Below are 72,089 nucleotides of genomic sequence, written 5' to 3' on the forward strand. Positions count from 1 at the left end.
ATATAAGGCCAGCACTCCAACCATTATCTAGATTGAAATTGAATATTGAATCATTTTGGACTTTTGGAAATCTTGTGAAATACTTTTTATTTGGTGTTTGTGAAAATGAATTATGAGGCTGTGAGCTTTTTTGTTCTTTTGAAAGTTCAGATATTCACCGAATCGGTGCGTTATGAATCTTTTGAGATTATGACTTCGTGAGGTTACATGATAATCTTTCTATCACCTTTCGTTGTTTTAAATTTTCTTTATAACTTAATTTTTTTGTATTAACTGTCGACTCTTATTTGCTGTCATCCTGAGCTCGGAAGTATTTGTATTTATTCTGTTCGATAACACCGCAGTTGGTCTTCAGACGAGAACTGGTCTTGGTCAATGCAGTGATCTAGATGATTCAGTTTTGAATATTTATCCCTTCTTTGTTTCCCTTTTTCCTTTTTTCAAAATTTGTAGAGATAAAAAAAAGTATATTCATTTGAAAGTATTGGGAAATGAATGCTCTTGAACAGGGAAATATGTATTCTGCCATAAAGTAAAAGCCCAAACTGAAAGCAAATGTGAAACTAAAATTGCCCATCTTTTAAAAAAGTACTTTAAGTTACATATGATTTATTGCTAAATTTGTAAAATAAATTCTTTTTCAGAGTTAATTTCTTATCAAACTAATTTTTAGAAGGTTTTTTACAGACAATAGTAGAATTTTCGGTCTTTCAAGAGTAATTTTTTTCTGATTTTTCAGGCGACATATTGTTAATTTCACCTCTTCCCAACTTAAATATTATTCATCATTCAATGTTGCTATACTGTGAAATACCTACAGCTCAGACGTTACTTTGTAAAGCACATATTGCCATTTTTTTTTAAATCCCTATGCTAGTTTTCTTTATGATCACATCTGTCTTTTCCACTCCGTTTCAGATTAAGTTCCAATATTCTGTTTTTAAATTTAATTTATAATAATAATTTAATGAATTTTGCTAGATGAATATTAAAATAAAACGTTCAATTAGTTCGAACATTTGAATATCTATACTCAAAAATATTTAAACTTGACTTTAAAAAGTTGTAGATCAAAGAAATATTAAGAATAATTTGCCGCAAGTTCAGAAAAATATTAATATATGGTTGTTCAAGTAAATTTAACTGCAAAAAATAAAAGAACTGTCGAACATCAATCGAAACTCTTAAACTGAAATATTATAAATGATTCATTAAAGCGCAAATACTGACATTCTTAGAGACATCATATTCTGTTTTAAGCTGTTTTAAATTAATATGTTACTAATTGCCTGGCATGCAATACAGATTTAGGACTGTGTTGTATGCTAGTACAAAAAATAAATTTTGTATATCAAATGAGCATTGCTTTTTAATGTGTTTATCGTCAAAAATGCCTGGTAGACCTATAAATTCAAAAGAGCATGTGAAGGATACTTGCGTGCTCTTTGTAACTTTTATCGGGTGATGATCGTGATATTACAAATATTATATTAGGTAGCAAAAGTTTTTCAATGAAAACGAGTTAAAAATATGAATATCATTAGTGTCAGATATATGCAAAAACAGCATTTGATGATTTCCTGACATTTTCGTCTTTGTCATTTTTTGTTTATAACCTTTAACTCTGAATTTTTTTTATTAATTAAAATTAAGCTTTTAATATACTTTTTTTAAATAAGTCTGAATTTAGTTCTTAAAATTCTCTTCCCAGCATCAGTTACTTTTATCCATATGAATTTATGTAACTTTATATTTTTATTAAATTGGAAAAAATCTTGCAAACTCATACAGTTAAGGATGTTTGAGTAAGTAATTAGTTAGGAAAAAGCATTTCTAGGTATAATGCCAAATATTTAATTGACTTATATTTCTTGAGAATTTTTTGACTCGGTATCTGCTTTTTCTAGCTTTACAATACTTAGTTTTTGCTGATGAAATAAAAAGAAATATCGCCTGTTTATCGCCGTGGAAAAACCGAATATTAATAGAACATTTTAAGGGATATTTTCATAAGCTTTCGAAATGCTTAGTATAGCGAATAGACAAATGTACAAACAGTTCTAAAACTAATAGAAAAATAAATAATATGCTAGAAATCTCATAAAGGCTGAATGCCCAGCAAATTCGAATACTTGCTGCTAATGATATCTCTAATAAATTATGAATTTAAGATCAAATTATGGTTAATTTTAATGCGAATACATTATTGAAGACACAATTCCAGTCTAAAATTTCATGAACTTCAAATACGATCCCGTTTCTAAAATAATAAACGACTATTCGCGTTATTATTTAATAAAATATACAAATAGTACTTTAGAAAATTTACCTGGAAAGAAATCGTAGAAAAAAAACACAAATTAAAGTATCTAATTTTATCTGTAAACCGTCGAAAGTATTACGATACAAAAATATTAAGGGAGTGACAGAAGTCTTGAACTCTTTTATAAAAAATTAACTGACTTATAATCGAATATAGCAGAAAAGTTCTGTATAAAATTTCTATTCTTCTAACACATAGCAAAGAAGTTCCTGAATGGAAATTCGAATCCCAGCTAATGAAAATAAAATCTATATGCAGGATCATGTGTACTTTTATTGATCAGGTGTTATTGGTCTAGAAGTCGTTCTTGACGTCTGCCCTCAGAAAGAATTACAGGATCCTTTTCGAAATAGAATTTCTGTTCTAAAACTGGATATTAAGATAACCTGTTGTTTATTATATGTTATAAAAAAATCTCTCGCCTCATCAAGACAACTGCTGTAAAAGTTTAGTAATTCTCCGAAAAACTGTAATAATTTTAACGAAATTCAAACATATTTGTAAAAGGAAATAAAAGCGCAGACATTATTTAAAATCACTAGTCATTCAAAGGATTATTTATCTGAATGACTGACATTTCCTCAAGAACTTCGGTGTGGCATTTATTCAAAAGTTTCGTCTAAAAATTCTGAATAACCCTATCAGAAAGTAAAGTCTGATTGCAATATGAAACTCCTGATAAAGTAAAAGTCTCAAACTTGTAATAAGTACTGTCCGCATCTGTATTTGTTTTAAAGTGTTATGGATTCTTTTTTACTTAATTCTTAAATGTATTATATTTTAATCTTATTAAGGAAGAGCAGTACATTTCGTTATTGTCGACGCATATTTTCTTCGAACTTGTTAGAAATATGTTTATTACATTTACGAGTAATGAAATATACATTAATTTAGTGGATTGCACAAAATTCATTACATTTTTTGCGAGATTGCTCCAAGAAACCCTCTTCGTTTGCCAATGAATCGAAATATTCAAATATACATTAATTTAGTGCATTGCTAAAAATTCATTACATTTTTTGCAAGCTTGCTCCAAGAAACCATCTCCGTTTGCCAATGAATTGAAATATTCAAAACTTGTAGTTTTCCTTATTTCCTAGTGCATAAATAAGATAATTCCATATTTAAAAAATTTTAACATCTTTTTTCAAAAAATTGTCAATATTTAATCGAGTAATAGATTTCTGAATCGTTTCGTATCAATTTGCTTACCTTTGAAGTGAATTGATAAAGTTGCCTTGTACGAAATCGCTTTAATATTAATGTTTAAAAATAAATATCAAATGCTTATGGGTTACTCACGAAACGGCAGCTACTGCTAGACAACTTTATCATTTATTTTTTAAATTCAAAACACAATTTTATGATTAGGGTAATCTTCTTGCTGGTGTATATGTTAATTATAAAATTTCTGATATAGTTCGCATTCTTCTCGCTTTATATATGTATAAACTAAATGAAATTTGGAGATTACAGAATTGAAAGGAGACATTTATTTCTTTTAAATATTAACGTTTTTTTTTGCGTGTTTAAATTAATTCATTGGTTTATTCAAGAATAGGAATTCTACCTTAATTGGATGCACAAATTTATTTAGAAACAAATTTCGTAACTTCAACTCTTCTTATATTATACAAAAATCGTACAATCTTATTGGGGATTATCCGTACTATTGATATTAAAGATTTATGCAACTAATATTGACTCAACTAATAACTCAAATCTTCTAGGATATTGAAGGGAGTAATTGTAGTAATGGAATGATAAACTTGATTAATTAATTCCCTGAATTTATCAATTTGTTTATCTTAGAGAGGAAAGAGATTCCGATTAACCGAAATATTAATGAAATCCTGTTACACCCGAAAAAGTAAATATAGCATTTTAACAATATTTTGCACTCGTGTTCATTTTTTTTAAAATTCCATTTGTACTTCTATTCATTTTTTAACGCTAAGTTTAAGATTTCCAGTTTTTTTTTTTTTCAATTATTTTTGCAGTGAACTTGAATATTTAATGCTGAAAAGGTTTTTTATCGTGAGGTCAATTCAAACCGATGTGATAAGAAATCCACCTCTTATAAATTTTTTGTAGATTTTTTTAAAAAATTGAGGCTGGTTTTGGCAAGAATCATAGCAAAAATATGCAATATATTCAATATCAAGTACTTAATACTCACGATTTCTAGAAGTTTTCCAATAGTTTGGTACTTTCGAATGCCGATTTTTTTTTAAATCAAGGGCATATTTTAACTATAAAAGTAAGAAAGTCGTCAATATTCATAATCATTTAAAATTCTTCGATTATTTTTACCTGGTGAAATTTGAAGCCCATTTAAAATTATTAACTTATGGTTCAGTGTAAATTAATATAGGTATTCTGAAGTTTCTTCTATAAAGTTTGAGTTTCATTTTGTGTAGAAAAGATAAATTCTAATATGAGATCTAAATTTCAAACGTATGTAAGTATTTATTTGAAGCAATGTTTAAATTTAAAAACAAAAAATTATCTCATGTAATTGTGATAAAATGATTAATACACTCTTACATCACATTAAAAAAGTTATTAATTGCTATTTATCATCATTAAAAGTTATTGATATTTATCATTATCAGTGCAGTATTAATTATAATTCAATTAATTATAAATAATAGTGCTGCATATATTAAAATTTAATACAGTCAAGAAGACGTTTCTTTTGAAAGTGTTGTCCAGTTTGCTCATAAAGTGATAATTAAGAAAGTTTTCATTAAAAATTTTTATAAAGTTAAAAGATTTATTATAAAATTTTCACTGATTAAAATTATTAATTCTATGAAAATTTCCAGTTTGGATATAAATAATAGTTATTCGTCTTTTTTTATTAAATACTTTCTATCGAAATAAAATATTTTTTATATTGTTTCAAATGGTAATTATGTAATGAAATTATATTTTTCTCTTAAAATTATTTGCTCCTTTATTATATATTGCACCAAATAGCTATTATTATTTTAATTCATTAGTCGACACAATCCCCATTTGGGGATTTTGGAAATAGACGCAGCTCAGAGCCAAAAATATATTTGGTACATTTGACATCTTAATTGTATTCCATATATACAATATATGTCTGTATTGTATCTAGCAGAAAGAGTATGTTTTGTTTCGTTTTTTATTGCTTCTGTGTTTGTATGAAAATTAACAAAATTTAAGGAAATATACATTTTTTAAAATTGTTTTCATCTTTCTAATTGTTAATGAAGTTAATCACGTTTATATGCTATTTTTAAAGTTCCTTTTTTGTATTTTTTTAATGTTTCATGTTCTTTAAGTTTATGGAATTTTATGTTCGTTAATTAACACATTGACTACCGTGCTGAATTTCTTACAATGTAATTTATATTGGACCACTGGTCACCAGTGAACCCCACGGCAGTTAAAGTGTTAAGTAATTTAATAGTTTGTGTTGTTAGAATGACTGAGACTCCAAAAATAACGTTTGGAAAGGAAATGAAACTTTTTTTTATTTTTTGCACCAATGTATTTAGTATTTCTGTGAAGTTTCTGAAGTATTATTTTGTTAAAATAGAAATCATTATCAAAACTTAAACTGTTAAATGAGCTTTATAAAACATCAATTAGTTTAAGCTTTTGTTATAAAATGTGATAAATTGTTTATTTTTATCTTGTTTTGCAGAAAAACTTTATATTCGTGTTGTCAAATTTTCTCTCCATTGGGAATTGGGAGAGAAAAAAAAAGCTTTGATAATCTTAATTAATATTCAGATTTTTTTATGAACTTTTGTGATTAAATTTATGTTCAAGGAAATAATTAAATGTGATTCATGTTCGTTCCTGAAACTTATTCCTATTGATGTGCAGATGATTGAAGACATTCGAATATTTTCTTTTAGTACAATTAAACAATATTCAGATAATAACTTACTAAAATAATATTCTATATCAAATATTGTTAATTTAGCATAACTTTCAAAATTTTTTTTTAAAGATATATAATTTCGAGCAGATATTTCTGGATAAATATTTTTTTTAAAGAATCAAAACAACATATCTTTCAATGCATTTTTCCAAATTTTAATTTCCTGTATTTGATATATAAAGTACTCCTTAAAATTTGCAACATCATAATTATTTATGTTTCTCAAATGTTTCATTGAAATAGAAATATTAAGTTTTGTTCTCTAATAATTTATAACCTGTAATTTCTGAGCAGTCATACAGTCGTTATAAGAAAACTCCCAGTACTGCAAAATACTGCTGTGGCTGCACCAGTGTGACTTTCAAGGATTTAACGATCCATACAGAATATCGGTTTGTTGTGGTTCCCGATTAAAAGTGAGCTGAAAGTGTACCACTTTCATTTGTGCTGATATAAACATGGAAATTATTATGAACCATGATCATTTCCTGCCTAAATTTTCAAATCTTCGATAAGTGAGCTTATAAAAATATGCAACAAAAAGGAGTAGGGGCAAAAAAGCCTTACGATGTCGAATTTTTCCAGCTCCAAAATCGCTATTTTCTATACTTCCCCCAGTTGTTGCCTTTACAATAGAAGATACAGATTTATGTATCGGAAACACGTTGTTGGGCGCTGGACTATATAACCATTGTGAAACTGTATACCTTATAATCCAGAACAAGTAATTATGTGAATCTTGTTGATTGATTTGCAGCTGTTTCGATGTGTAAAATCATTAATTGCCATCAGAGAGCGAAAGAAAATAAAGTTGTTTGAAGAAAGTGGACTTAGAAAGACTCTGACGAAAAAATAAAATCTTGTAAGAGGCAAAACTCTTGCGAGAAGAAATAAAAAAAAAAAATAAAAAAAAAACCTCTTGCGAGAAGAAATAAAAAAAAAAACCTCTTGCGAGAAGAAATAAAAAAAAAACCTCTTGCGAGAAGAAATAAAAAAAAAACCTCTTGCGAGAAGAAATAAAAAAAAAACCTCTTGCGAGAAGAAATAAAAAAAAAACCTCTTGCGAGAAGAAATAAAAAAAAAACCTCTTGCGAGAAGAAATAAAAAAAAAACCTCTTGCGAGAAGAAAAAAAAAAAAAACCTCTTGCGAGAAGAAATAAAAAAAAAAACCTCTTGCGAGAAGAAATAAAAAAAACCTCTTGCGAGAAGAAATAAAAAAAAAAACCTCTTGCGAGAAGAAATAAAAAAAAAACCTCTTGCGAGAAGAAATAAAAAAAAAACCTCTTGCGAGAAGAAATAAAAAAAAAACCTCTTGCGAGAAGAAATAAAAAAAAAACCTCTTGCGAGAAGAAATAAAAAAAAAAAAATCTCTTGCGAGAAGAAATAAAAAAAAAAATCTCTTGCGAGAAGAAATAAAAAAAAAAATCTCTTGCGAGAAGAAATAAAAAAAAAAACCTCTTGCGAGAAGAAATAAAAAAAAAAACCTCTTGCGAGAAGAAATAAAAAAAAAAATCTCTTGCGAGAAGAAATAAAAAAAAAAACCTCTTGCGAGAAGAAATAAAAAAAAAAAAAACCTCTTGCGAGAAGAAATAAAAAAAAAAAAAAAACCTCTTGCGAGAAGAAATAAAAAAAAAAATCTCTTGCGAGAAGGAAAAAAAAAAAAAAAAAAAATCTCTTGCGAGAACAAATTTTAAAAAAAATCTCTTGCGAGAAGAAATTTAAAAAAAATCTCTTGCGAGAAGAAATTTAAAAAAAAATCTCTTGCGAGAAGAAATTTAAAAAAAAATCTCTTGCGAGAAGAAATTTAAAAAAAAATCTCTTGCGAGAAGAAATTTAAAAAAAAATCTCTTGCGAGAAGAAATTTAAAAAAAAATCTCTTGCGAGAAGAAATTAAAAAAAAGTCTTGCGAGAAGAAATTAAAAAAAAAAAATCTCTGGCGAGAAGAAATTAAAAAAAAAAAAAATCTCTGGCAAGAAGAAATTAAAAAAAAAAATCTCTTGCGAGAAGAAATTAAAAAAAAAAAAAAATCTCTGGCGAGGAGAAATAAATAAAAAAAAAAAATCTCTGGTGAGAAGAAATTAAAAAAAAAAAAAAATCTTAAGAGAAGAAATATAAAAGGAGAAAAACTCATTTAGGTGATGTGGGGAAAAAAAAGGGAAAAACCTCTTGCAACAGACAAAAAAAAAAAAAAAAAAAAAAAAAAAAAAATAAACTTGTTGTAGCAGAAGTGGAAGAAAAAGAAGGCAGGAGAAGAAATAAATAGTTGCACGAAATGGGAAGCCTGGAAGAAGGAATAAGCTCTAATTTTTAAGGAACTAATTTTTACATAGTTGATTTTAATTTCGAGTTAAATGAAAAAGAATATACCGAAAATAATCTGAGAAGAAGTCGTTACTATACTTATCCTGTGAAAGAAAAGAGAAGTGTCGTACCCAACTGTCTTACAAATATAGCCTCTTCTACCATACTTTCAGCAGTGTACTGTGACGGGCACCACTGTACGCTTATGGACTCTGAACTGACTTTAAAACATCAAATATTCTGTATTCAGTGTGTTTCTTGAGCTGTTTGCCGATAAACTGAAAGGAAACATTAGTCTCATTTTTATATTCCTTCCATTCCGCGCACAAGTAGCCTTGTAGTAAAGCAATTATTCCTTTTGAATTTTTCGACTGAATGTGACTGTTTTCTGCTAATGATGTTGCAATTTTCAAAATATGTGTTTTTGAAAAATCAACGCTGCATCATTTTTCATTTTTTGTGATCGAATTTCTTATTTATGCGTAAAATGAATTCCATGTTAATCATGCCATATGTTCGGGATGTTGCAATTTTAATTTGATCTTAATTATACCATATGTTGATGATGTTGCAATTTTAATTTGATCTTAATTATACCATATGTTCATGATGTTGCAATTTTAATTGTAGTACTACGTTTGCAGAAGTTTATTGTTAACTATTAAATGTAAATGCATATTTTTAATGCAGAATTAAGACATGGCACATTTCCGTTGATTTCAGTGTTTTGAGTATTTAATTTAATTATTATTGTAATGGATTATTTTATGTAATAATTCTAAAATATTGTAAATATCTCATGCACCTTTTGTTTAAATTCATTTTACCGTTCAACTATTACTACTTGATTTACTTTTTGGTATTTATTTAATATTTAGTTCATTATTTAATATTCAGCTTTTTTCCAAAGTCTGTGTCATGTCTGAGAAATTGAGTATGAATTTAAAAACAAAAAAGAAAATGTTTGTTAAATACCTAATTTGAAAGAAGAAATGCATTGGTGCAAAGAGTGTTTTTGCTTAAATGATAGCTTCGATAGGAGCACATCAACTTTACATAGTAAAACATTTCCAGACTTTTTTTTTCTCAAGTTGATAAAAAGAGTGTTATTTTAACAAACTTCTTCTATTATTTTAACAAAGATTTTTCTTTGTTTTTAATAAATAATTTTGGAAAAAATGATTTGCTAATATTGTATCCATTGACTTATTATTAAGTATTTTTTGATGAAATTCACAAACTCCAAATCTTGCTTATCAAGATTGATTAAAAATTACGAAATTTGATTTTAATCATTTGAGGAAAGAATAAGTTGTAAGTTGAATTATCAATAGGTATAGAAATTCCTTTAAATTAAAAGTTATTTCCTTTTTTTGGCGTCTCAGCCGGCAAGCAAACATTTTAATTTCAATCATTGTGAAAGTGTCATAAATGTCTTTGAAGTTTTCACGCATGGGACTTGTCAAATTGTAAAATTCATTACTTTTCTATAAGGTTTTGCAGAATTAATCAAATCAGAAAATATCATTTTTCGGCTTTGATTATAATTTTTTATCTTAAATTTAATTTTATATTGTGTGCTTCATGCATATGCTAGGTTAGCTCCAGTTAAAGCCGAAGCCCATGCAGAGCAAATGATCTAAAAGAATACATGATCTCAAGAAATTAGATTGAGATTATTTTCCTTTTAATAGTAAATGATAATAGTTTATGTTGAAGCAAATTAACGCAATATTGGCTAATATCAAAAATTTGATATTAATACTATATTGCGCAATAATTCTTAAATTTTCATTTTTATTTAAATTATGAATATAATGATAAAATAATTTATTACATTTTTTTTAATTTTATAATAGGATAATTTGGTTTATAGTTCCCTTATAAACCAAATTTAGAAAAAAAATTAATTAAATTATTTAGAGTTCGTAAGGATTTATTAAAGTTTAGCTTTTAAAAATTAAGATGGAAAATTAATATTCTATTTCTCTATTTCTATTTACATCGATTTTCAGAAATGTGTTTGAAAAAAAAAAAAAAAACGTGCCCTATGGGTTTAAATTGTATTAACTTTTTGTATTAATCTAGTGATAATGTATGAAATATGCCGTATGTTATTCTATATATCTTATCTGTATTAATATTGTTAAAGGGGAAAATGCAAATAAATAAAAAAAAATAAAAAGAAAAGAAATGAAAAGAAAAATTATAATATAAAAAAAGCAAAAAAAAGAAGAAAAAAGAAAAGAATAATAAATGAAAAAAATAAAATAAAATAAATAAAAAAAGAAAAATAATAAAAAAGAAAAATAATAAAAGAAAAAAAAAATGAAAAAATAAAAATAATAAAAGAAAAAAAAATGAAAAAGAAAAATAATAAAAGAAAAAAAATGAAAAAAGAAAAATAATAAAAGAAAAAAAAATGAAAAAAGAAAAAAAATGAATGAAAAAAAAATGAAAAATGAAAAAAAAAAAAAACTTTAAAAAAAATGAAAAAAAAGGGGAAAAAATAAAGAAAAAAAAGGAGAAAAAAAATAGTGATGAAAATGAAAAAAATAATTTCCCCTCCTAAAAATGCTTTCACTTGTAATCTGTGTATATTTTGATATTTTCTGTTACCAATTTCTGATGCAGAACTTTTGTGTATAATGCATATATATTACATTGATGTTCTTTTTTTGGAAATTATGGGTTTATGAGACTTGTAGCACATTCACTGTCTCAAAATTGTAATTGAATGTAATATTAAAAAGTATTGTCTTAATTTAGCAATTTATTAAATCTGATTGGTGCAATTTAAATTATCTAAATGGAGCTTGAAAAAAAATATATATGTTGCGATCTTTTAATGACTTTTTCTATTAATGAATTACGATTCTTACACTTAATATTATGTGTTTTTCTTTAAATAAATTTATTATAAGTAAATCTTAAGATGAGTAAATAAAAAATTAAATATTTAGTCTGATTCTTCTTAAATTAAAATTATTTTATTAATTTAAATTTTACGTGTACTAATATCAATTTTGGAATGCTAGGTAATTTTACTTAACACATCTTATTTTTATTTCATAATCGTTAAGTAAGGAAATATTAAGACTTTTTGAGCAAACTGGAATTTTTGTAAATTAGCAGTGCTTATTAAATAATTATAAGTAAATCAAATCTATTCAGCATTGTGTTGTAAGTTATGACGAAACATTCCCTTCGATCTAATCTGCCGGAGAAAAACAAGCGCCATTTAATTGTATTATATAATTTTCTTATAGCATATTTGCATTATATAGTTCTATCTTATATTTAGAGTCAAATAGACGGAGTGCCATAAATTATTGAAAATCTATCAGTTATAATTTAAAAAAATATCTCTCCAAGATAACAATAAAATTCTTCGAAGCCCTTTCATGAATCTACTTGCCAACAAAAAAGTTTAAAAGTTTTTAAGCATCAAATAATTTATTATAATGATTAATTCCTCAGGGATTTTATGTGTTCCATTGGTTAGAAATTCAGTTCACCGCAAAATGTTAGTTTGGGTCTTAATTTTCTGAAACTATTAATGATCATAATCGAAATGTGTTTTTTTTAATTCAATTATACGAAAATTTGACATAAAAATATCTTGATCCTTGTAGAATTGAAGGTTGTAGAATCATTTATAAATAGTTACTTCCTAGTATTTTTGAGTACTTCATGTATGTCCTTAAATAGATCTTTCCTTATAAATACGGAAAATTATACTAAAGCGTCCATTTATTTTTTTGATAAAATAAATCAATCTAATGCAGTGAATTATAAATTTCATCAATACTGTATTTTAAATGTCAGTGGTTATCAGGATTTTAAAAAACAGCGAGAAGATTGATTCAAATACATTTTTAAATATTAAATTCTTTCATGCAGTTATTTTTACAATCAATTAGTGATATGAATTTCGTAATCGAATTTGACAAAGGATCTTTTTATCATATGTGAATAGTCAAAGCTCAGTCGTTAGATTATCAAAATAGTGTTGTCTAATTTAGGCTTATGTCATAGCTTTCCTGAGTAACTTATGGATTAATTTCAAAACTGGATATTCGTTTAAGGATTATATCGAATTTTTATCGCACATCATATTTATGACTGAAAGTACTTTTTCTGATATAAAAAGAAATCAATTAAATTTGTCCTTTTTGTACTATTATTACTTGTATCTTTTATATTGCAAAGCGGATATCAAATTTAAGATTTTTGTTCTGATTTGAATAATGTTATTGAGATATATCGAAACAAAAAATATTTGAAAAAAAATCTGCTAAGTTGTCGTTAATTTTTAAAATTAGAATCATAAATTGAATTGCTATTAAAGGTTTAATAATTCATTGGCAAACGATTTTGTTTCAGTTGGACATCATTGTACTAAATGAATGACAGATTCGCACTTAATTTTGAGAAAGATGACTTAAACGTTATTTAGTTAATAACGTTAGTAATAACAATATTTCTCCATAAAACAAAATTGTAGCTGCTTAAATCATTTCCTTATCATTTGAGACTCAATTATTATATGAATTTGTTAAATTAGATTGGAATAAATCATGCAATTGCTACCTAATTTTATGGTACAAAAATAAAGCTGTGGAAAAAAAATATATTTAAAATTCAGTAAAATCAATAAGTAGCATATATTTTAGGATATTCTAGCGAAGAAATAATTAATATCTAGCTTTGTATTTTTACTTATATGAAGAAGAGAAAGTATTGTAATCACAAAAAATTTGAACTTGAAATTTTGCGGAATCTCCATGTTTTAGACCTGTCAGATTTTAAAAACAGATTTTCGGCATTATGCTTATTTCTGACAAAGAAACCTCAAACACTTTAAGCTAGACGGATGAAATTTAGTATACGGTCTTCATGCCATATTTCTAGATTTCAATCAAATTTTAAGGAAAACTATTCAATGGCAGTTTGTCAGTTCACTGGATGATTATAAATTATTGTGATAATTACAAAACAAAAAGATCTAGATAGATTTAATATATGTCAATTTTGAGTTTGACCCAACAAGGGATTGACTGTCTGTCGATTTATATAATCTTAAATGAATCAAATTTGTTATGTTTTTTTTTTTTTTTTGTATATGCAGTTTTATGTTAAATTTTTCTTTCAATCCATTGGGAAAAAACACGTCGAAAACCTAAATTCGATTTTCATATACTTACTATTAACCTTATGCTAGGGATCAATTCTTAAAACCTCTCCAAGGATCCCACCATAGATTCGACCAAAAATGCTGAAATTCCACGCCAAAGGTTAATATCTTTATACCAATGCCACAGAGGGCGTTCTCTGGAATAACACCTTTATTAATGAGTATGGGAGAAACTTTTAAGAAGACCATTTCTGCTGATTTGTTTTCTAAATATAATTAAATATACCCAGTTTTGTTGGAAATTTCGAAGACAGCGTTTCATTTTGGAAAGAGGTGCTCAATGTATTTATTTTATTGCTTCTTTGCTATAATTAAAGACTGCTTATATTATCTTTTTACCTGAAAATCAATGCTCAACAATTCAAAATTTAATAATAGTTAAATTTAAAATAATGATTCATGTAAATTTTTTAGCCAAGATTTTTGTGTTCTTTGAATAGTGAATATTTTAGATTCAAAATGTATTCGAAATTGCAAACCGGTTCCTTTTTCTAAAAACTTTGTGAATTTCACAGTTTTTAAATATAGAGTAAAACCTTTTCAAATATTTGCTATAATCACATATATTAATAAAATTGATAATTAAACAATTTATATCCCATGCATTACTTATGAAATCGCTTTGTACTGATGAAATCACGTATTCGTTTATGCAACAAAATTGCAATGATAAGCAACTGCGATAAGGAGTATCGTTTGAAGGTGCGAATGTCAATTTTCAATCAAACTAGGTTGTCTCTAAGTTTTCTGTCATTAACGCAATTGAACTGCAGCATTCCCGCTGTATATTACTTCAATTATTAATTTATTTATCTTCATAATATTTAAATGTGTCAATACTCTTACATTTTTGAGCTAAACAAAAAGCATTTTTCCTTTCATATAAAGAAAAAAAATAGTTCGAAAAATTTCATTTTGCTCTAGCTCCAGTTTTCATATATTTTGCGTGTTAACAATACGTGGAATCCTCACCACCCCCCTTACATTGCTTGAAATTGTTTCAGAAAATTCATTTCCATATATTTTAGAAATGGGTCGTGTAACGTTTTTTTCCACTTCAGAGTCAGCTATGTTATATCAAAAATTTGAAAATAAGGATTAAGTAAATTCCTTGTTACTAAATATTAAAATAATTTTCCAAAATATGAGTTTTAACTTCACGCATTGTTACTTTATTTTCAAGACCCAATTCTGCAGATGCAAATGAACAAAAGCAAGGAGTGGAGTTCATTAAGGCAAGGATTTCATTAAGATGCATTTCCAGTAGTTAAAAACAATTTTTATTTAATATGAGGTTTAATATTTATATAAAGCAGTATCCGATTAACATGAATAAAACGATTATTCCGTTATTAACGTTCTCCAATTACAATTATTTTTAGAAAATCAATGACTGAGTGTTTTCATACTTTAATTCTTTTATTAACTTAAGAAGGTTTCCTTTTTTGATAAATACCAGTAAAATGTTATAAATGAAAATTAACGATTCAACTTGTGACATTATAAAATGTCATTGCAAAGATAGCCAACTCTGAAAGCCGAGAAATAATTGCAATATTTAAGAAATCGTCTCCCTTTCATATTCTGTGAGTAATTATTTAATTTTAACATGTATATGGAATTTTCACTTGTTAGTTAATTATTAAAACACACTAATAAGATCAGAAGAGATTTAAAATTTTCTGAAGACTGCCATATATTGACAGTATGATTAACATTTAGTCAAAAACAACACAATCAGATTCTACAATTTTTTATATGTCTGGTCGGATTCTGAAATTTCATCATATATGAATTTTCGAAATCAACGTTTATTCATCCGTTTGTTTTAAATAATCTCGAGAAAATCCTTTCTAAATATCCTTTTAAAACGCGATTTTTTTTCCAAAAACAGTGAAATGCTTCGCCGTTTTTTGAAAGATGATTATGGTCGAGAGATTTTAAATTTAATATTTCCTATCCTCGTCTTTCTCAGGGTGTGCAACAAGAATGGAAAATAATTTTTTTGATAAATTCAACAGAAGCGACAACATTGCAATTAAAGAAATTAAACCATATGACCTCATACTTCTGAAAAACGCCAAGCGACCTCGGCATCTCATATGTGTTTGATAAAAATTTTTGTTTTATCACGCCGAAAAATACCTTACTCTGGATAGGGGACTGTTTTTGCCGAAAAATACCTTAGATAAAATTATCTTTCCTTATTATATGAATATATAAATATATTTTCTTTTCTCTCTTTCGAAATATTATCAATAATTATCTAACTTCTCTATGTGGCGACCCTTCAAAATGTGCAACCACTTCATAAGTAATCTCAATGTCTTATCAATATTCATATCATCTGTTATGTCCCGAGTTAGGAACTTCGGTTTTAAGAACCTCGTGGGCCATCCTTCAAATAGGCAAAACAAAGGAATAGTATCCGCATACAATCTGCTGGTAAAAGTTAACTTGTTTGCAATCGATATAGACTCAACTCTACTTAAAATTTCTAAGGGATCGTTCAATGCACACTACTTTCTATTTCTAGAAACTATTTTGTAATTTTACAGTAATAGTTCGGTTTTAGCTTTTTGAATAATTGACTATCATTTGTCTGATGATATTAAACATTGATTTTATTTGTTTAACAAGTATTCAACTGTATGTGCATATCGGCAATTGAAAATGTCTTTTAATTCTTGTTTTTATTATTCTCGAGTGCGGCATATCTTAAGAAAAGTAAACGAGGTTTCCTTCTTGTCTCTATTAATGTGAATGAAAAATCTTGACTTTTTTTTCTAAAGCTTTTTTCCACAAGCATGTATAGGCAGATAAATAATCGTAAAATAAAAGTATCGTTTGATTTGTAGTGGACTCGTATATATCGACGAGAAACACGTCTTCCATCAATCAAAATATTTATAAATGGGTATACCATTTCATTCAAAGCTGCTGCGTTTTGGTTCGTAACAAAGCTGCACTCGAAGAAACATTGGAAGGTTTTAGCTATAAGATGTAATAAACCTAAGTTAGATGCAGTTAAGCTAGTTTTATGCTATTAAAATGACTATCCCTTGTAACGTAGTTGCAAAGTTAATCATGATTCGTAACTGAGAATTTTAAACGAGCTTGGACAAAAATTTGTCTTTCTGAATATTTATTTGCAGCTAACCATATTTAAATACAAAAAAGCATTGTAAAAATAATTAGAAGTCTTGAATATTTGACTTATTTAAAAATGTTAATCTAAGGAGGTATCGCCAGAGAAGATAAAATATTTGCAGGTTTCAAAAATTTATGCTTCACAGAACGGAATGAAGACTTTCAAAACTTTACCAAAATTCATTTCACTTACCTACATCGGTGAATATTTCTTGTAGATCAATGGTCACTGACTGATCTTTCTCTGGTGAAAGAGAGAAACGCAATTTTCAAAAACCATTGATTGGTCTTGCTCCTCTGGCGGTAATCAAACTGTAAATACGTCTCCATTCTTACTCAAAAGAATATATTTGAACAAGCCACTGACTAGCTTTGGCGTGAATCAATAACATAGATTAAACCAATTTACTCCACTGAAGCTGGAACGACGAATGAGTGTTTCAAAAACATATCCGTTTCTTCTGGCGTACCTTAAAAGAAAAAAAAAAGAAAGAAAAAAAAAAGACAGGAAGAATAATAATTCCGAATGAGACCAAACAGCTTTCCTTTCTTATCTTTTTTTTTTTTTTTTATTTCGCCAAATTCTATCTTGCTGCCAAAACTTGGGAAAAAAAATAAAAATTGTTTCACCAATGTGAATGAGTCTAAACAATCGAACATCGAGCGGCGAGAAGTTAATAGCTGACTACACCTAGTCTTTTTGAGAGAAATAAAGGGGATTCTTCCGTCTTTGAAAGCGAGGCCGTTGGTTTCGTAAAATAATTGAGCTTTGAATTTTTTTTTTTTTAAGTTTGTTATTCTAGTTTTAAGGCAACAGTTTCATCACACCCTATTTACACCTTGTAACACATTTCTTCCTCGTCCCATTTTAAATACTGAAATCTTGTATTACAATCACTGGCATAGTCTGATAGTTTCAATACTGGACGAAGCGTAAGCGAGTTCCCTGCAACAATTTCAAATGGATAAACATTTTATTTTGGTACACCGCTAAAGCAGCTTCTGTTGGAACTAAATTACGGTGCCATATGGCATTCAATATCATGTAATATTTTCCTTGAATTCAAAGCAGAGAACTTATTCAAGCAGTAAAACAAGTTATAGTTATCTATTAAATAATTTCAAATGTATATTTTGTGGCGTAGAGGAGGGTAAATGGCGCCTTGAACATAATCATTTCTTTGTCCCCGTCTGGCTTCTCTCATTAGATTTCCGAGTCGCGATGTCCTGCCTACCGGTAAGATATCGACTTCGAGGTCGAAGAGTCCTTATCACGAAATCCTTTACACCATTAACGCCCTCCCCTCCCCTCCCTTGAAAAAAATTGTAGCGTTAGGTTTGTACTCTAGTTTTTGCAAATCTTGGTGACATTTTTTTTTTTCTCAGGTCTAAATTATTTGGTGACTTTACGCTCGCAGCCGCCAAAAAGCTCCAAATATGCTGTTGTGGTAATTTTCTACCGGAGCAATACATTCCATGTGTATTTTATGGAAAATAGGAGATTTAGAGTTTAGGAGGCTATTATATTAAATAGATAATGTGAATTATTTTATTATTTAACCAAAAGAAAAAAAAAGTATACATGCAATTAATATAAGTTAATTTATAAAATAATTAACAGAAAATTAAAAAAATGCCGTGTGCAACGCTGCCCGGTGATATGTCAGTTGCTTGCTTAGTGAATCTCTCTGTGGAATAAGGCTAGCAGCATATTTTGAGATGTGACTCAGGTGGTTTGAGAAAGTAAATAAAGCATATTATAAGTCAGTGATAATTCAAGTTCATAGTGCTGTGATGACACATTATTATCACTGCACTATTATTACTACCTTACTCATTACGCTGCCTTAAATGGGTTTGCGTATAATCGTTATCTTAGTTTGACGAAAAAGAAATCTATGTATATTTCTTTTAGGAAGTTAAATGTTTTCAAAAATCGCTGAAATAAACACAATCTGTAAATTTAGAGAAGATATCTGTATCCCATATAAGCCTCCATTGTCGATTTCGAAACTTCCGTTATCGCTATTAACTCTGTCACTTCCATCTTAAAAAAGAAAGGGAAGTGAGCACGATGATTTCTTAAGAAAACATCGATTTTGGAACTAAAGTTCCAGTTCAGGGTTTGAAGCCATCAAAGATCCATTGTGCATGCGATCCTGATGTTCAGCATGTACGATCCACTGGCGTGAAGAGGAAGTTTAAAAAATAGTTCTAGTAAAGTTGATATCCTTGTTATCTAATCATGATTCAGAATTGCAAAGTCCATTTCAAGATAGGCACTGTGATTCTTCAAAATGATGATCTTCATGCAGGTAACTGTTATTAAACAATATAAAAAATGCCACCGCTCAATCTCGTTGATTTACAAAATAAAGAAACAGAATGTGCCAAATGAATAAACTGCCGTATTAGCAGAAGTACATAAAAACGATTTCTTCCATTAGCAAAACCTAAGTTCATTGAGTGGAAGTGGAATGGAATTTGAAACCATGCAATATCATTCAGAAAGATATTCTGTTTGTAATAAGTATAAGTCATGAGTGGTAGCTTATTGTTGATCTCGTCTCAACGTCACTGACGCTGGCATGGAAAATTGCCTGATACTTGCACGTTTAACGCATGAGACAAATGTCCATAAAAGAGTATTGCTAGTTTCACACTACTAACGTGAAAAACATTGTTTGAATTTGGGATCATTTACAACTTTTACTCTTCAGTTCTTATCACCGACTGTATTTTACCTTCAAGGAGCTTTACAAGTCTGACAATGGGGATAGATGTAGTCGTTAACCCTCCTCTCTATGCCACTGACTATTACTATAGAATATATCACTCAAATCCAATTTATTGTACACAATAAATATATTCATGATATTTCTTTGACAAGCGAAGATGTAAGAGCAGAAGCTGTGGTCTGCCGAACACTGCGAGATTCGTTTCCTGTCACAGGAATGTCGCGTCGACTGAATCCCACGAAACGCTCAAAGAACGACAGTGATGAAGCGGAGGCAGACGTCGAATCTAGGCGTTGATCGGAAGGATGGAATCTCTCAGTATTGTGCATGTACAGTTCGGTAAATGCGTTAAAAATTCACTTTTGCATATGTATAGTTAGAATATGATTTTATTATAAATGCTTGAAATGGAATTGCTAAGATTTTTGTAAGACTTTTTAATGAAAGAATTTTTTTTTTCAATGTTTTAAAATAGAATTTCCTATAACGAGTATAATATATCGAGCTTAAAATGCTTACAATTATAGGACATGGGGAAATTTATCTACATTGTAGTCTGTTGCAAATAAATTTACCGCTTAACAGTATTTTTTAGGGAGCATTCGTATAAAGCCGGCCTTTTTAACTGCGTTGTAAAAAAGTTTGCATGCAGTTTTGCAGTGAAAGAGCCAACAACGATATTGCCGATTTTGGCTGGACTATTGAAAACTTATTTTTATTACATTTTCATGATAAATAAACTGCGATATTTTATGCATTCATTTAACTGCAACTCTACATTTTTCGATATAGTTTAGGTCATTAGATCTTTAAGAGCTTAATTTTAAATAATATAATTTGAAGTTGGCTCCTTATTGAAAAACTGCCTTAGGTGAAATTTTTAACAATGCCGTGGTGAAAGAATGTTAGAATCTGATGTTGGTAAGTTCTATGAGGGCTTCTTAAATTTTGTCGTGAGCCAACCTGTTAGATATTACAATTTTTATAATGCGCCCTTTTTGATATCATTTACATTCGCAAACATAATCAATTACGAAAATTGTTTTGCCTTCACATGTTTTAAACTAAAACTTATCAGTTAATATTAATGATTTCAATTTCTTTTAATTCCTAATTAATCTTTAAAATTTCCAATTTTTCATATTTGTAATATACCTATAATTTTTTTTTGTATAAAAATAGAACTATTACGATAAGCTTAAGAAGCCCTAATTTCTAAACAATGAACATTTACATTAAATAATTTCTCAAATATCAATATTGGGGAATAATTCCAATGGTAAGTAAAATTGTAATTTATAGATTTTTATTGTCATTTATAAATTTAGAATTTTATTAACATATATTTTTGTTCAAGCAATTGTTTTACGAAATGATTCACAGTTTTCAGGAGTGACCCATGTACAGAATTCTGCATTTTTAAAATTAAACGTTTTATTTATAATTAATAAATGATTATTGTTTTAAATGAAAATATCCATAATTTTCTACAAACATTATTTATTAAATAAGGATATTTTTGCATACCGGACTGTTAAGCAAGATAGAGTTAATTTTCAGAAATATTATTTTGAGTATTCAGTTTTAATTTCCAAATTGAATTTCAAGTAATGCTAAATGGCTCATTTCATCACTTGTTGACATCATTCTTTACTTAAAAATAGGATAACGGTTAAGAACAAGATAAAGAATGCCCGAGTGGCTCCTACTTAGCTCCTAAATAATGCCTTTGAGCAAGCACATGGTTGATTGATCCATTTTTATTGTTAGAGGGGATAATTCTTTGGTACAGAAAATATGTTAAAAATCGGCATGTCTAATGTAAAAACTATGTACTTAATTTTATTCACCTAGCACATTGCAGTTTTGAAATCTGTGTTTAGATGCGTATGGATACAGCCCTTTCATCAACGGTTTTTGACTAAAATTTGACACATCTATCTACAAAATGTATTTTTTATGCATTTATTAATAAAGTAAAAAAAATACAGCAGTATAATAAAATACAAATCATGTTTATATATCCTTACAAAATAAACTTGAAAATAAAAAAGCCATATTTGAATCAATTTATATAAAATTCTACACCGATCAATGTGTTAAAAGCTCTTCAAGCTTTCTTTTATAAGTAAACTTCTTAAAATTAAAAACATCAAGCCAGTTTAACCTAATCGTGCAGGCATTTCTCTGATACATTGGAATCGCCATTAGAAAACCGTTATTTGACCACTCGTGGTAGATTTAGTGTTAATTACTTTCCTGAAAGTAATACAACTTGCCCTTCTTAAATTTGCATATTTTTAATGTCAACTCTTGCTAATGGTAGGTAAGGCGATGTACAAGCTTTGCATAGATTGATGCTTACCAATGATGTAACATAAATTTAAAACACACTTGATAATTTGTTTTAGCGCAGCTCCGTGGTTTGAACTACAGTTTAGTTGGTTTGTAACAAATCTTTCACATCTACATTTTTTACATTGATTAAAATTTATCTTGATCTTATATTAGTTATATAAATGGAGATATGCAATGGTCAATTTTATTAACTTTTTGTTTTTTACATTTCAAAATGCAAACTTCGGGAGCCGATATGCTGCAAGTTACAGAGGTTCTCTGGAAACTCTGAAATTAGTCAAAACCTCTGAATAAAAAGTGTTGTCACAGGAGTCTAATGATGATGGATGATCTTTGGCAACGGATGATCCTTCTAAAACATTTATTGATATCAAATCAACTCTGGAGTTTTACCTTACTAGATCAATGGATGAATTTTTTTCAGCTGCAAAGAGAATGAAAATAGTTGGAAGGTAAATTCATTTTCATTCATTAATTTAAAATTATTTTCTTTTGCAATTACTGTTTTTTTTTCTCTTATACAATGGACTCTCCTATGACACAGCTCTATATAAACTAGATCACATAAAGCATTAAATGAATTTTGTCTAGGTTTCATAAATCTCGGAAAAAAAAAGTTATATATTAATCTTAGCACTTAATTTTTGTCCTTGTTCAGTAAAGAAAATTTATGCAGATATATATTAATATGAACATTAAAACTGATGCTTTAACATCCCCCTAGCAATAAGCGCACATAAAAGTTCGAGACCTGTTTGAACTTGATAATGGAGTTATAATTAACTGGTATTCATTTCACCACATACTGACATAATTTGTCATTTAGAAATCAGATGCCTGTTCAGAAAAAGGTAAAGATGCATGAATATTTCCTGGTTAATTCCTGAAAATGTCCGTTGAATGCTCCATTTGATATAATTATGATCACTCTTCGTTGTTGGAGAGTCTATTTCATTTATGTTAATTATATAATAATTGTATATATCAAATTATTTGTAAACATGCCATTTTATTTTTACAAAGTATATTGAGAACCGCAATTCTCGCATTGATTTAGTATATTAATTTATTCATTAATTCATTTGATTTTGTTTATAATATTTACATTTATCTAAAGATTTAACGCAAAGGGCCGTTTGACACTTTCAGTATCCTGGGGAAAACGCAGAGGAAAGTTGTGCTTGCCTCTCTTAATATATAATAATTTTAACTGCACCTCCCCCACAAAAAAATTATAATTCCATATTAGCATAAATAGTTTTTCATGGAAATATGATATGTGTTGCTCATGTTCTTTTATAACTCTTATAGGTATCGGCATTTGTATAAATCTGCGAAAAGACTGATAATTTGAAAACATTCCAGTCCTATAACTTAATGGTATGTATAAAATATCACTTTTTTCCCGAATAATTATCTTAAAAATGGCAGTGTCTTTCCTAAAAATAAACAAATAAGAGTCCATCGTTCGAAACGAATCGGCATTGTGGACAGGAACAATTGGTGAAACTGCTTTTACATACAATAAAATATCGATTGTGGAATGCTTAAGTTTTCTTTTTCTTTACCATTTCCCGTTATGCCAATAACTTAAAAAAAAGTCATGCATGCTTTTAACTTTTCGGTAAAAAAAAACCCTTTTCTTACTTGTCAAAATTTGCATTGCTTGTATTTGCTACGTATTGCTAAAATATCAGAAAAATACATCATTATGTACAGTTAAAGATCTGTATGATATTTTAAACTTTGAACACTCTCCTTCAAAGGAATGACCGCCAGTCGATTTGTAAATTTAAGACTATGTGAATGGAATAATTCGAAAACCCAATTTCTTTAAACAAAGTGAATTTGGAATGGGATCTCATCACCATTACTTTTGATCTGTTTGAACTTTAAATCTAATCAATGGGAAGAAAATCTTTCAAAATAAGTATTCGATTTTCTTCTCTGTGCTATGAAGCTCAAAATTTGCCATCTTCTGTTAATATAAGAGAGAAAGGTGAAGGTAGAACACCACCTCTGGCTCATCACTGCTGTCCCCAAGCTTTCAGCCAATCTTGTACTTGTATTACAATAATATTGAACCCTTGCATTCGTACATAAATTCCGATTGTTATTGTGCAAGAAGCATCGTTTTCAAATTCTTGTTGGGTAATGATTATTATATAGCCCGTACAAGAGAAAAAAACTAACATTAATTTTTAGGAATTGTAACAAACTTGCAATTAGTTTTGAGATCTATGCAGTAAAAGGAAACTTTATATCCACATATATATAATAATGCACCTCATTAATTTTAGATCTGAAAGAGTTAAATAAATTGGTGTTTTTGTGAGCCTGCACTGTTTTGTCTTGAAGGAAATTAAGACGCATATGTTATGGCATGTGCTTTAAAGAGCTCTATAATGAAAACAGCCGTAACAAAAAACTTAACAGTAAATAAAAAGTGAAGTATTTGAAATGAATTCTCCGAGTTTTGTTCAAAAGAGACTTTTTTACTCAACTACTAGAATTGAGTAATATATAATATAAGGTAGAATTTTGTTGTTGAAACTTCATTTCTTTATGTGCTAAAGTTAGAATTTTTCCTTTCTCGTTTACGAAGCGCTGAGGAAGTATTACAGTAGGCAAAAAATTCAAATTGAGAGACTGAATCTCCACGTTTCAGATCGTCCCGAGTTCGGAAAATACATTTTTAAAAACACTTTAATTATATCAAGAGGATCAGCGTTTTGAAGCAGTTGTAGAAGAATTTTGATGCAGATTCTATCTATGTAGAACCAACTTTTCATATCGGATTTTTAACTTAGTGTTTTTACTTTCTCGTGTACAAAGCATATATACAAAGGAAAAGTATTGTATTGAATTCGACTTTTTGACGAATCGCCACGTTCTGAGCGCGAAAAACACATTTTTGGAATTGTTTCATGAACTTAATATCGCAAAAACATTTCCAGCTAGACGAATGAAATTTGATATGTAGTGTTTACACAAAATTAATGGTTTCTGTCTGATTTTGAACGGAGTCTATTCGTAGAAAGTCTGTCTGTGCACGAACCTACAACTCTATTAAAGATGAATGCGTATGTTAATTGAACTTCTCAGTATCAGACCGTTTGACCTACAGTTACTAAATTTGGGTCATACATACCTTGGAGGCTAAGAAAGTGCATTTCAGATAGATTTTTAAAATTTTAATTAAAAATTATGTTGAATTTTGTCGTTTTTTCTTCATAAATTCCGAAGAATGAAAAAACCACAAATATTTTATCATTCCAATATGTATAAAAATACCTATTTAATAAGCGTGCAAAATTTTAAATTTTTGGAATTATTATTATTTTTTTAATTTTTAATAGATTACATCTGTTACACTGAAGTTCAAACTATTTTCCTTATTTCTTCACCTATCTAATTACTTGAATTTTTTTCTGTAGTTGAAAGAAGAAAGGTTCTGTTTAATATTGTTACGAAATTTTTTTTCTACAAAAATACAACTAATCAATCGTAAAGACGCAGCACATTTAATTGCTAGATCAGCAGCTTTCTTGCTGTTTAATCCTCCAGTTTCTCTACGTGTCGGCGACTCCGACTTCTCTCACACACCATTTCTGACGATATACACGACTTGCCACCAGAATAGTAGTTTTTGATGGAGAGCCTGGGCGATCAGCCTATAATCTCCGCTCCCTAATCGTGCTATTGGAAGATAACTGTGCAAACATAGTATAACATAATAATGTAGTGCATAGTAATTTAGAAGTTTTTGAAAAGCTTGTTAATTGTTAAAAAAAAAAGAGAGAAGGAAGAAAAGGATAAAAATAAGAAGATTACAAGAATGAAATAATTCCATAGTAAATAAGAAAGAAGGGATGAAACTGATAAGAATACGTCTAAGTTAAAGTACTTAATGGGTTGGGAAGGGTTAGTAAGGGTGTTGGCTGGTCAGCAATTCGATCTTCATTCTCGTCCGTCTGGCAGAAAAGGAGATAAGAACCGGTTCGAACAGGGTTCTTAGTTGTTTATGAAGTTCCCCAAGGTCGACGCGTGCCTGGCACATGGCTTCTTAATAGTCGTCGTCTTTCTTCTTTGCGGTTTTGCGGTTGGTCATGCCTTTGACTCCTTTTTAATGGATTTTCCCCCCAATTCAGGAGTGCTCGCGGTCTTTTCTTGTACAATGGATCGTAAGGGTTGTATGTGAAAATTTGATGATGTGAAAGGTTGATATGAAAATCTTTTCTCATGTTGTTATTTCTAACAAACCAGGGCATGTTGGAGATTTGCCTGAGGATTTTATTTTGCAGGATTTCTAGCTTGGTGATGTGGGTCTGCGCTGCAACCCCCCAAATCGGGGCTGCATAGGTGAGAATTTGTCTAAGAATAGATTTGTAAATGAGGATTTTATTTTTTATGGAGAGTTTGGAGTTGTGGTTGATAAGTGAGTATAGGGTGGCTTTTGCTGTTAGGTATTTCTTCCTGATGGAACTAATGTGTGGCCCAAACGTGAGTTTTTGATCAAGGATTACGCCTAGGTATTTAGTTTCTTTTTGCCAGGGGATTGTAATTTTGTTGAGGGTAGGAGGAGGTGGTTTATTTTTCTTGCTTGAGAAGTAGATTGCCTGACTTTTTTCTGCGTTTACTTTAATCTTCCATTTAATGAGCCATTTTTCCAATTGGTTAAGGTGAAGTTGGAGGTCATCTGCTATTTTATTTCTGTTTTCATTAGTGCTGAGAATTGCCGTATCATCGGCGAAAAGATATAGTTGTGTTCTTGTGGTTCTAGTGATGTCATTGATATAAATGTTGAAACAGATTGGTGCAAGAATGGAGCCCTGGGCTATGCCAGCTTGGAGTGGTTTGGGTGAGGATAATTCCTCTTCAACACGAACTTTGAATTTTCGGAATGTTAAGTAAGATGCTAGGAGCTTGATTAGGCCGTCCGGGATATTTAGTTGGATTATTTTGTAGATGAGTCCCTTGATCCAAACCTTGTCGAAAGCTTTCGCAATATCCAAGAAGACTGCACCAGTGTCTTTTTGATTAAGCCATCCGTGTTTGATAATTTCAGTCATTCTAAATAACTGGGCTACTGTGGAATATTCATTACGGAAACCAAATTGATACGGAATAATTTTGTCTTCGATTTCTGGTTTTAACCTATTGTAAATAATTTTTTCGATAATTTTGCTGTTGGTGGGGAGGAGGCAAATAGGTCGATAACTTGTTGGGTTGTGGGCTTGTTTTCCTGGTTTGTTAATTGGGATGACTTTGAGGTTTTCCAAGCATATGGGAAGTCATAATATTTCATTATTGCATTGGTGAGTTTAGTGATTCTAAATATGGTTTTAGTTTGTAGGTTTTTGAGCATTTCATTTGTCATGCAGTCTTCACCCGGAGTCTTTTTTCTTTTTTGTATTTTTAATAGCTTCTATGATTTCGTCAGGTTTACAAGGTTGAATTGGGTTTTGAGTTTGCTTATTTCAAACTTTTCTTATTGCGGAGTTGACTATTTTTTCTGTGGTAGGGCTGCAATGGGATTTAATTTAAATTGGTCTTCAAGATTGTGAGCAAGTTCTTCTGCCTTTTCCTTGTTGCTGTAGGCTATTGTATTTATTTCTCTGAGGAGGGGGGATGCGAAACTTGTTGCCTGTGAATTTTTTGATAAGTTTCCAGATCGAGTTATCTTCGACGTTAGCGTTTTCGATTTTATACTCCCAGCTATTGCTTCTATGCTCTTTCCACATCCTATTTAATTTTTCTTTAGCACGATTGTAATTTTTCTTGTCTACGGGGTGTCTTGTTTTTTGCCAAGTTTTCCTAAGTCTATTTCTGATGGTTGTTTGTGCTTTTATTTCTGAAGGGGTTTCAAGGGAGCTAGCTTTATGAAGTTCGGCAGTTTGATAGAAGGCATTATAGATTTCGGTGGTTATATTTTTTGTTTCTTTTTCTATTGCTACTGGAGAGTTGAGTTTATTATTTAGTTGCGTGTTTTCGTTGAGGTATTTCCTGAATTGATACCAGTTTGGCTTGATTTTGTAGTATTTTTTTTTTTTTTTTTTTTTTTTTATTTCTGCGATATTGATGTAAAGGAGGATTGGTAGGTGATCACTGGAGAGTTCTGTAACTGTTTTAATTTCGTGGAGGTAATTAATATTTCTGGTTATTGCAAAGTCAATTATTGTTTCTATGGTTTTGGTAAATCATGTTGGATAGTCAGGTGCTATAATTTTCATTTTAAGTTTTCTGGTGAATTAATTTAATCTCATACCGAGAGGGTTGGCTTTTTCACAGTTCCAATTTTTATGTTTTGCGTTAAAATCGCCAATGAGGATGGTTTCAAAGTTGGTCTGGATTAGCGTTTCGATATCTATTACAAAGGCGTTATCAGAGCCTGGGGGAAGGTAGGTGGAGATGATATTTATATTTTTGTTGTGGATGGTAGTATGGATTGAGACTATAGTTGCTTCCAGGTATCTGAGCGTTGGGTTCGGATAGTAAGAGTGTTTAATATTATTTTTAATGAATATGCCAGTTCCTCTGACTCTACGTCCTGTTCTGGTGGGGTTTGAATAGAAGGTATAATTTGCTATTGCAGTTTTATTATTAGTGCGGAGGTGGCTTTCTTGAACTGCCATTATGTCTGGGTTGTATTTTGTTGTGAAATCGTGGAGTTCGTTGATTTTATTAATGAGTACATTTGCGTTCCAAGAGCAGATAAGGAGACCAGATTTGCTATTGTTCATATTAGGGTGTTGAAGAGGGAGTTATCAAAGGCTTCTGCCAGGATGAATAGTTTGTTTTGTGGGTTATTGTCGTTATCTAATTTATTTAGTAAATCTTTTATATTTGGTACTGCTTGCATAATGGACTTCAGATGTTTCACTAGCTTGAATATGTCGGAAAAATCTTGATTGCTGTCTGGGTTGCTTGGTATTTGGGTGGGATTTCTGCTTATGGTTGGTGCGGTGTGACTTTTTTCCTGTTGTGGGGTTTCCTGAGTAGATGGGACTTTAAATAGGGATGCAAATGATTTTCCTTTTTGAATTGCGCTGGTGTTCTGTAATTTTGGGAATTTATATACACGACTTCTTCCCAGCTTCAGAGTGCTCGTCTTTTATAGTTCCGGGAGGCGGGGCTATAATCTTCAGACCAATCAGAGCGTACCTGGCTGTATCACGGGTCTTAGTGGATGCATCGTAAAAGTTCTCGAACTTTCCAGTATTATCCATTTAGTCGCCAAACTCGTCAAATTCGTCGCCAAGTCGTCTAATGATCGCCAAGCTCTCAGGTTATTGACGCACAGGACAGATCTTACAAAGGGTTTGAATGGTTTTTCCCAGGATGACACTATTCGTGCCGGGTAGCAAAATTACCAATTTGTAACAATATCTTTGTAGTTCATAACATGAGTTATAAAGTGAAGTTACAATACCGCAAACTTTCGAAGATAGATTAATAGACAATCGACATTTACATTTTTAGTAGCGTCATGATGTCACGTTACTGGCCCCCATTCGGAAGGTTCATATTCACAATCGAAACAACTTAAGACAATAATGTAGGACGACTTTAACACCCAGAAATTTGGTGGAGTCAGTTATATATAAATTATTTGACTGAAATTTGAAATATGTACTCAATCGCACTGGCTGGTTACCTGAGGCGATAAGTAAATAATAATTGCAAAAAGAAAAGGCTTTGATCAAATTTTGAACCAAATTCATTTATTGGTTGGCTGTTGGTTTCCTGCATTTTCAATTCAAATAAATTCAACTCTGAAACGCAGCATTTTTAGATAAATGGAATTTAGTACTCAATTTTAACATCTAAAATATAGAACTTTTCAAAAAAATTGAATCGAATTTGACAAAGAGTTGATATCTGTCTAAATTATCTGTCTATATCTATTTGAATTATCGGAAACACGATAATTCAAATATAAATGATTTAAGTAAATAAGATTTCGTTATGTAGTTATGTTGCTAAAATTGTAATTCTGCGTCACATTTTGTTTAATTTAATTGAAAAATAATGTGTCCAAAATGTATAAACATTGCTTTAAACTATACTATGAAGCACAAATTTTTCCTGAACAGGTCTCTGAAAATAAAATTCTGAATACTCGTGGCAATCAAAGCTTTTCCGAGTTCCACAATTTTATGCAGGCAGTGTCAAAATAACATACCTATTCCAGAATAGGCCAGAAAGTTTCGAGAAGACCAACCTCAGGTTTTAATTTTTAAACCAGATTTAGTGGCTTAGTGAGACACTTTTCATTGATAACTAAGAATATAATTAATTTTTTAAGTGGAGTGGGATACTTTCGGCAATGTAAATAGTCAAAAATTCAGTTCTAAAATGGAGTTTTTCGCCAGTAATTTTTGTATCTAATTGGTAATTTAGATCATATAAAACGAATGATTTATTTTAATTATAAAAAAATTAGAAAGATATTTGTCTTTTAAAGTATTTTTTAATGGCAAATTGATTATACGTTGTGATGCGATAATGTTCAAGTTCATAACCACAGATCTGTATCCTTCAAAAAAAAATAATAATTCAGAATAAATGACTCCAAAATTAGCATAATATGAGTATAGGTTTAACAATTGCAGTGAATTTATTTTCAGTAAAAGATGCTAATTATAAAAATTTCAAAAAATGAATATCGTGTAACTTGAAAATCTAAAAAAATATATCATGTATTATAAATCAAATATATAAAAATCTCGTGTCACGGTGTTTGTTCGTACTGCCCCGAAACGGCTCGACCGGTTTTTATGAAATTTTGTATGTGTATTTGGTAGGTATGAGAATAGGTCCTAAAGTATATTTCATTATGCTAGGTAATTAGTGTGCCCCTATCCAAATGTTTTTCTATTTTTTTTATCTGACATCAAAAAATACCTCTAACCACAAAATATCATTCTCCTACCCCCCCCCCCCCCCCAATTTTTTAATCGAGATTTTAGTATTTTTGTGTGAACTATATCCAAAGAATTAAAAGCTCAATATGTATGTGTGTGTGTGTTGGCGCTCTACCAACCATACCGTTTTACCTACAGCTGCCAAATTCGGCATGATTATACCTTGGAGGCGGATATGTGCACCTCGGAGCAATTTTTTAAAGTTTTTAATTAGAATTTTAATTAAAAATCAATCGAAATTTCGGCGTTTTTCTGCCATGAGTTCCGAAAGTATTACTGCACAAAATTGATTTTTTGCATCAAATTAAAGTTTAAAAAATTATCTTTTTAATGATATCAATTCTTTAACCTATAAATTAAGTTCTTAATTTTACGAATTTTTAAAGATATTTTTCAACACTATATTTCTCACAAAATAAAAATAAAATTTAATTTGCACGAGCACGTTACGAGTGCATAGGAAAAATTATCTAATTATTAGCTTTCATCAAAATGTTGTCATCATATTGACAAAAGCTTATATTTAAAATAAATAAATTGAAAATTAAACATACAAAAATGTAATTTCCACCATGTATCTATATGAAATTAAATAGGATATTTTATAAAAAGTAAATGCAAAGTAAATATTTCTATGATCTTTTAAAATACCAACATTATTAATTCCATAAATCAGTTATACTTAAGGTAAATATGGTTTAATATATATCCATTCAATTCAATGCCCAACGGTTAATTTGTAAACCTTTAATAATAGAAATGCATGTAATAAAATTGTCTAAATGAAGTAAACAATTATATTTTATACTAGCCGCCTTTGGCGACCAGCCGGTTCGCCAATCTTAATGTTCGTTTAAATTTTAATAATTAAATAGGTTGAACCGGAGTTTAACCCCCTTCTTCGCCAAGTTGCGATAACGCGCCAAAGCTGGCAATCTATAATTGAAGATCTGCTCCTTTGCTTTTGAACATTTCGCAAGACCGTTGCTGGCGATTTTTAAAAATTGGCCAAGCAGGGGGTTAAACTCCGGTCGTACCATTAAATATTTTACGCAATTCCAACTTTAATTGATTCTTCATCACAATATTTTAAAACTTCAAATTTTGAGAGTCATATAATTTACTCATAATATTATAAAGGCCTTCAGTCATAACGTAATGTGTATCTCTCTAATTTTCTGTTACCTCCCGTAGAATTTATGCTTTAAATTAAAGTGTAAATGATTAATCTGCAATTAATATACTAATATTTTTTACTGAAACAAAGCATTTTTTTTAATAATATGATTACTGATAACAGAGTCACTGAGCGTTTAAACTTTATGGACACTAAAGAATATCTTTCTTAATTTATGTAATATCTCAAGAATTTGTCAACAAAATTTTCTCAGATTCATCATGAACAGATCGATTTATTAACAATTTATAATTTTAAATGCATCAAACACTAAGAAAATAAAATGAATCGTTTAAAATAATCGGTCGGAAACAGGTTTAAAAAAACTACTTAAAAAACGATGTACTTAAAACTATAAGCATATACAAAAAATATATAACTAACGTAAATATAATTTACTTACAAAAGCATGCAACTAACCTAAAAATAATTTAAATCATCCGTTGAAATGGTTGTCATGTCAACAATCAGAACACAATGCGCATGCGTGAATTTTCTTCGCCAGTTACGGTAACGCAAATGTGTGAATTTTTCTACGCCAGTTGGGGTAACGCTATGCAGATTAGACATTTTTAATTTAATTTATTCTGTGTTATTTTAATTCAAAAGTACTTCAGAATGAATCTGAAACATGTATTAATTAACAATGTTTAATTTTAAATGCATAAAACATTAAGAAAATAAACAGTATCGTTTGAAATAATCGGCCGAAAAATGTTAACCCTAGCCTCATTACTGTTGGGAGAAAAAAAACAACCCCTGAAGCCTTACTCATTTGGAGGTGGGGAAAATGGAAATTTTTTTTTGGAGGGAAAGTTAGTTTTTAATTAATAATTAAAATTCTAATTAAAAATTCAAAAAAAGGGACCCCAGGTGCACATTCCTGACCTCAAAGGTATACATGTGCCAAATTTGGTATCTGTATGTCAAATGACCTGGCCTGTAGAGCGCCAACACACACACACACACACACATTGAGCTTTATTTATAAGTATAGATAACTTGAATCTATAAATTCTCTAAGAAATGACGAATGTTTATCTAGATCCTCTCTTCTTTGATTCTCAAGAATATTTAGCAAAATATTCTTGAGATACAAATATTTAAAATAAAAACAGTTGCTCTCCAATCAACTAAATTAGTCTTTAAAACTGATTTATTTATGAATATTTAAATATCATTATTTAATAAAAATGGGTGATTTTAGACCACTTTATCTCAAAGATATCTCAATCAGCGCCCAGAGTTTCTCAAGACTTATTGGCCTAGGATTATGAAAATGATGATTTTTCTAAACTATTCTATTGAAATCTTCATAAATCGATCATATCTGACAACAAAAGATAGATCATTTACTTATTTAAAAGTTGCGGTGTCAAGAATATTTCGAGAACATAATCTCTTAGGACCAAAAGACTGTATAAAATAAAATAATAAAATTTAGATAAAGATTAATTTTGATAATTTATATTTTATAACTTTTTTAAGTATATTTATAGACAGAAAAAAAGTATATATTTAAGTCCTTTTGAAAATAATACTAAAAACTGAATTTTATGATAAATCTTTGTAGAATAATTCTTAAGATACTGCATAAATTATGAAAATTATTCTGTAGTGCACGTATAACTTAAATTCTGAACAATTCTGTTTCCAGTACTCATATTAAAAAAAAAAAAATCGTTGTTTCAGTAAAAAATGTTTTTTTACATTGATTGCAGTTTAATCATTGCCACTTTAATTTTATTAAAGCGGCACGGATTGAAAATTAGAGAGAGTGAGATAGTACATTATGGCTTTAGGTCGTTTTAAAAGTATGAGTGAATTATACAACTCTCAAAATTTGAAGCTTAAAATATTTTGATGAAGAAGCAATTGAAAACACATAAAATATTTGTGTGTATCGTGAAATTTTAAGGAGCATTAAGATCGGCGAACTAGCTGGTAGCCAAAGGCGGCTAGTAACCTCTAAAATAATTACTATTCCATAAAAAAATAAAAATATAATTAATAGATGTATTATGTTTGTAAATATTGTTGTATACATCTTCATAAGATTCCCTCTAGGCGTACCGAAATTTGTAGAAAACATGCTTCGAGAAAGAGGCAAAAATGTCTTTTTTCTCAATAAATTTCTGTTGGATTCATTGATAAAGCCTAATTTATAAACTTTTCATTTTTAATATCTACATAAATTATGCATATTTTGTAATCAGTGAAATGTCCCCTAACTTATTAGATTATAATTGAAAAATCAATTTTTTGAAGGCTCAGATGTTCCCAGTATCCTTTAATTGGTGTTGAGACTTAATATTAAATACTTCAATTCATTGTTTTTCATTCATTTTTTATTGCTCCAGTAGATCTAAAAGCAGAATTAATCAAAATCAAGAAATCGTAATTTGATTATTACAATTCTTTTTCTTAATTGCAGTGCTTAATTTAAAAATTAAAAAGCTGGAGATGGATGAGCAACTGCTGCGAGAGTTGATTCTAGATAAACTAAAAAGGCTTTAACTCGTTCTTTTTCACTCTTAAAGACTGATATTCTTGCCAATATAATTCCATGTTAAAAAAATTTCGGAAAATGCTATAAAAATTAATGGCGATATACAGATTACCTCTTATTATGCTCCAGTAACTGATTTCTAAACTGGTAAAGACAGAGTTTGTAAATATATATTTTTTAAAGTTACGAAATTAAACTTTTTATATTTTTACCCCTCCTGTCATTCATATTTAATTAACAAGTAATATATATGTAAACTTAAGTCAATTCCTTCTTAGGCCAATAAATTTTTTTTATTGTAAATACTTTTTATTAAATAATTACAATTAATATAAATATCTACATACATATGATAGAATTACAATATTAATTGGCAATATAGAGCTTGGCGATCATTTGGCGACATAATAGAAAATACTGGATAAATTTAATTATATTTGAAAAAAAAAACTGTATAAACATCAAGTGTCTTTCAATACAGGTTTAAAGAATGTATTTGAACTTGAGTGGCTGAATAAAAAGTATTTTTATTAACGATTGAAAATTTGAACAAGATATTGTGTGTTATAATATAATATAGAGAGATGGAGATTAGTAGGAATTGAAAAAGGCTCTTGATACTATAAAATTTTAAAGAATACATTCATTCTTCTATGACTGACTACTACTGTTGAAATAATGATGTTAAAGACCGCTGTTTGAGAAAAATTTTGCTACTAAGTTAGCTGACTCGAGATGATAAATTTTAAGGTATTGTTTCGAAATTTAAATTATGCATTTCATGCTATTTCAAAATGTTCCTTAAAATAAATTTGGAGGAAATCCCTACTGAAGGTAAACGCCTGAAACTCAATCAATTTTAATCAGGAAACAGCGAAATTTTCTTTAGCGTATGTTTTAGTGCATCAACGTTTATTTAAATGCGACTGATGGTATCTTATAAACAGTTAGGAGTCTGTAACTTTATCAGAAAAGCCAGTATGATAAAAATAACAAAATATAATTTTTTCCATCATTTAAAGCATTTTTCCCAACTGCAACTTTCTGTCAATATGCAACGACAAAACTAATAAATTTTGAGCCATTCTAAGAGAAGGCAATCTGTGTATTCATTTGAAAACTTATGCCGATGAATTTGTTGAAAAAGTAAAAAGTTGAAACTTGCGTAAGAAATAGCTGACGTTTCTTTTTATATGTTTCTTTTTATTAATAGATTAGAACTCGGTTAAGTATTTTAGTGTAAATTCACAGCAAAATGATGAAAATTATAATATATGAATATGGATAAAGCTCAGTTGTTCTAAGAAATAGTTTACTTAAAACAACCGGTGGGAATGTTCTTGTAACTTTCTCTCAATATAACCTAAGTCGTGTTTAGTTTCATCCATTAGTGACGAGAATTAAGTATATATTTTGGGATAAAACCTTCTTCCGTATTCCGATGAGGTCCAAAGTTTGACATAAATCATTACTTTTGTTATGGAGGTTGCATCCTAAATGACATGTATCTAGTATATTTCATTTATAAGTTGCCACTTAATTACAATGTAGTAGCCATTTTATGAACTGCTTAAACATTTTTAATGTGTAGAAACGAAGAAGTGGTTCTAACAAAACCCCTGCTTTTTTATATTTTTCTCTTTAAAGTAATATAATTTTTAAGAGCTAAACTTCAATGTCGTGAAACTGGAGTGGTCTCTGAAAAACTTTCTTTCGTTCTCTTTAATAAAAGTGAATTTCTTTTACGCATTTCCCCCAATCGATTGATATGAAAATTTGACACACAACACAACTGCAGTCAGAAAATAACACACCAGATTTGAAATATATAAATCATTGCATTCACATGTTTCTGAAAATACATACTGACCGATAATGAAGCCTTCGTTGGATTTCACATATAAGTTGTCTACTGCAGTTTGCAGTAGAATAGAAAATACAATTATTACATGTTTTACAATTGAGTTTACATGTTTTTGAAAGTAATAAATGATAGATGGTCAATCTCTTGTTGGATTTGGATCTAACTTTGAAAAATATCTATACTATAGATGTTCTGTGTATCGAATTTTATTTATCTTGCTTTCTTCGTTTCGTAATTATCTTGCTAATTTATATTCAAAAAGACTTGCTCTGAAACGAATTTTACTCAAAATTTGATGGAAATCTGCGAATTAGTGTGAAACATATACCAAATTTCATCGGTCTAATACAAAGTATTTTTGAGTTATCTTTCAGAGATGGACAGATAGACAGACATTTTCCAAAAATGTGTTCATTGAACTTACCGAGACGTGGAAATTTCTCAGTCTCGAATTCGAGTTTATTGTCGATTAAAATATATTTTTCTATACTTCATATACGAGAAAGTAAAACAATTCTTGTATACTTTGTGATTAGTGTATCCAGTCGTTTTCCGATTTATTAAAACATTTTTTTCAAATTTCTGTCAAGCTGAACTAACTACTTTTGCATATCAATTCTATAAGAAATTTATCGACTTTACGTTTATTGTAAAGATTCGAACAAGAACGGTGTTAGGGGACCGGCTAGAATTCCATGAAACTGAATCTTTTGAACACAGAAAGCAGATAATGAATTGGTAAATTTCAAAAGTTATATTGCTTCTTATTCCTAGTGCTAACAATAAAGGTGAACATGTGTATATATTAAATTTGATATATAATATAGGAAGATGGAAATGTGTAGCGCGTAGCGATTTGTTTGATATTTTAATTTAGTAGAAATGAAGCTGAATTTTGGAATTTTTTTGACTATAAATTTTGGAAATATTATTGTACAAAAACGAATTGCATGCCATTTTAAAGTTATAACATCAATTTAATAATAGCTCAGTTTTTTCCTGAATTTTGGGAATTTTTTCTAAACATTTTAAACATATTTTCAATTTATTGCCTTTCTGCCTTTTAATTACATTTTCATTGCTCCATCAAGTATTTAATAACGTATTATTATTATTTTTTCATCTTCAAACCCTAAAGAGGAACCTCGTCTTCGAAAAAGGATACGGTTTATTATCCATGTGGCTTCCGAGATGAATAAGAGTAGTTACACTTCATCACTCTTTTACGTTTCTAATAACACGTTGATATCATGGGATTAGTCTGTATTAGAAAGATTCATGCAGGCTACAAATAGAAGATACGTCAAATAGTTAAAATGGTAGGGCTTTAATGTCTCACAAATTAAAGGAATAACGCAGCTAAACGACTGGACCGAAATTCTATATAATCACTACTTTCTGTGAACTTGCTTTTGGTCTCCCCAAAACTTTCTCGTATACTCTTTAATAAATTGGCATTGGCGTGCAATAGTTACGAAATATTAACTTTTGGCATGAATTTAGTATTTTTACTGAATCTCGTGTTGTCCTTAGTGAATTATTTTGCGATAAATCCCGATAAGTATTTCTCTACCGATTAGAACAAAAGTTGGACGCGAAGCTGCACTTGTAATCGCAAAATCAATTACAAGATTTAATATATTTAAGTCACTGCGTTTATGAATGATGGAATTTGTTTCTGAAAGTACAGACCGACAGTCAACCTGTTGTTGGATTTGGCACAAACCTTTATAAGTGTCAACACTATAGATGTTAAATCTCTATACCAAATTTTGTTTATCTTGCTCTCTTTGTTTTGTAATTATCGTTGGTACTTATATTAAAACAGCCGGACTTCCTCTGAGCAGATTAAAAATTTGATAGAAAACTGCAAATTCTGTATAATCACCATACTCCAAATTTCATTCGTTTAGGTCAAATCGATTTTAAGTTACATTTGTAACAGATATATGGAACTCGGGAAGGTCTAAAATATGGAGATTTGTCAAAATCTCCAATTCGAATTTTTTTTTTGGCGATTATTATACTTTCTCTATACGTATTCGAGAAAGTAAAAAAGCCGGTTAGTGATGAATAGACACTTGGAATTTCGTAAAAACAGCCTATTTGTTCTGAAAGATATAAAGGTAATTTTTTAATCTCGCATTTTTTTCAAGTGTTTTTTTTAATAAAATGCAGAATTTTCAATGAAATTTCATAAAAATTTGCAGAATGTTTGAAAAAAATTGAATTATTATATTCACATGTAAAATGAATGCTGTACATGTTCAATGACTAATTATTTTTTGTAAATACGTTTTAATTGTACATGCGTTAAACCCAGTATATTTGCCCTCCCAAAAACCAAATATGGGCAACTGCATAAAAACTGCAACTGAATACATTCGCCATTCTGAAAAGATATCGCTGCTGCAGTGATCTAAATTTCATCATCTCTCTGAAGTTAAAAGATGGACTTTTATTCAAAGATTCAAATGTAAATATTTTAAATCTTCAAATTCCATAAGAGGTTAGATATAAATTAAATATGTCTCCATATTTGCAAGAAACAGACTTAAGATAACATTTAAATTTGACTTAATATATGCATTTAAATTTGTGCAAAAAGTGAACTTCTAACATTATGTAACTTAATTTAACATATAATTAAAAGCATACGGACTACTTGAAGGCTTAACTTGTGCGCTAATCATGAAAGGGTATCGACAATATTCTTTACTGTATGAGGAAGTTTGTCCATTAATTTTGGGGATGATTCTGCCGGGATTGAATGCCGTTCGTCTAAAAGAAAATTGGAAACCCTGACATGCCTATAGGCCGTTAGAGTCTAAATCCAATTTGAAATTTTAGTTATTTTTCTCCTGTTTTTTAGGAATTTGACTGCATTGCACAGGATTTTGATCTCATTTCCATAAAATACTTGTGGGGTTAAACAGAATGTCGTATTTGAGCTAGATCATAAGGACTAACATCAAGGACAGGGGTTCTTAGTTATCTTTGCAAGAATAACATGCAATTTTTGTTTTCAATCTCATTATAATTGAAGTCACTTAATCGGAAATCTGCTATTTCTGCAAGTACTAATGGATTACATAATTAATTTTTTTGTTATTTGAGAACTTAAATTACTGCACTTTTTATTATGTATTTACAAATTAAGTATGAGGAAGCTTGTGTGATATATTTTTAATCTTAATTACAATTCGGGAATTACTGTTCCAAATTGAAAGAATAACTGTGTGTATTAAAGCCCATCTTTTAGCTGCTCTTTAGAGAACGATTTATTATTTTTTTTACTGCATTACGAGAATTTTAATGGCATTCATATGGAATTTTTTATACGGTGTCCTATATATTTGCCTTTGGAATTATAAAAGGTAAATATGCTATAATTCATTCATGCGTAGTTAATTTTTTTTCTAAAATACTTATATCTTTGAATATTCATTGAGGAGATTTGAGCACAATTTAGCATTTCACGAAATTAAATTTTGAACATTCTAAAAATAGTAGAAATGAAATTTAATTAATCCCTTCTGGTAAGGCTTATAAAAGTGAATACATTTCAATATGAGATACTTAGGTGTATTATGAGCCACTGAAATTATTTTTTATTTCCTTCCATGTAGTTGAAAATATCCAAATATTTATGAAATAAATATCAGTTGCAATTCCATGCTTGACCTTCTCTACGTCGATCAAGCAGTCTTATTGGCGAAATCTTTGACGTAATCCCAGATGATAAACCTAAATGGGATAAAATATAGTAATCGAGGAGGTCACAGAAATGGATCTTAAAATGGATGGATGGGTGAACCAATCCATCTTCGGGAAACGTTGGTTGAGGCAATCGCTCACAAATTTTGACGTGCAATATGGTAGTACTAATAACTTCCTTTTTAGATAGGGCGTCCCAAATATTAAACTTTGGAAAATCGCATTAATGCTCGGCGGCTGCTTGAGACGTTTCACTGCCCCACATTCGACAGTTGTGATGATTCACACCGCTTGATATTCGAAAAATTGATGAAAAAAAGAACACAAATTCTAACATCACATTCTTGCTTATATTTAATTTTAATTAATTTTTTAAAAGGTCCAATATGTTCGGGACATTTTATGTAATTCACTTTAGATTATAATACGTTTTGATACACATTTTGTAAGTTTCATTTGATTTGGTTGAAAATTCTGCGTTTTATAATCCTAAAAGCTTGTGAAAAATTTGGGATTTGAAAAAAACAAATTATACTCCTCAATGTTTACGCTGCTTGCACGGAAATGCGTATAATCGTGCCTCACAGCATCTACCATTACTGAATGATCCGCATCATTATCTGCTTTCTGTTAAACGGCGGGAACAAAATAATTTTCATTTACTGCTTGTTTCTCTAAATGCCACATGGCGGAATCTTCATGGTAAAATGTGGGAATAGTTGTATATTTTTTATATAATAGTAACTTTAAGAGAGTTCGTCCATCATTTATGGTGAAATTCGAAACAGTGTGTAAATTCGAAAGTAACCAGATAGTTTTGATCATGTATTTACAATAAATGACATTAATCTAGTGATTACTTATAATTACCGATGATTGTTCATAAACACCAATTTATTATATTAACCTATTATTTAGTAAATATTAGGGAAAGCAACCGATGTGTTAAAATTCTGTCTTTGTTGATTATTCGAAGATTACAGATAAGTTGAATATTCGGATTTTTAAGAACATTATGTTACCCATGTGGCACATTGGTAATTAAGATTACAGTCCTGAGCCTCACATGCTCTGCATAAATCGAGTATTCCTCCAATAAATGTTAGCTCTTGTTTTCATCCATGGAGGGAAAGGATGGAGGACGCTACATTGATTAGATATTGGCGCTAATGAATAATTATTTGCAATACTTTGGTCCGGGCATCTTCGACTAGCTTGAATTATTAGCAAATTTAAAGATTCTTTCGTAACTAAACTTAAAAAACAGAAAACATTTTTTGTCCTATTACACCATGACAAATCAGTATTATAAGCATTTAATTACGACTACATCAACAATGGTTTTGTTAAGCATCGCATTAACATAGTATTAAAATGTCAAAATGGAGGGGTCGTAATTTTAGTTCATAATTTCGAAAAGAATAGACTTAAACAAATGAAATTTAGTTTCCAGGAGTTTTTGATGTCGTTTTGAAATGTATTGAATAAAATGGTTGTTACCATTGGAAGTTTTGAAATGTGTTCTTATTTCAGAATATCGAAGGAACCTTGTGAAATTTTTAATTCAAAAATATTTACATTAATTCCTTTCGAATGGTTCCTTTTTTAATAATTGTACTATGAATGAGAGTAGAATAAATATAGGCGGGTTCTTTATTTTTTCCGAGACTCTATGTTGGCACCAATTTGAACACTTTAGTTTGATCTTCATGAGATGACGTCGACAGAACAGTTATTAAAATCCGCTGCATTTCGTTCAATCTGTTCATTTCTTGTGAAGAATCCAATGACAATTTATGGATATGCATTTTTTTTGTGACGTGCAATAAGTTCCGAATTCTTTAGCAGTTAAGGCAAATCTCTGTTGGTAGTTATACTGGTTGGATTTCTGAATACCATTTGTAAGAAATCTAACTTGCCAGAGAATTAATTCTGTTGTAGATGAAGAATTTACAGAATAGAATTAAACAAATGTTGAAAATGCGTTTACGAAAGTTAAAAAATAAAAAATGATGGTATCGCTTCATTTTTGAGGGAAGGGGTCATATCAGATCTGTATGAGTATGGGGAAGTATCAATAAGAATGCGCATCATTTTGAAAACTAAAATAAAAGATGGAGAGCGGTTCGCTTCAAAACTTTCTTGCATACTCTAATAAAATTATCCCCACGCATGCAATAAAAATTGTGGATCTTAGGTAAGACAGAGAGTATCTTGTATGGCATTGGCGTACAATAGACACGAATTGCCAACTTTTCACGTGAATTTAGCATTTTTTCTGAATTTGAGATCCTTGGTGAGTTTTTTGGCGATTTATCCCCGGCATAGGGTTAATAACATTCGAAAATTGAATTTTTGGTTTAGACAATATTTTCCCAACCGACTGGACAGAGAACAGAACTTGTATTCAGAAAAAAACGAACCAAATTTATATGTTTGAGTTATTGCAAACATGTTTCAAAAACTATTGACAAACAGACGAGCAATCTTTAGTTGGAGTAGGCTCAAAATTTGATAGATACCTACTCTATTGATGTTAAATCCATCTATCTCTCTTCGTTTTGTAACTATTTTGTTAATTTATATTCGAACATATGGATTGACAGACTTCTTCTGAAAGGAATTTGCTGAAAATTTGACAGAAATCGACACATTTGCTGCAAAGACTGTATACCAAATGTCATTCCTCTGGCCCAAAGCGTTTTTCGAGTCATCATTGTTACAGACACACATAATGTCAAAAATGTGTTTTCGAGGCCTAAAACGAGGAAATTCTTCCAAATCTCGAGTTTGAATATTTTGATTACAATACTTTTTCTATTTCATTTACGAGAACGTAAAATGAGTAGTATGAAATTATTTCCATTTTACTACCTTTTTGGCATAACTACCATTTTTGTTGAGTCATTTCACTTTATAGCTTGAAAATCCAGATCTCATAAAAGTCCATCGTCTGTAAGCAGAGCCGCTCTTACAAAGCTTGTTTGAGGTCACCATCATAAAACTTAATTTTGATCATCGGAAAACCTTTTTATGGGTTCAAATAGACGGAAAATCGAGTTTTAATTCCCTTGCTGTTTGAAAGGAACTCCAAAATTTCTTAATTGAATATTTACAATGTTGAACGAATGGGAGGTAAATCTTCTCAGAACTTGCCGAAAAACAGCATTAAGTATTTGTTGATTACAGATAGCATATATGGATATATGTTTCCTGATGGGGATGTTGTTTAGGGTTTCAAAGAATTTAAAAGCATAGTAATTCCCATTTGGTGCTCTGGTTATTAAGAGCACAATCCTGAACGCGATACGTTTAGCATCTGCAAGGGGTAGATTACCTTTTTTTTTTTTTTTTTTCCTTTACAGACAGGGAATGGATGAAAATTCTACTTAATTTGGAATACTGGTCGAGTCATACTTTCACATATTTGAGATAAAAATAAAAGATTGTTTTTACCGGTATTGGGAATATTTTCATGTAGATGCTTTGAAGTATATATTTACGCATAAGCATGTGCTTCTATATAGGATATTATAACTTATAAAATCCTCTTTTGGCCTGCAGCATTATTTTGAATTAAAAATATCAATCGCTCGAATGAGTTTTAAAAATTGCCGTTGCGAATATTTTCATAAAAATACTAATTCAGAAAAACTCTTTAAATTTATATAAGCATTTCTCACTATGCTAAATCAAATCAAAATAAAACAAAGCTAGAAACATAATTAAAAAATTATCACTAATCTAAAATAAGTTTAATTTAAAATCAAATCAATGCAGAATTTTTTTTATTTGTAAAATGGAGGGTATCTGCAAAGAATTTGTTCTAATTGATCGAACAATGACTGGCAAATATAATTTAAATAGTCGAATGAAGTTTAGAATGGGTCGCATTTACCAAAATTGTATTGATGAAAACAATCTTTCTTTCATGGTAATATACTCAGACATGCAAGTTGCTCGTAGACTTTTGGCAAAAAATACCCCAATGTTTTTGTATTACATATTGTATTTATCTGATTTAGTACAATGAGTAAACTTAAAAGGAAATTAAAAAGTGATATTTTGATGTTATTTTAAGCATACAAATTTTCCCCTTTCTTTTTTCGAGGACCATTTAGAAAGTGATCTGGAACAGACATTGAATAATTATTAACTGCAACAAATGTGTTGAAACCAAAATGGAATATTTTGAATAGAAAGTGAAAGCAAACAATTTTTCTATTTTTTTTTTACAGGTCCAATCTTAAAATTCTTCGACACGTGGTACAGGACTAGCAAAGTGTGAGAGTGAAAGGTAAGTAATCACCATTTTCAAGAAGTATTCCTTCATTCAATGACTCTTTTGTATTCTCTATTTTTCTCCTGCCGTCCTTTAATCCTTTTCATCTTTTAAGAATAAAATGATACAAAAGATTATGTAACAAAATAAGACTGTTTTAAAGTTCCGAATTTTAAAAAAGCATTAAACATAAAAAAAATCTTTTTCATTTACATTTATGTATGCAAGTACGTCCTGCTTATTATTTGGAACCTTAAAATATTAGATTTAAAGTTGTAATTAAAAAACAAATATAGAGCAGACAGTACAACACTGTCAGTCGGACAAATTAAACAGTGCTTTTTGCTTTCTCATATACAAGTAAAGAGAAAATATTGTAATAGTCAAAACATTTGAATTCGAGATTTTGAGAATCCCGGTATATATCGATACTGTGCCCTCCAAAGTATGAGGGAAAAAAAGTACTATGCTGTAGCTCCTGCCACTCTTTGTAAATTTTTAAAAACGTATGTTTATTGTGTTATCATTGCACATGTAGAGAATGTTCAATTGCAAATATACTTGATCTCTTTGAATGTTCAATTCTTATTGAATTATAACCATAAACCAAGATTCACCCTCTGTTAACAGCATTTTCAAAGAGTTTTCACCATTTTCATTGAAGAAGTGAAATGGAAGTCTTTTTTACCCTCTTTTGGTCAAAAATCAAAGCTTAGTTTAACTAACACACGTCTCATCTTTAAATCTTCGGTTAGAATGAAGCATAAGGATTGAATCGAATCCTAGTGATTGCTTCACTCTTCAGGTAACTAAATGATATCGCAACTCCAGTGATATTGGTGATTTTGACTTATAACAGAAACTTAAAATCGTCAACAACAAAAAAATGGACACCTCTGTGACATTGTTATTTAGTATCGCTTGTTTACGAAAACGGTGCTGATTTAAATGATGTGCGTTGATAAGTTTCTTCCCGTTGAGAAATTAATTTACTAAGTTAATAACTAGAATATCAAAATGTTTCCATTACATGAATCGAAATATTTCAATAAATCGACCCACCAGGCTATATATATGTACATCAAATTTTTTTTGAAAAATGTAGTAGTTCCCTTTATATATATTTGAAAAATCCGCCTAAAAAAAGTCAACCCGCCGGGGGCCGGGCGTTAAGTTATTTGAACACGTTAATTAGCAAAGAAAAAAAATCGTTTGCATTTTAAGAAATTTGAGAAATATAATCATCACGAATCAATTATATTCTTAATATCAGCATGCGTTTTCGATTCAGAAATATTTCCTTTTTACATATATCCTTTTTATAGATTGAGGCACTCCAATTAATTTTCAGATCTATACGTCATTCATCCTTATCAGTCCTGCCAATTTAAGGATTTAATAACAATCATGACGATTAAAATATCTTGTATCGCAAATTTAAATAAGATGCTGATTTGTGAGATGCGAATACCATAAAATCATTTTAAGCCAATGAAATTATCGGAGTTCATTCAAAGGAGAGAATTTTATTTTTAGAGAGAAATGATTGGATATTAAAGTACATAAGGTTAATTTATAATAATAATAATGATACTCATGGGTTTTTTTACATAAAATTCAATTATATTTTATCAATTGCTTTCAACACTGAAATATTGCTTAAATATTTCTATAACATTTCACTTAATTTTTTTAACATATTTCACTTGTCCGTATGCGAATTATATTGAGCAAAGAACTGTAGGTTTCTAATAACGTGAATACTAGATTTCAGTGGAACATCACGTTTCATGCTGCTTTGAGTTGAGAAAAAAGTTTTTAAAATTGCACCATTCTGTCCGGGAATACATTAATCTTAAAAATATGTGGGTTTTAGAATCTTGAATTGGTTGAAAATTCTTCGTGGGGCTCTCTGGTACTTTTAAATTTATTTTTAACCTTCTAATATTTGTAGACTAGCATTCTGTCTGTCAATTGCACAATGAGTTGCGTTGAATTAATTGAAAAAAAATTAGTACTATAAAGAGTAAAAATAACAAAGTGATGGATATTCTTTTTGTTATGTAACGGCTGATGTATTCTGAATGAAAAATGACAAGCGAATCCAGTTTTATATACTATCATGCTATGAGTCTTTGAGCTCCTGGTTTAAAATTATTTTTTACGTTAATACAGCTGTAAAAGAGGAAACTACTTTATAATTAGAGGGTTGATTATTTTAATATGTTGATATTATCCCTCATCTAATCAAAGAAATTTGCGAATGAGTGCTTAGTACTAACTTATTACATATATAAATAATAGGCGTCGGTTCATTTCCTCATTTTAATATTAGTTCACTTACTGAAGGGTAAGAAATGGTCCTGATTTTCTTAATTTTTTTTTAAAAAAATCATTTATTTCAAAACGATAACTGCTGGTAAAGAATAACAATCGATTTGATATTTCTACATTTAATCTGCCCTCAAATCCATATTTCTATCCTGTGAGCGGAATAAAAAAGTCCTTTTTTTAAAATAAAAGATTTTTATTATTAAAATCGTATGATTAGAAAATAAATTTGAGATTTATATAACGGTGACAATATTTTCTTCGTGGAACATGAAATTTATCGGAAATTTATAAATTCAAATTACTTTAGTATATGATCCCTCAAAAGAGGAGCATCTATTCCCTGTGTGGATTTTAGAAATTTCACAAACACAGGATGCGTCACAAATTCTTGCAAACTTTAAAAAAAATCATTGAATAAAAATAATGCTTGAAAGGAGTTGCAGTTTCCGTAAATACGTTCAGAGAGTTTTGCATTTTTTTTTTCCCCACTAAAAATAATTAAAGAAAAAAATGGACGATAGTTGGTGTTCACACTTTAAACTGAGATTGTTTATGCATATCAGGGAAAGAAAGCACAGTAACTTAGAATCTTTTATTTTAAAGCAAAAAGATGTTTAATAAGACCGCCACCACAAGGTATTGAGCAAGTAATGCGCGTAACTAGCAGTTGAATTTAGCATGTCGGCATCGATCTCACCGAAGACCCGTTGAACAGTACCTTATTATTCCGCCGAAGTGGCTGGAGAGAACCAGTAGACACCAGACTTTAGTTATTTCCATAACCAAAAGTCCGTCTGGCGATCTTGGGGGTCACTTAACCCTTAACTGGGGACGTGCAGTCTGTGAGACCGCTAGCGATGGATTTTCGGTCACCCCTATTCTATTTTTAGCTCAATTGAATGGATTGACCCTGTAGCTTCCTGTTTTGTGACATTCAATACAGTGCACTTTTTCAACCGATTTCAGCGGATGCTTTTTAAAATAAGTCAGTTATTTCTTTGAGTGTGGTCTCTAAGACCGCAGCTCCCTGTTAGTGTCCCATTGATAAACAAGGCTTAGCAGATGGCACTAAAACTGGAGGGTCAAAATATCATCCAATTTACTGATCATATTATAAAGCATTGCTCCAGACAATTTTAAATGAAGCAAAAAGTGATTTTAGTGATGACGATAATTGTACAGAAGAGGTTTTCGATAAAACTTCGTATTCAACTGATTTTGATATTTATGTTCAAACATAATTAATTTTTCCAGTGATAATGTATTTCGAAAACTTTATCAAATATATTAATATACCAAGAGATATAAGTACAGAATTTATAGATTGATTTTTATACTAGTTCTTAACATGTATGTTTAAAATGCTTTAGAAAACCGTGCTATGAAAGCACGATAAAAAAAAAAGGCCAATTTTACCCTATTGCATTTTTTTCAATTTATCAAATAATTGCTGAATTTTATATTGTCTTCTATATACCTTCATATACTGTAAAAATAATTGATTTAAAAAGTAAAAAAAAAAAATAACATGTTTTTTTTTTTCAAGATTATTATTTATTATGTGTAATTTGAGGAGAAAATATATTCCAACGCATTTACTTTTTTCAAGGATAATATATTCTGAAAAATTTCTAAAATATATCTATCTTGAGAAAAAAATATCTGCGAAATGTATTGGCAATTTTTCATACTAATACATTCATTAGAAAATTTAATTTGAGTGTAAATGAAATGCGGTCTCGTAGTGAAACGGTATCCCCAGTTAAGTTCTACAATTTCACCTCCCCAGTTAAGGGGTAATCTTACATCCTCGACTTATTATTAGGTTCTCAGGGAATGTATCGAGGATGAACATTCTGACGGAACGAACAACGCGAGACGGAACATCATACTGCGCATGAAGATGACGGCAGGTAACACACATCTTTGCTGCAATGCAGACGTACCGTGGTGTCACAAAAGCACAAGATTCTGTAAAGGCAGAACAGGTTTTCCAACCGGAGATGGAACAATGTTCTTCAAAATAAAGTCCAGAATGAGGGAAGTGGTGATCGAACAGTCACACGCAAAGAATTTGGTGATTTGGACTTGTAGCCGGTACAATAAAAAATGGGCTTCATCTATCCACATGATGTACTGCAACTATTGTGGGTCAGATTCCATTTGTGCAAGCGCTCATCCTGCACAGGCTTATCTTTCATCGGAATCGACTGGAATTATGTGGTGAAGTGCCTCTGTTTGGTACGTGTGCAGTTTCAAAATGCTGCGCTAATTGCGTCGGATCTACATTTCCGGAATCCTCATTAATCTCTCAACTTAACGTGCACTTCTACTTCCTATTGATGTCTCGGCTGTCAAATTTCTCATGGCTATCCAACAGGGATGTGGCCAACATAGTATCCTATTAAAAAAGAAACGGCTTTTGCTCGTTTTGATTCCTTTCACCGAGCGGAAATTTCACAATGATTTAGTTATTATTCACCGGTATTATGCAAAAGTTGAATCACTAATGCTCAAGAACGAAATCATTCTGCTGGCATCAAATGACGGATCCGTTTCTAACCTTGTGTTAATTAGTTATCTTCTTTTGTAGATAACATCTGGATTTGACATTTGAGTCCATTTGTCAGTCATATTTTGAATCATTTTTAATGGGGGAAAATACAAAAACTTTCAACATATTCCGAAACCGCATTTTTTTCGAGCATTGCGTTTCTTTATTATTTAGGTTTTTTTGAAGTTTTTACGAGTTTCTGGCGCATCTTTTATACCTTTCCCTGTGTTTTCTCTGTGAAGTGTATGAAAGAGCCGTGAAAGCGAGTATGTGAGTTCATCTTCACAGGAGCTAGAAGTCAGAGTTCTGCCCTCGGGTGCTCAGGGGCCTTTAGCCTCAGAATCTACTGCACATACTCGGCTTAAATTGCTGACTTCGGGCTTGTCTAGATGCCATAAATAACAACAACAATATTTGAAATATGGGAACATCTGTTAATTTTATTGTGTAAATTTCGATCTCATGCAAACCTTTTTCTTATGTTAAATTCACTTTTTCCGCATTAATAATTAAAAATTCATAAAAATATTTAATTTGTATAATTCATCCGTTTGCTGCACATCTTAATGAAAAAAAATGTAGTAAGAGATTGTTTTAAAAAATTTATAACAATCTAATATCTGCGCGAGTTCATAAATCATTTAACATTGAAAGGCTCATTTTTCAAAACACTGTAACTCTTGAAACTACATTTGAAATTCATAAACTTCTATCGTTAATGTTATGTCATGCCAAACTTCTATGTTAATGTCATCGCAATAAATCTATTCAGAAAAATAAAAGCCGTAATGGAAAAAATTAGGAATTGTTAATTAATTCCGAAATCGATTTGTTGATTGGAACAAACGAATCTTTTTAAGTCAATTCCATCGACATCAGTTTTATGAAGATGAAATAATAAATAACAAGTTACGGAGGTGTGCCATATTTTTGTTCACTGCTGTACATTTGGGACGCTTTGATGTATATCAATGCTTAGTGAGTCAACTTTTGATTTTTTTTATAATTTTTTTTTTAAGTTTACATAACATTTCAAAAATTTTCTTCGTATAAATTATTCCTCAGTAACACGAAACTTATAGTAAAATATGAAGTAGCTTCTCCACTATAACAAATACAGTAATTTCACGATTCATATTTTTTTCAAAAATCTGCGGAAGTTAACAGCATTTCTTAATTTTGAATCAGGCTTTTGGAAGGTTTCGAGATTCAGATGCTTTTTCTATTTTGATGTTAGATTTCCCAAACGCATTTGCTTTGGACTCTACCACTTGACTTCTTTTTCTGAATGATCCGTCTTATTGTTGAAACTTAGATTAAAAACTTAATTAAAGGTATTTTATTATATAATTGCATCAGTTGCATAAAATTATAGAGCTTCACATATTTGTAGAAAAAGCAAAAACAAATTTTGTCTAGGTCATCAATATCGAAATATATATTAATTGTAGAAAAACTTTTATATTTGTCTATAAATCTTTCTCTTAAATTCTCTAAGAAGCTATTATCAGTAGTGTGATATCATAGATTAAAATAAGAGGTGCACTCCGTCTAAAAAGTGTCCTAACACAACTAATTACCAAAGAACTAATTATATTCCAGTAAATTTCAAATTATTTTCTTAAAAAAGAAATCTAAAACGGTCTTCTCAAAACTTCCTTGCAATCTTCCTAATAAAGATATTCCCTCTCCCTAAATGAATACAGAACATCTTGGGCAATACTGAGATTTTTAGTTTAGGATTCCCACGTATTAAAGCTTTGTACTTTTTAGTATAGTGATATAAATAATATGCATTTTCTACGCTTACGCTTTATACTTTCCCTCTTGAAATCAAAACTTAGCAATTCTATTTACAATTCTGCATACCAAAGTTCATTTGTATACATCTTTGAAGTTTTGTTATTGCATTTCCATGCATGAGAATACACAGATCAATAAATGGTCTACTCCTCTACGAATTGTATTTGAATGTTGATGCATTTCTGCATTTTAAATGGTAAAATCGCATACTAAATGTCTTTGCCTAAATTGTATTTTTGAGTTATCGTTCATATGCATGCGAAAATACAGAAACGGAGACGGTCAGTATATCAAGAAATTTTGTTCCAAAAGTTCCATGAAATCACGCTTTAGATGCTAGAACTAAATTTTATTCATCCAACTATTTACATTTTGTAGTTATCGAATGCATTTGTTTTCAAACGAAGGGAAACGTCGTGGGATTGGCTTTTGCTAAAAAATTTCATAGAAATCGAAAATTTGGTTTAAAGATCACACAAAAGTTTGATCCGTCTGAAGCAAAGCATTTTTGAGTTACCTTCCGGCAATGGCAGTTAAAACAAACCAACTAAAAAATTGGATTTGAAATGGAGTAATCTCTAGTTCGAATTTCTTAATGATTACAATACTTGCTTTTTGTACAATACACATTCCAGAATGCAATAAATATCTATTTTTATGGTTAAAATCATCAACGTCGTATTGAAATTCACGCAGTCACCCCTTGAAAACATAAATTTTTAAGATTAAATTAGCTTAAGTACTTATTATTTTTCACAAAACCATGTGATGAATCATCAGCAGTTGCAATAGTAGCGCACTCCTATAGAATGTCTCTGTTTAGATATATATCGAAAAAAAAAAATCTATTTCAATAATATTTGATTTAAAATAAATAATTACATAACACACACCTAAACTGTGCATTTTTGAAATTCGCAGATAAGTAAATGTTGTGTAACAAAACACTTAGATACAACAATTTTAGTATAATTGATTCCATTCCGTAGTGAACCAAATAACACTGTATTCAAAGTAAAACAAATTTGCGATAGAGCTTTGGAATTTTGTTTTACTAATGGTATCAACAAATATTTATAATGATAAATTGCATTGATGTTGATACAACACCCAGCGGACGTTCTAGGTATATTTAGTTGTAAATTCTCTCCTAATTAACCTGGAACCCCAAAAACGTTTTCTATGTAATCACCATGAAAAATGATTAAAAATGACGAAAATTTTCAAATTCCTTGCTAAAATGTGGAAAGGAGAACCAAGTATCTGCTGCTATACTATTTATTCGACACCGAATAACGTTATGGTGTTATAAAATAAAGATGTTTTCGAAAATTCATTCAATAAAGTTTGACTCTTTGAAATTGTAAAATCATCATTAATTAAATAGTAATTTGTTGCTGACAATCTGAGAGAGAAACTCCTGCTAATTAAAAACTAGTATATTAATCTTTAATTAAAACGGAGCACAATATTTTAATGGATACCTTAAAATGGAGTTATTAGCTATGTCTATATATAATTTTGGTTTTAAATGTAATGCAATACCGACTTCCAGAAGAAAATGGAAACGTCAAAATTATTCAACTTCCTTAATCTATCTAGTTAAAATACTATTGTGTAGTGAACACAAAATTATAAATTGTGGAATTTATCAAACTCGAGGCTTTATGTTGTAGTAAAAACTATTTTAGATGAAATATTTTATTAAATGATAAACTGAAATATTTTTATTTTTTGTATAAATAACTTTCAGAGTCGTATTCAAATGATTGATTTTCAGACTTTCTATATCTGGTTTTAAATATTTACTATTAGATAGGTGTAAGGTACACTTTGTGTATCGATGAAAGAATTGTAATCGCTTAGCTTATGTTAACTTGTGAAAACGAATTTTGGTAACAGATGTTTGGTTGTCGATGCTCGCCACGGTTGTAATCTACGCAGATGCTTTACCACAATAATAGATTTTTATTTTTCTAATTAAGAACTCTTTCTTAACATTTAAATTTCAAGACCCTGATTGTAAATCAGCCTTATATGGAGCAGCCGGAATCTAATGGACTTACAAAGGGAATTTCAAATAATATTCTATAAAAAAACATCGCACTCGTTAAGCATTCTTTGGAGCTTTCAGAATCCTCGCCAAGGAATGATAATCTCGCCAAGATTGTTTCTGCCTGAACATATTCCAAAAAACGCCCACGCATAGTAAGTGAAGTTTATGAGATACTTTATATACTTTCATTTTACTTGTGATAAAACCTTGTACAAATCAGTGCGAGTATTCTAACGAATGTTGAATATTCATTTCGCATTACCTTCAAAAATATTATTCTCTTTGCAAAATGTATTGCTTGCATTTTAAACAAGAACGTCGCCAAGCAATCATCGCTTTTTAAACAAGAACGTAGCCAAGCAATCTTCGCTAATTTATTTGGTTCGTCAAGAACAGTGAACAGAAATTTAAAAAAAAATGTCAACAAAAGATGATATCATTTTTAATTCTTTAGACTCGCAACCGCTGCAAACTTGAACGATAGTTCAACTGAAAAAAGAATTACGTTTCAGAAATCTTTCGCTAACTGGAAATAAGAATGAATTAATTTTGCGTATTGTAGAGGATAATAATAAAAGAAATAGTGAAGGAACTTTGGAAGAATTAAATGTTCTTCGAGTGCAGAATCTTAATAACGCTGAGGGGGCAATTTCTGATAATGCACATTTATTGACAGAGATTGAATCTCTGCTAAAACAAGTAGAACTTTTAAGTAATTCTTCTACACAATCGCCACTTCCTATGCCTCCGCCCTCTCAAATAGATCCGAATATCGCAGCTATTCTTTCTACATTAATGGAATCGCAAAAACTATTTTTAGAAAGACAAGTAAATCCAAATGTGATTCAAATCACATCTACAAATGACACTGCAAATTCAATCCAAATATTTAAAGGTGATATAATTGAAAATGCACTTGAATGGTTAAAGGAAGTTGAAAGAATTTCAACTTTAGCTAACTGGTCAGACGAATTAAAATTAACTAATGCTATTTCTCGCCTCTCAGGATCTACAAAAAATTGGCAATTAACAACAGGAAAAAATTTTAATGATTGGATTACTTGGAAAAATGCTCTCGCCTCAAGATTTAAAAGGCGTATTACAATGCAAGATTTTTTGGCTCACCAAAATGAACGGAATTTGAGGCACAATGAAAGTTTAGTAGATTATATTTATTCAAAAGACGCTCTTTTGGAAAAAGCTCCCTTCACCATTCCCCAACCTGACCGTATTTCTATGATCATAGGTGATATTACCGAGGAAAAATGGCAACTTGCATTAGCTACTCAAAATATGAATACTGTTGAAGAATTAATTGACAGGGCAACTGCACTTGATGCTATTCGCAGTGCAAAACAAGAGCATAAGAAACATTCTCCGAAATCTCAAATTCGATCTTCTTATACACATGATGAACAACGTCGTAAATACAATCTAGTAACTGACGATGTTATTGATATTACTTGTTGGAGATGTGGAAACAAAGGCCATGCATCTTTTATGTGCAGTTTACCACCTCCTCCACGTGGTTCAACCATAGCTCAACCAAGAAACGCGTCACGACAAAATCAATATACCAACAGTCAAACTAATGCCCAAATCCCATCTTCTAGCAGTACAACTAGTTCTGATAATAACACAGTAGTCAAAACTATAAGTTTGAACTCTTCAAATTCCCGCCGCAACAACAACAATCGCAACTCGACATATGGAAGATCTACAACCGCAAATAGTGCAAATAATAATTCCATAAATTGTATTAGAACTGAAACTAACATACGTGCCTTAATACCTGTTATTATCAACAATGATACAGAAATTCAAGCCCTCTGTGATCCATGTGCAGATATCACAGTCATTCAACAATCTTGTGTTCCAAATGATACTGTTATTAACCCGTGGACTGATGGGCAGTTCCAAGTTGTTGACCATGAAATAAAGCCAATAGGTTGGATTTCTTTAAACATAATTGTTGGTAATTTGGAACATATGATGCCTAAAATTGGAATGTGCACCCAGCTTCCATTTAAGCTTATTTTATGATTCGATTGGCAACAACAAGTTCAAGCTAGATGCACTTACGACCCTAATGGCTCATTATGTATTTCTACTCCAACTTCATTTCATTTGTACGAATGTATTCATGCTTCGAAACCCAGCATCAACTGTGTCGCTCTTCATCCACCCTCACTACCATCATTAGATGACGTTACTTTGCCAGAAGCAACACCCAATATAATTTCATCCGAAACAAACCTTATCCCTAAATCCGCAGGACTGTCTACAACTCAACAAGCTCAACTTGATGCAGTAATTGGCAAATTTACTGATGTTTTTTATTCGAATGATGATAACATTGGACTATGTCCATATGTGGAATTCAAAATCGAATTGCAACATGAAAATCCCATTAGATGCAGACCTTATAGACTTTCAGAGCCTGATCGCCAGTTTCTAAAAACGCAAATTGAAAAATGGTTAAAACAAGGTATTTGCCGTCATTCCAACTCGCCGTACGCAGCACCAGCTTTCATTGTGGAGCAGCCCTTTCATGAAAGTACTCTTAGGCGAGTTGCGGTAGATTTCTCTCGCACTATTAATCTTATCACAAATATTGATCCGTATCCAATCGACCAAATGGAAGACGTTATTCAACGCATGGCAGGCAAGAGCTAAAATTCTAAAATGGATGTAAAATCTGCATTTCACTGCATTCCCATAAGAGACATTGACACCTACAAAACTGGATTTGTCACTCCTGACGGACATTATGAATTTCTTCGAATGCCTTTTGGTGTCAGAAATGGCCCATATACAATGACAAGAACGATTAAATTATCCGACAATCATCTGGTACACCACAATGTCAACACATACATTGATGATATATCAACTTCTCATGATGACTTCAATAATCATCTCAAAGTTATATATAAAATCTTTGAAGCAACTCAAAAAGTTCTCTTCAAGCTGACACGAGAAAAAACGCAATTTGCAGTATCAGAAATCACTCTTTTTGGTCGAATTATTTCTCAAGATGGTGTTCGTCCTGATCTGGAACGCATAGCAGCAATTGAACGTTACCTAACTCTCAAATAAATTCATGAAGTTCGTAGTTTCCTTGGATTTGCTAATCAGTTTCGAAAGTATATTCGTAACTATGCTGTTATTGCTAAACCTTTAACAAGCGTTTTAAAAGGTTTAGAAAAGAAGACCAACAATGCTCCCATAGTTTTAACAGATGACCAACAGCGTACATTTGAATCTTTAAAAACTGCAATTACTACTGCTCCAATTCTTTCGTATTTCAAACAAGGATTACCAACCTTTGTAGAAACTGATGCATCTCATTCTGAACTAGGAACAGTTTTATCTCAAGAACAGAATGGAAAGCGTCGTGTCATTGAATATGCTTCACGTACCTTAAAAGATGCTGAAACACGCTACCACAGTAACTAACTGAAAAATTTCGACTCTATCTCCTAGGTCACAAGTTTCAACTCAAAGCAGACAACTATACAACCGCTTATGTAGTTGCAAAATCTGCAATTAATCGAAAATTTGCACGATATTTAGTGGATTTGGCTCAATTTGATTTCACAACTGAGCAACGACCCGGAAAGCAAAATGTCATCGCTGATCACCTTTCACGTTTCCCAACACCACCTGTTTGTTTAAAAGTTACTGCATGTTATGAATCAGACATTTGAGTGAAACAGAAAAGTGATGACTTTGGTCAGTATATTTTTCGCTTACTCAGAGAAAAAAATCCAAACAAAAGGACAATGTCAATCATATGCAATTACAATATCGATAACAACACTCTTGTGCGAGTTAATAATTCGAAATCTGTAGTAGTGATTCCTAAGACAATGAGAGAGAAAACTCTGATCGCTTGTCACGATGATGTTGGACATATGGACGCAAACAAAAACTCTTTACAATTTGGAATTACGTTATTGGTGGCCAAATATGCGCAAGGACTGTAAAGCATATGTTCGAAGCTGTCATAAATGCCAAATTGTCAACCGACGTACTGCTAATCCCTATGGTCTTTTGCAGCAATTGCCGATTCCATCCACACCTTGGGAAATTGTATCTGCTGACCACATAATCTGTTTGCCAGAAACAAGAAATGGAAATACAAATATGCTTGTCCAAATTGACCACGCCACACGCTATGTAATTGCAACACCTTCTGCATCTCTCGCCGCTCATACAGTGACTGATGCTCTGTATCATAATATAATACTTAAATACATATTTGGCTGTCCATATCTATCAGATGGAGGAACAGCATTTACCGCACGTCACACTCAGCGGTTTCTTCAAAAATATGGAATCACACAATCAACGACACCACCTTATTCACCACAGGCTAACAGTAACGTTGAACGAGCCAACGGCATCAGTGTGTCCTCTTTGAAAAAAATGACTGACAAAAACATGAAAAAAAGGGACGAATTACTTCCAAATGCCTTACTTGCAATTAACACCACGAAACAAAATTCTAGTAAGAAATCACCATTTTATTTACTTCATGGATATGAGCCACGCCTTCCACGTGAACTTCACATTGGTAGCTTCATAGATGACACGCCACGTGAAGACCAATTAGACCTTTTAACTTTGGCCAGGGCCGAAGCAGCAAATAATATGTATGAAACACATTTGGAGAACAAGAAACGATTTGATCTCCATCGCAGATCCCATTCCTTCAAGGCAGGAGATCTCGTATTATATGACTGGCCGAAAAACGGAGATCACAAACTTTCTCCTATTTTCAAAGGACCATTTGTGATTATACGTCCAGTCGGGGCCGTGTGCTACGAGATCAAGTCTACAACACAGCAGAACAAATTTATCAAGGTTGTCCACGTACAACATCTTTGCCATTATTTTAAACGAAATTCACCAACCATCGAGGAAAAAAGCACAGACGAAGAGAATGAGAGCCACTGAGCCATCATCAAAACGATATTAAATGGTCTGTGTTCCCCAGAGAATTGAACGAAAACTTTGTTTCTTTTATTTTTATGCTTCAATTTAAAATTTCTTCTGTCTGTCTAAATTTTATATTGAGCGGGGCCGAATGTAAGGTACACTTTGTGTATCGATGAAAGAATTGTAATCGCTTAGCTTATGTTAACTTGTGAAAACGAATGTTGGCAACAGATGTTTGGTTGTCGATGTTCGCCACGGTTGTAATCTACGCAGATGCTTTACCACAATAATAGATTTTTATTTTTCTAATTAAGAACTCTTTCTTAACATTTAAATTTCAAGACCCTGATTGTAAATCAGCCTTATATAGGGTAGTGCATATTAGTGTATTGATGAGATGACATTTGAAATCTTTAATTTGTAATTTTTTTAATTATAAAAAATGCAATTTTGGATTCATATAATATGAAGTTATGACTTCCTTCCATGTTTCGATCAACATAAAAGATCCAGTTTTGACATTGAAAGGAATGAAATGTCAAAAGAAGTATTTATATGTCTAAGAATAGAGATTTTTCTGTAAACAGACAATTCATAAGATCATTCTTCTTGCATGGATTACATATAAATAGTTTTGAATTGAAACAGAAGGAATTGCATATTCTAAAACTTTTGTATTCAAAATCGCTTAAAATGATAGTTAAATCGCTTAAAATGATAGTTTTTACAGAAATATTTGCAATTGCTTCTTTAAGAAAATACGATTTACGTGTGTTTTTAGAGGGTACATTATACATTTAATGACGTATTTCGCTTTAATGTAATGGTTATAGTTTGTAAGTTTTAAGAAGTGTTAATATAATTTTTTGACAGATCTGTGCTTGTTATTGTCGGGTATTAAATGTTTTTGATATTTTTTTAAAACCTTTTATTTCAAGGTTTACACATCCAGTGAACTGCTATATTATTGTTTTAAATTCACCTTACTTGTTATCTAACAAATATTAATACTGCAGTTTTTAGGTATTGAACATAAAAAACTTGTTTTGTAAATATTTAAAGTAAATCTGAAAACCTTTCACCAGCGTATAAGCATTATGTTTTAAATCCTCATTAAGTGGCACAAACAAAATTAATAAGTTTGCTGCCTTGATTTTGGCCATATTTAATAAGAAGCATACTTCTTTGTCGTCTCCTATTAACGGCCGTGAATATCTAATTAGATAATAAGTATGAACAAGGCGATTCACTTGAACAACAAATTAAACGAAGGAGATATAAAATAAACACCGAAGTTTTCACTCGCATCGAAATTTTCTCTGAAGGAGAAATTTTGTTGTCAGCGTGTTAAAAGTAGTTATCAAAATTTCTTACTCATTTGAGGTATTAAATTTCCAATTCAAGTTTTTCTGCTGTGCTGTTGTTTGAGCCCAAGATGTTCCATATCCTTTGTATGCTATTTTAAATTTGTTTTAAAAGTTTTATCTTTGCGTTGCATGCTTAATAAATTTCTTTGATAATATTTTTTCTTTGTTTCCTCCTTTAGAAATCTTTTTGCATCGTACTGATGGTCGAATGGAGGGTAATATCTAATTTTCAGCTAGAAACTCAAGCCTTCAGAAAGAAAAGAAACATCTTGAGACAGTTATCCATACTTTACTACCAAATCATTCTAATCCAGCATCCTGGAGAGGGGGTCTGTGGTGGTTGTCATCTGACGATTCTCTGGAAACACCAAATGGCAGAGGTTTTGCTTTTAGCAGAAATATATTAATCTGTCATTCGTAAAAAAAATTTAGGCAAACTATACCCTTATTAAATTTTTGCTGCAGCTTCAAAGAGTGGTGGACCGATACCGTGGATATAATATGTAATCAGAAGAAGAAGAAGAAAACAAAAAATCTTAATCTGAAAGAAATATATTATTACTTCACCAGAGGAATTTTGTTATGGTAACCATTCTGGTTGTTTGTTTTTTCAAAACATACAAATATATTCTCTAACATCAATTCAAGCTCATCTTAATTTGCACCCTAAATATGAGTTGGTTTTCTCCTTGCAAACAAAGTTTGTATAAAGAAGTTGTCAAAAAGAATAACATTGTAAAGAAAAAAAGTGAAAACCGAAAAGAAAAATAATGTCATCTGATAAAGGTTGAAAATTATATCTCCAATAACCGGGTATTTCCTACCTTCAACTGTTTGTGCAACTATTTCAAAGATGCGAATAATATATTTTAAATTCACATGTTTCATATTCTTGTATGCAAATTAACTGATGTTTGAAAAGCATTTATTAATCCTTTCATTACTGCATTATCAAATCGACGATCACTTCCAATTCCGAAATGTGAGAACACAACAACGAATTCTCAGGAAGCATTTAGGTTTTCTGCTAAATAGTAACTTTTTCTGATTCTGCTAATTGATTTTACTTTCTTTCCACTGCTTTATGGACATTATGAACGATTCAGGACTCGATTTATGACTAAAAAGACAATTATTACAAAGTCCAAAGAAGTAATAGTAGAGCATTGTAACTTTCAACTCTTGCGCCTTTATATTTTAGTTATGTAACTTGTGACTTTTTTTTTCTCTTCGACTAAAAATATCGTATTCAGTGCTTTTTTGAATAATAATACAGCTCTCCCACAAAAGGAAGATTTCGTAGAAGCCAAAAAGGCTTACTAGAGATCCCTCATCACTTACATCCAGACGCTTGCCTATTTTATGAGCTGGTATGCTAGTGCTTTGTGGTCAAGCATCAAAAGTGCGTCGGTGTTTTTTCCTCTTTAAGTCGCACAGATCAACTACTTTAGAATACTCGAAATGTTAGATAAATTGATATTTAAAATTATTAATCATGTTTCATAATATTCGATTTAAATCTTTTTCCGCCATTAAATAGTGAATGTTTAGGGATTATTTAGTTTCAAGTCGAATGTCACTTCTTTGTCAACTTTGGATGTATTGTATGCATAATAATTTTGTAGTCCAGAACCTAAAATGATTATGAAAGAATCAATGTCAGAGTTTTGAGAAGGAAGGTAAATCTTCCTGCATTCGGCACTAAAGAGCATGAAATATTTAAGAAGTTAGCTAGTTAGATTAATTTTCATAATAATTTGCAAAAACAATTTTTTTAAAATTTAATTTATTGTTAGTCAATAAAATTTAATTCGTAATAAATTAGTTAATGTTAGTAACGAAATTATCGTAATTTCTTTAGGTTAAAATAAAAACTAAAGAGAAAAATTTTATTTGAATATTATTAGACATTTTGCTATGAAAAGCTGAGCTTCTTTAATTCTCTTTATGGAGAAAGAAATGTCCCATGAAATAAAGAAGAGATGTGAGAAATTTAATTTTAGAAAGCTAGTCCTTTTATGATTAAAATGAACGCGTGCACTTGAAATTTTCTATTTTGTAAATATGACCATTAAATGCGGGTTGCAAAATATTGCTATAGACTGTTAATTAAAAGCCATAGATAAAATGACACAATACGTATGCAATGTTGTGTTGAGTTTTGAATAAGGTATTTCGTATTGTATACTAATTTATGTATAAAATATAGATGAGGGTAAATTTTTAAGCCTTACAATTGATAAATTTAAATTTACTAAATAATTGTATAAAGGAGAATGTAGCATAAACGGAAGGTTTTCTATGGCAGAAGTTGAAAACATTTCAAAGTCTCTATTATTAAATAAGTTCTAAAATTAATGATGAAATGAATTTAAAAATACTGAATGTTGAGAAAGCATTCTTTTATGAGAATAAATATTTAATTTAATCACCAGAAATTTCGGTATAATGGAAGAATTTAGTGATTAGGTTAAATAAGAATGCGCTGAATGTTTGATATGTATAGCCGATATTGAAAGGCGTACGGGGGTTTCTGGTACTCTCTTGCAATTCTACATTTGGTGTTTGTCGAATTTGATAACAAAAAGTAAATGTAATAAAATATTAGAGGATAAAAATTTGTAAAAGTCGAATTGTTGGAACGTTAGAAGAAATTCCTATTTTAATTGTAAAATTATTTGGTTTAGAGTTGGATTGCAATGGTATTTTGTGGACCTTTAAAAATTCCATCAAGAATTCTTGTGGTAGGTTTGACAGTTTGAATTTGTGATTGCATTAAGTAATTATAATGAGATGAGCTATTCATGAGACAAAAGTTAGGAGATCTTACTAAGAGTAATAATATGTTATTGTGTTTAGAGATCATAAGTAATATTTAAAAGTGTTTAATGAATGGTTAAAATTGAATCGTAGCAAGTCCAGTGTCAATGTGAAGCATCTAAATTTAATTTGGCAATAGATATGCATTCTGAACTTCAACAATGTAGATGCTAAAGCAATAAACAGCTTTTCATTACGTTTGAGGGGAGCCATACTATGGTGAAAAATAAATTTTTCCTTTGCTTCGTCCTTGGAACATTGTGTTTTTATGTAATCGGGTGATGTTGAAATCGTTTCTTATGATAGTCTAATAATAAAATGATAGGGCCTAATAAATTCAAATCTCCCATATACGTTGGGTGAGAGAAGTTCATAAATTGCGCGGATTCTAGCATAAAACTTAAAATGGGGGAACACACATATTTTTAAAAATTGATCATATTCATTAAAAATTGATTGACAGTATATCATATTCGAAGCAATGTTCCCAATGCTATTTTATTTTATTGTCTACAAAGAGACAATATTCATCTTTGGCATCGGTCTGTCTACCTGTAAACACGAAAGCAGACATACTTTGAGTAGTTAGTTCTCTATAATTTGATGCATGAACTCCATACCAAATTTGCATCAAATATTTGAATGGAATATCTTAAGCAGTAGTCTATTTGTTCAGGTCCAAATAAAATAACTAGATAAAAAGATATCGGGTAATGTTATCAAATTTTTTTAACTATCTGTCAGTCCTTAATAATTCAAAAATTCGATATTTCAAGTAAATGGAAATAGGTAGTTCATTCTCTGATTACAATTACAGTTCCATGTTAAATTTTGGCTTTAATCAAATCGGAAAAGAATGTAAAATATAAATTTCATTTTTGACTACCTTTTTCCTACCAAATGCTAATTATTATTAGTAGCAGATTACACGATATATTCAGTAAAATTGTCAGATTAAAGTCTAGCCAAAAGTCGACAATTTTATATGGAATGAGAAAACCTGCATGCGAGAAAATTTTGGGGAAATCACTTCCAGTGGTCCACATTACAGAAAGCATACAACACAGTTTTATTTTTTCAATACAAAGACGTAAATTTTAATTGTGTGTAAAGGGGGAGGGCAGCTTATTTGGTCTTTATCATGCAATTGTTGGATAACGAGACTGGACTGGATTTTTTGGTTGAAATTATGTATGTAGACATCAGAATAATGGATCCTGTATGCATCTAAATTCTTAAATTCGCAATGAACGAACGTACTTTTTACTAAATCAATCATTAACAAGTGCAGGCGCAGGTATTGGTATTAACGCTCTTAATCTAAATACGTATTAATTGTGTATACAAATATTGTTGAATTGTGTGTGAAATGAATTCGATAGTGTGTTGGGTGAAGAATACGCGCATGTTGATTATGTGCATAAATATTTAAAGTTTCTGCTAATAACGCTCTTTGCTTGAAACAGAAAGGCTCCGAGTTTCATGCAGTATTGAATATTTTTAGTTATTTAGGGAAACATTTTATTTTCCATCGATATGTTTAGTTTTAATATTTGATCCTGCCTTTAATGCAATTACTGAGCAAAGTTTCTCCCATCTGTGTGAAATATTAGAGACTAGTTTTCATTTGCATGCAATGATTTACTTTGGCTTACAAGTGAATCATTCCTGAAACTCCAGTTCTGCTTTAAAGGCAGAATGTTAAACTCTCGTTGCCTGACTTCCAGCCGTTTTGGAATGAGTCCGATTCTTGCCTTAAAAATTGACAAGTAGTCGATCATTAACTCAAATACAAAATTATAAATTAATAATTTCAAAAATCTTTGAGCCAATAATACCAAATTTCATCCATCTCGCTCACTGCTATTTTTTAAGTTATTGAAAGACGTAAGCTAATGGATATTGGAATAAAAAATTTATTTTGGGGTTTGTGAAATCTCGAATATAAAGATTTATGTGAAATTGGTTTAAGGGTGGTAATTTTTATACAAAATAATTAACTTGATCTTAAGCTTGTTTCTGCACGAGGGAAGAAATGGATTGGAAACCGTTTCTGTAGTTTTAATTTTCGAAGATTGAGCATTGTAATGAGTCCAAAAATATGGTCATTAGATCCAAGCTCGGAAAAAAAATAGATGAAAGCTGTGCATTGTAAATAAATTAAGCATTTTAAAACAAACAAGTGAATTGATATATGAAGCTCATGAACTTGGCTGTCTGAAGTCAAAATTTTGAAAGGCTACTAATTTATTTTCGTTTGCATACTACTGACGCATCATAACCATGTTTGGCTTTTGTGCCATTAAAATTCACTCCAAACTATCGTTTGCTTACTATTGCTTTCACCTACTTTTAAATTATTTTTAGTACTTTAATGATGCCGTAAACTTAGATTTGCTAAATTTCTTCCAACAAACTTCTAATTATTTTGGAGTTCGGAAGTTTCTTGCATACGAATGGATAGCCAATCATTACCACAAATTGTTCTAAATTTAATAACCTTTTTTTGTAAGTACTTATAATTTAATCCCTCTCGCTCACTGCATTTATTGAGTTATTGTATGGCTACTCTGGATCCTATAATTAAGTTTAAAATTCTATTTTTAGGATAGCTAAGAGTATGGAAGATGAGTCGAAATTGAATTTCTATGTGAAAAAATAAATTATATTTTGTTTTTGCACAAGAGTGTAGCAATGAATTGGAAATAATGTCCAGTTTAAATTGTTTGATAAGTCGTATCGTATTTCTTTTAAAAATATATTTTGACGTATGTTAGATAATTTTAAACAAAAATTGTAGATTAATAAGCTATTATAAATCAAGTGAGTTTAGACCACTGTTCCTCAACTGGCTCAACTTGAATTCATGAAATACACTACGAGTTTGAATTATTAAGGGAAAAAAAATGTGAAAACTTATTCGTATTTCGACGATTAAGGGAAAGTATTAGGATCAAAGTTTTAATCATTTATTATTCAGCGAGAAATTCATAGGATTTATGATCGAAAACTAGTTCGAATTTTCTTTGGAGTTTCAATTTCTTTGATGGGGGAATACAGTTCATGAAATTAATATCAAAAATGCGCTTAAAAATCGTAATATTTTATGAGTATTTGTTCTTTAGTTAATATGTGTAAAATTGTCCAATAATTTTCTATGCATTAAATCAATAATATTGATTTCGATTTTTCCTTGCTAATTGATGAAATTACATTTATTAATTAAAAGATTAATGAATTGAAATGAAATATTCCAAGTATTCCAATTTGTATCGAAACTGATATGTGAAATAAGAGAGATTAAATTTAAAATCTTTGTTATTGAAAGGAAATGGGAGTGCGAAGATTCAGGAGAAATCACAGTACTAAATCTGTAGTGCATTTAATTGATGTTAGCTTACAGTGATTAAAATACTGCACTTCTTGAAAATGTGAGATGTGACGAAAAGTTCTTTGATGGTGGAGGGTGAATGTTTTCTAGTTGCGTTGGTTATTTTCCGATTTGCATTGTAGAACATAACAAAATCCGCTTTGGAAACATTGATTTTCATTTTTAAATTGAGTAAATTTTCAAATGTGTATTGAGGCCTACCTGGATGCATTTCGAAATTATTTCTGATTAACTTTGCTATAGTACTTCAATGCGTGCGTCAGCATAATATTCAATTTTTACTTTCTCGTATATGAAATATAGAGAAAATATTGGAATCGTAATAAAAAAAAATGGAAATTGAGGTTTTACGATTATTTACGTTTTAGATTCTCCTGGGTTCTCTAAACACATTTTTCGAAAACATTCGTCTGTGACAAATTTACCTCAAAAACGGCTTGGAGCTAAACGGAAGAAATTTTGTATAGTGTTTTCGCGCCAAAATTTGTGGGAATTCCGTTCAGATAAAGTCTGCCTTGCTCTTCGAATATAATTTAACACGATAGTTACAAACCAAAGAGAGCTACATGATTGAAATTAAGCTTATATATTTAACGTCTTAATGTAGACATTTATCCAATATTGAATCAAACTCAACAAAGGGTTGGACGTCTGTTGGTCTGCAGTTCCAGACAGATGTAAAAGTGTTAACTCAAAAACGCAATGGCAACTATACAAAATTTGGTATGTGAGTTCGTGACTACAGGTGTAATTGTGTACCAAATTTTGGCTTATATCGATTTGGAAACTACTCGTTTAAAATGCAAATTAATTAACATTTTTAGGGAGTATGCGATAAAGTATTGGCGAAACCACTGCCGCTGGTTTGGATATATCGAGGACAAGGCTGAATAACGATTCTCAACAAAGTTATTGATTATTGGACTTCTCCTCTGTTTATTTAATCAATGGAAATATTGCGAATATAGTTTTAATTAAATATTAGGCTTCCTTGTAAGCAATTACGAGTAATTTAATAATTACATTATCGATTTGAATTGTTGGGAGCTTTTGTATATTTTTTCAAATCTCTTATGGACACGCCTGTGCTCATTGCTCAAACTAATAGAATAGTCTTAGATTGTCATACTCATACTTATTAAGAACAAACACAATGAATGTATATTCTGTTAAATGTACTGATGAAGTTCGATTTATCTGTGATGATTGTGTGATACTATAGCAGTTTTGGCTCTGTTGTGAAGATTACGAGTTTGATAATTTATACCATAGAAGATCCACCGTATATGTGAACTTTGTGCGTATCAAATTTGAATTAGAAATTCCAATATCCTGTTGATGGTTTGATGTTGAAGCTTGGAAATTCCCGATGAAAGTATCATCTTTTTACGATTTAGAAAGAGAAAAAAAAAGCTGTTTCAAAACGGTTCCAATCTACCTTCAAAGCGGTACATGAAGTACGATTTGGTGCCTGTTTCAGCATGTGCACAGTTAAATTAACGAGGGATGTTAAACTCTTGCTGCTAAACTATCTTCTGCAACGATTTTTTTGGAATTAGTTCGTTATAATTCAATTACATAAGATAACTTTCATAAATTACTAGTTTTGTTTACTAAATACTCCATTCCTATTTTTTGTTAAGAATCCTCAATCTTACTTTATTATTCTAAATCTGAGATATTCAATATTTTGATTTAGAGATCCTAAAAAAATGTTATGACTTTTAATCAGTTAAATATTTTTATTCTTAAATTCAGAAATGTGATATACAAGAAATTAAACAGATAATGCGTTCAAAACGGGTCAATCAAGCTATATGCACGACTCGAATAAGAAGCTCGAATTTATTTCGCACACGCAATCACACACTTTCTTTCAAAAATGCTATGATTTGAGGATGATTTTAAAATTACAATTTAACATCATATTTTTGTTACAACTTCGGGTATTTTAGCTGTTTCTGACGATATTTGTATATGAGCTAAGTGTAATCTGTTTCTGTCTTCTCTGCAACTAACATCCTAATCTTTTAGAGAAATTATTGAACGATAATATCTTCATTGGAATGAACAAGCCAGTCACTATTTTGTTTGACGCGTGAAATTCAATTTACATTTTTACACGCAGTTTCAATGCATTTCATTTGCATTCAATTAAATAGAACTTTCACTAACTGAGTCGGCTTACGGAATGCTCGTCCATATTATATTCGCAAAATCCTCCACCCTCCATCTCGATTCGTTTTTAGATAGGCATAATCTAATGCGTGGCACAAATGTGATATACTGAATTCCCTATTTTCTTAAATCGAGGAGGAGAAAAAATAAATATTCATATCATTTTACCGAGGTTATTTATTAGAAATAAATCCTATGTCATTATTTTTTGACTGCGTGGAAGTTTATTTCGAACAAAATTCGTTTTTAAACTCCTTTTATAGAGATGGTTATTGTTAGAAGGATTATTCATATAACCTAACCTGAAATATTTATCTGCTTTCTCTTTTTCTGCTAGTAGTGATTTGTTACATAACTAACATATGCTCTTTTTTCAATTCCTACTATTAGTTCACACACACACACATATATATACATATTTATATATCTCGTTCAAACTTTCAGTCGTTAATAAAATACTTTTTATTCATCCACTCAAGTTCAAATATCCTTTTTTTAAACTTGTTGTGGATGACACATGATGTTAATACAGTTTTTTTTAATATTAATTAATTAATTAAATTTTTCCAGTAGTTTCTATTTGGACGCCAAATCCGTCACCATGTCACCAAATGGTCGCCAAGCTCTGAGATTCCTGAGGCGACAACCAATCAAAAATAATATAAGATATATATAAATAATAAAAAGTAACTAAACTAATTTTTTTGTTGAACTTAGTAGGAATTGACTTATATATATTACTTGTTTACAAGATGCTCAACTAGTTACCAAAATTAAATTTTTTCGTCCAACATTTGACGATGCGGCATACATTCGCTCGTCGAATGTATAGATTTTCTTTTCCACTATCCGCCTTTGGCGATAAGTTAGTTCGCATGGATTAATAGTTGCTAAAATTTTTAATTAAATATTTTGTGTAACTATACCTTCCCAGTTTCTCCAACAAACATTTTACACATAATTACGTTATCCGAACGTTGTCATATACACTGACATCTTGCGTGACTTATCTGACATATGCATCGTTATTGAATTTTTAGTACTTAATATGGAATTAAGTGAAGCTCTTATGTCATTTACACTCATGTCCAAAATTAAGGTCGCAAACATAAAATCTGCGAAAAATGAAAAACTATTCTCTGTTTTGCCACGAAATTTGGCACAGAGGTACACCACAATGGAAGAAAGAACATAGACACATAACAACATGGAAAAGATTTTAATTGGGAATGAAGAAACAGGGTATATCAAAAAAGTGTTACATTATGAATCAGAGATAAAGCGTTTATCTCCGAAAAAACCTGTCTAATATGAAATGTAACCACCGTTCACTGCTATACAGGCTACACAACAAGCTTTCATACTGTTTATGAGGGTGTGAATAATGCTTGGGGCAGCAAAGCCCATTCTTCCAAAAGCGCGGCTTTTAACTTTTGGACGGTATTAGGAGGGGGGTTATGCTGTGCAATGGCTCTTCCGAGACCATCTTAAACATGTTCAATAGGATTAAGAACCGGAGACCTAGAGGGGCAGTCCATACGTCGAATATCCTCTTCCTCAAGAAAATCATCAACGATCTGAGCTCTGTGGGGAAGCACGTTTTCATCCATAAACATGAAGTCTGGATCAACCCCCCCCCCCCGGAGCAACCTCATATAGGCTTCAAGGATATCATTCCTATAGCGATGTACATTCACAATACCCGCATCGAAGACGGGTATTGAAGACATCATTATGCCACCTGAGACAAGGATTCCTCTGCCACCAAATCTGTCAATTTCTTTTACGTAGGAAGGATGATAGCGAGCTCCTCACTCTCTCCAGATGAAGATTCGACGAGTGTCCCTCTATGTGGTAAATCTCGACTCATCACTAAAAAGAATATGTCCCCATTCTTGCTGTGCCCAGGACTGATGTGTTCGGCACCACAACAATCGGGCTTTTCTGTTGGATGCAGTCAAATGGACGCACTCAACTGGTCGCCGGGCATAAAGGGTCTAAACGATTATGGGAACTCATTCTCACTGGAAACAGTTTAAATTTTTTGTTTTAATGCAATATTCATAAAATTGCAGGCAAAAATCCCAGATGCCTAAACGGTCTAATTTCAGTAGTTCCTCAAAAACTAATGCTAAACAACATTATTTTCCACAACAAAGGTTAATGTCGTGTTACCACTCTTTCACAATATATAAAATATAATTTGTTTAAATTTTACTGGTATCTATTTAGAAATACTTTGAAAAACATTTTTGTGACCTAAATTTTGGGCATGAGTGTCAATACCAAACCAAATCTCTGGGTAAAGCCTTAATGTCTCAAGTGACTTTTATAATTTCAGAAGAATTGGAATAAAAATAAAGGTGTCAAACAGGAAGTGTCATCTGATTACGAGATTAAATAAATTCTTAGATGAAGGGGCTAATAGAATTAAATTTTGTAGCTAGCCGTATGATCCTGGTGTTATTAAAAATTTTTTGGTAGGTGTTTCAGCCTGAATATCATGAATATATATATATATATATATATATATGACAAAGTATAAGCCGGCGTTCTGGCATAGGGGTAGAGAGTCCTCCCCGTGATCTGGGCGACCCGGTTCGGGCATGGTTGTTTTTGTTCTATCTGTGAGGTATGTGAATGTCCCCCCCCCGCCTGAAAAAAGGGGTTGTGCAAGCAAATGTGACGCATGAAGTAGCTAACTCTTACTCTAGGCCCTAGTTCGCTCTACTAAAAAAAACTATGGCTTGTAAAGTGCCATATGCCACAACAACAACAAAGTATAATCTCTGTTTTGTTAGATGCAATATGTAAATTTAAATTTTCAAAAATTAAATTTTATGCACATTTTTTTTTTCCTTTTTACTTTTTACTTTCCCGAATACGAAACTTTTAAAGAAAAAATGTGGGACTCCAAAAGAATCAAACTTGAAATTTTCACGAATATAAATGTTTCAAATAACCTCGAACTCGATTTGAATTAAGGGAAAACATAATTCAGAAGTTGGAGGATTGGACAGACATAATTCAAAGAAATAATTTTCAAACTGCATGTCTGTGAACTCGATAATTCAAAAGCATGAAATTAGGTAAAGTTAGGTGAATGAAATTTCTTATATAGTAATTACACCAACTTTGTTGATTCGTAGCAATTTTGAACGAAATCCATTCCCGACTGTTCGAATACAAGGGAACATGGCGAATTCAAAGTATAAAGTGGAAGTTGAATAAAATTCAGTTCACAGATTTACATAATAAATAGATTATTTTCATCTATATTGCAGTCCTGCATCAAGTGGTGAACCTATAAGGCATTGCTAGCGTGTATTATGGCATGGCTTATAAACTCTAGAAACGCTAAGACGTGGATAAAAGAAATTTGCTTCATACTTTTAGCATCTAATGTGTAAATCTTGAATTAAATCTCTGTAAGTGCTGATTTAAGATTACAAATAATAACTTAAACAAATCAAAATTTGCATTTTCTCTTGTATCTACAACTACCCGTTTCAATCGATCGGAAGAATTTTCATAATTCGATATTTTTAATTATATTATGTAACACAAATATGTTGATTTCTGGAAATGAAAATTTGTGGACCAATATCGTTTACGATCTTGTCTAAGTGTCACAATTTTGTTTGAGGGGGATTAAGCCTCTTTTTACTAATATTTATATATAAAATGTTAAGTTAGGTAATTAAGTTATATTAACGCCCCGTTTTAAAGCAACACTAGGGTTATTTTGGGACGGACCTCGTAATTTTGAATCGCGGTCAGATGACGAGGATGACACCTGAGCTGGCCCTCCCACCCCTTCCGCACCACACAACACCAGCGGGAGCGCGTTTGGCCGCATACTTTAATGTGCACCAGACCCGCTTACATGACGGTACTTCTGTGGAATCGGATTACGAATATGAAACCCTCCGGTTCTGAAACCGAAACCTGACAAATAGGCCACCGCGGCGTTATATAAAACTTTCAAGCACTTGGCACAGAAATCATACTTATTACTTATTTTAGAATGACAAAAATCAAACAAATCATTGTGCGAAATCCAGACTGGTTTATTGCACGTTTTTTACAGCTGTATTGAATCTAGCCCTTTGCATAGTTAATTAATAAATCTGAAAAATGTTATTAGAAATATTCCAAAGAGAGTTCGCTGCATTGC

The 72,089-nt window shown here is 30.6% G+C and overlaps 1 long non-coding RNA gene across 1 annotated transcript; it reads left to right on the forward strand.

The window, feature by feature from the left end:
* Positions 1 to 22,236: 22,236 nt before the first annotated feature.
* LOC129976640 (uncharacterized) lies at positions 22,237 to 60,170 on the forward strand. The gene is made up of 4 exons (XR_008785159.1): positions 22,237 to 22,441; positions 23,301 to 23,369; positions 44,422 to 44,480; positions 59,703 to 60,170. It is a non-coding gene; the product is annotated as an uncharacterized LOC129976640 (long non-coding RNA).
* The last annotated feature ends 11,919 nt before the right edge of the window (positions 60,171 to 72,089 follow it).

Source organism: Argiope bruennichi, chromosome 7 (assembly GCF_947563725.1).
Source record: "Argiope bruennichi chromosome 7, qqArgBrue1.1, whole genome shotgun sequence".
Lineage (NCBI taxonomy): Eukaryota > Metazoa > Arthropoda > Arachnida > Araneae > Araneidae > Argiope > Argiope bruennichi.